Source organism: Giraffa tippelskirchi, chromosome 11 (genome assembly GCF_054371585.1).
Source record: "Giraffa tippelskirchi isolate mGirTip1 chromosome 11, T2T-mGirTip1v1.2.pri, whole genome shotgun sequence".
Classification (NCBI taxonomy): Eukaryota; Metazoa; Chordata; class Mammalia; order Artiodactyla; family Giraffidae; genus Giraffa; species Giraffa tippelskirchi.
The window spans coordinates 91,609,724-91,666,376 of record NC_137285.1 but is presented as its reverse complement, the minus strand read 5'-3'; the positions used below and the strand labels follow the sequence as shown (position 1 = coordinate 91,666,376).

The 56,653-nt window shown below is 46.4% G+C and overlaps 1 protein-coding gene across 1 annotated transcript; it reads left to right on the top strand.

Moving 5' to 3' along the window:
- The first annotated feature begins 18,720 nt into the window (after window positions 1-18,720).
- Window positions 18,721-52,041, top strand: ENDOD1 (endonuclease domain containing 1). Its single transcript, XM_081545468.1, has 2 exons — window positions 18,721-19,099; window positions 47,898-52,041. Exons 1-2 carry the CDS (start codon window positions 18,800-18,802, stop codon window positions 49,098-49,100), a joined length of 1,503 nt encoding a protein of 500 aa, XP_081401594.1. The 5' UTR covers window positions 18,721-18,799; the 3' UTR covers window positions 49,101-52,041.
- Window positions 52,042-56,653: the final 4,612 nt, after the last annotated feature.

Here is a 56,653-nt window from a genome sequence, read left to right as displayed (position 1 = left end):
AGATCAGGGGTGAGAGTTGAACAGACAGTAGTAGATTCAGACTTTGTGGCCAGGTATGGGAAATCCTGGGTTCAGGAAAGGATCATTTTCAGGAAAGTGCTAGGTTTGAGAATGTGCAAGGAAAGAGCTCAGAGTCCACTCCCTGTGAATGTCAAGGGCTTACTGCTTAAGTGTCTTTTTCCTGAGAAACTCCTTAGTAACCAGGTGTCCTAATTTCACCTCTCTTGTGGTTTATCACCTTGACTGCACTTATCACCATGACCCTCTGGGACCCTGAGTGCTTTGTTGACTTGTGGTTAGCTCATGGATTGAACCAGATTAGTGCACTTGGTAATTATCTCTTGGCTTTCTCTATAGTGAGGACTCAATGAATATTGTCAATTGAGTGAATGACCTGGAACCACTAATAGAAACAAATAAAAGGATTTGCATCATAAGAAACAACTAAAATAAATGAACAATTCCTGTTATAGCATCATTGCCTTCATGTTAGTTGTCTTTTAAAATAAGACATCCAGTTCTAAGCTGTGGGTTGACATAACTTACAGAGCCAAAGAATAACCTCTATTTCTCATATTCCATATAAGACCTTCATTCATTGACTCAGCAAATATTGTTAAGCTCCCTCACTGTGTCAGGCTTGTACTAAAAACTAAAGAAACAGAGTTTGAAGTTTGTGATCCGCTTGGAGACAGACAGGCAATTAGGCAGCTTCACCGTGCCACAGTTTCTTCCCAGTAACCATAATCACAGACAGGTTTTTCCCTAAACTGCTGGTTTTAAAACCCCGGGAAGAAATGTATCTTTAATTGGAAACAGTCAGCCTCAAGTTCAGGGCCAAAGCTCTAGGGGACTCTCAGAGCTGTTTCAGTCTGTTCTCCGGCTCATGGCAGGTCTTTTGATTACTTTTCTCAATCGCATCTGATAAATGGACACTGGTCACCTTTTTGGGAGTGTGATGGCTGCTCCAGGCAGTCCTTTCCTGCCAAGTCTGCAGGAGATTGGGGCTGGCTTTGAATGTCCTCACTGACTGCTTCTCTCTAGGAAATGCATGTGGCTTTTGTCAAATTCCTCCCTTCCTCCACCCATGACATTGACATTTGTTGGCTCCTTTAGGGAGTTGGGTCATTTAAATTCCATTTCCGTGTTCTATTCTCTCTTCCCACTATCTCTACCCCTTGCTGTGCTGTGCTTCATTACTCAGTAACCCTGCGGACTGTAGCCTGCCAGGCTCCTATATCCATGGGATTCTCCAGGCAAGAACGCTGGAGTGGGTTGGGATTTTCTTCTCCAATGGACCAAATATGGCCTCCTAAAATTCATATGTTGACACCATAATCTCCAATTATGGATTTGCAGGTGGGGCCTTTGGGAAGTAATTAGATCACGAGGGTGGAGCCTTCATGATTGAGATTAATGCCCTTCAAAAAGATGACTACTCTCCTCACCATGTGAGAATGCGGCAAGAAGGTGGCTGTATATAAAGCAGGGAGAGAGCCCTAACCAAGAACTTGACACGGCTGACACCCTAGTCTTGAACTTCTTGCCTCCAGAACTATGAAAAAAAGTACTGTTTAAGCCCCCCAGTTTATAGTATTTTGTGATAGTAGACCAAATGTACAAAGACACTGCCCTAACTGCTTGTCTATAGTTCACACTGGTTATTCTATGAGTAAGGAAGAAACAAGGAGGCTAGAGACAGGAAACATGATTACTATGTCGTGAGAATCTATAACGTGCCAACAGTCCTGACTTCCAGTTTATATACATCGTTCACTTTCCTTCCAACAGCTCAGCCTGCAGAGTCAGCCAAATGGAGATTGGAAGCCCAGCAAAGCCTTTTGCTAGGGTGACCAGCAAGTGACTCAGCACTCAGAGGCCCCAGCTCCAGGGAGAGCCAGGGGGGGCCAGCACACACCCTGTGTCACACACCAGCCTTGCACTCATAAAACCACGTGACCTTGGTGAGCTGCTTCTGGGCATGATACAACAGTACTCACAACAATAGGGTGGTTGTGGAAGCTCAACTGACTCAATATAAACAAGAAACTTGGAGTAGTAACCAGTTTGAAGTGAAAACAAGCTATTATTTCACATCTGGTTGGATATTTTTTTAAAAAGTGTGATTTTAGCACAGTGGTGAGAAGCATACAACAAAACCTAGCTATTATTGATACTATTATTATTACTACTTTGCATTGCTTTAATTACATTATTCATTACAGTTACTACTTTTGGACTTAGACGTGACAGACCTGGGGTTGTCCCTGCTGAAGTACTTGAAAGGAGAATGACAAAGGAAAAGCCTGTAGCTGCTTCTTCTTCTTTTAAAGTATTTGTTTATTTATTTGTGTGCACCAGATCCCAGTTGCAGCATGTGGGACCTTTGATCTCAGTTGAAACATGTGAGATCTAGTTCCTTAACCGGGGATTGAACCCAGACCCTCTGCACCTGGAGTGCAGTCTTTTTATTGGACCACCAGGGAATTGCCTTTTTTAAAAAAATTTTTTATTTATATTAGAGTACAGGTGATTTACAACATTGAGTTAGTTTCAGGCGTACAACAAAGTGATTCAGTGTTTTATATATATATATATATATATATATATATATATATACATGTATTTATCCTTTTTCAAATTATTTTCCCATTTAGGTTGTTACATAATATTGAGCAGAGTTCTCTGTGATATAAAGTAGGTCTTTGATGACTGTTTTAGATTTTTCTTTTTTGCTTTTTAAAAATTTATGTCAGTTATTCATTTTAAATACAGCAGTGTGTATGTATCAATCCCAAACCCTCTCCCCCTCCTTCCCCCTTGGTTCATTCTGTAAATCTGTGAGTCTATTTCTGTTTTGTAAATAAGTTCATTTATATGATGTCTTTTTCGATTCCACATATAAGACTGTCATAAGATGTTTCTGTTTCTCTGTCTTACTTACTTTACTCAGTATGATAATCTCTAGGTCTACCCATGTTGCTGTAAATGGCATTATTTCATTCTTTTTGACTGCTGAGTAATATTCCATTGTGTATATGTACCACATCTTTATCCATTCCTCTGTTGATGGACATTTAGGTTGCTTGCATGTCTTGGCTGTTGTAAATAGTGCTGCAGTGATCATTGGAGGGCAAGTGTCCTTTCGGACCATGTTTTTTTCCTGGATATATGCCCAGGAGTGGGACTGCAGGATCATATGGAAGCTCTATTTTTCGATTTTTAAGGAACCTTCATACTGTTCTCCAATGTGGTGGTACCAATTTACACTCCCACTAACAGTGTAGGCGGGTTCCCTTTTCTCCACAGCCTCTGCAGCATTTACTGTTTGTGGACTTTTTGATGATAGCTATTCTGACTGGTGTAAGGTGATATCTTGTTATAGCTTTGGTTTGCCTTTCTCTAGTAATTCATGAGGCTAAACATCTTTTCAAGTGCCTCTTGGGAAAGGTTGTAGCTTCTTGTGACTCAAAGATTGACCAGGATCCTCTGCACAGACATCTATCTCCTTGGACCTGGGTGAAGTGCAAGATCTCAGACTTCAGTACAGACCTACAACTCAGAGTCTTCATTTTTAACTAGATCCCAGGTGGGATGGGGCACGCACAGTGTGGAGGAGCGCTGCTCCCCTGGTCCTCCACCCCCAGAATTGCATCTGGAACATATGGATGCCTAGATCCTCCTCCCCTCTCCCACCACCTCCAAAATTCCAGTTCCCTTGGCTGAATTTCAAATGTTAAAACTGATGTGCAGTCATGACTGACACCCACCCATCTAGCTTTTGGTCCGTGGGGAGTTAGGCTGCAAGGGTGGATGGGAGTTTAGTTTCTTCAGCAAGTGCCTGTGAGAGTTCAGCTTTATTTTCTTTCTCGTCAAGCCCAGTGGAAGGACGGAGGGACACGGAGGGACACATTCTTCTCTCCCGCCTCTGCCATTCCCCGTCTTCATTCCAGCTAAGGCCACGGGACGAGGCTCTGAGCAGGCTTCTTGGCCTGTATTTCTGTTTCTCTGGTTGTGGGTCACAGTTTGTCCAGGCTGGGCTGGTTGGCAGTCTCTCTCTCTCTCAACCCTGTGTGCCTGGAGCTTGCCTTTTTGGTGGTGGGAATTTGCAATTCCTTGAAACAGGGTTCATCTCCTTCCTTTGGCCACTCCTGCCTAGAGCCCAGAGGATGTTGACCTTTCCTGCGAGCCCCTTGATGCCTGGTAGGAAAGTCCCATTCCCACCAGGCTCAGGCTGGTTACCTAAGTGACTCTTGCCTCAGGAGGATGGCTCATGCCCCATCGTAAGGCCAAGGACTCCTGGGGGCCAGTCTACTATTGTTTTATGGAAATGAGGGGCACGGGGTTGTCATTTTCTGAATTTTCCAGAGGAGCTAAAAACTTGCAATTTTATGAAAAAAATTTACATGTTGACTTGAAAGCGCTGATGGCCACATAAATCGTTTTCAGAGCTCAGAGTCGCCTCCTGTTCCAAACAGTTCATTTGGATCATGAAGATTCCACAAGCCCTGGTGACTAATCCAAATGATCTTGCTGTACCTTTGAAGCTGGTAGAAAAGGGGAGGTACTTGGAGTCGCCTAGGCCACATGGCCAAAGGTTTTTAATTTGATGACTTGTTAGTTTGGTGGCCCCTCTGCTGAAGCTTGGCTTCCCAAGTGGCTCAGTGGGTAAAGAATCCACCTGCATTGCAGGAGATGCGGGTTCGGTCCCTGGGTGGGAAAGCTCCTCTGGAGGACGGCATGGCAACCCACTCCAGTATTCTTGCCTGGAGAATCCCAGGGACAGAAGCACCTTGGCGGGCTACAGTCCACGGGGTTGCAAAGTGTCAGACACAACTGAGCGGCTGGGCACGCACGCTGCTGAAGTCACACCGTTCACAGGCCCGAGCGTGGCGGTCTGACACTCACCCTCTGAGACCCCCGTGTGTCCTCTAGGGGCACAAGGGACCTCTCTGTCTGACCTGGGGCCAGATATGGGAGGAGTTGTGCACGGTCGTTGCATTCCCCTGGGACAGCAGAACAGAAGGAGAGAAACGTGGGTTTCCGCCCTCCGCCGATCTTTTCTCTCCCTGCTCCGCCCTCCCCGAGTGAGAGGCAGCCCCAGCGTGTGACAGGGCCCCTTGTTTGATGCTGCCATGTCTCTGCCAGTGACTGTTTCTCCCTCAATATTCTCTTTATACAAGATGATGTGACTTGTGTTGGCTGCTAATATTAGATCTGCAACAGATGCCCTCATTGTTGGGCCCTGGGTTCGTGTGGAGCACATTAATAAGGCAAAGACCAAGCCTCAAATGCTCAGTGACTTTAACAGCAGGGTTTGCTGCAAGGGATGAGGGGCTGATACTGTGTGAGGGGACAGGTCTGTGAGAGTCCCAGGAATTAGGACCACAGTCCAGATACCCCGAGAACTGCAGGCAGAGCTCTTGGGGGAAACGGGCAGGGGGCATAAAGCATCCAGAGGTGGTATCTTCAGCAGTTAAAGTGACATGTCATCTAGTCACCATTGATGAACAGAATGAAGAGCCAGGGGAAGCAAACATTAATAGCAACTCCAGGGAGACAGTAGATAGTTCATTTGAACATGGCCAATGTTTTTCTTCTTGCTTCTTTCCATTGTTCTCAGTAACACCTTTCAGGACACATCAGAGGAGGGCGTTTACCTACCACGCACCTCCTGGGCTTAGTGTGGACCACTGGGACTTTCTTTTCTCCTCCCTCATCTTTTTATTGAAAGAGAATTTGTGTTGTGTGTGTGTTTTTTTTAATTTATTTTGTTGAAGTATAGTTGGCTTACAAGGTTGTGCTAATTTCTGCTGTACAGCAAAATGATCCAGTTATATATACATTCTTTTTCATGTTCTTTTCTATCATGGTTTATCCCAGGATGTTGAAAATAGTTCCCTGTGCTATACAGTAGGAGCTTGTGGTTGATCCATTCTATATATAAAGTTAGCATCTGCTAATCCCAAACTCCCAATCCATCTCTCCCTCACCTTGTGTTATATTTTTTCAATATTTACTGAATGTGCTTTTTTCCCCCCAAATTTTTAGTTAGCTGCCTGAACCCTTAGGGAATTACTGTTGCACACTGAGGTGGAGATTGCATCTGACTCTCTTGCCTGTTACACGGACTCACACTCACAGGCGTTGTCTTAATGAGCCTTTTCTGCCCACAGTGATCCCAGCACTAGTGCCGGGGAAGGCTTCCTGAAATATGGTCAAAGCCAGTCAATCGAGTGTTTTTTGATCTCAGGAGAGTTGTGCTAGAAAGCTTTGTGCTCTGAGGGTGCTATCTTGATTTGGAAAATTGGATTACCAAGTTGAATCCTGCAGTTAAACTGTTTATAATCTGAGTTTAATCTTTTTGTAGAGAAAACCAGAGCCCTAAAAATAACTGTCTTGTAAATTTCAGATTTTTGTAATTGCCTTTTCCCCCCCTAAGTGAAGGACTGGCTATCTACCTATAGTGAAACACTATGGAAGAAGTGAACGAAGGACTGGCCATCTGCCTATAGTGAAACACTATGGAAGAAATGAACTGGTGTTTGTTGAGTTTTGCTCTAGGGTAAGTGCTTCACTTTGTTTAGCTCCTTTCAATCTCAAGTCAAAAATATGAGGTAGGTATTATTATTCCCATTTTACAGATGAAGGATTTAAGGCTCAAAGAGCTCAAGCAGCTTATAAATGGCAGAGCTTAGATTTAAGTCAAAGTCTCATACCCAAACCTCTGCTTTCTCCACTTATGGGCACTTCTGGAGTTCTTTTGCAATTGCCAGATGCTGTTACATTCAGACTAAGACAGACACATATAGACAGAGATAGGACTGAATGTTTTTCTTAATATTTTCAGCAGTGATAAAAATAAACAGCAATTATTTTAGATATATAAGTAGTTACAATGGAATAGATATTTAGGCACATAGATTTCTGAAATAAATGCTTGAAGTTCCATGTTAAAAATCAAGATGACCTGGTAGAAAGCTGAGATTGTGAGCTCCAGGACAGCTGAGACCGTGTTTTATACACTCTGTGCTCAGTCGTTCAGTTGTGTCTGACTCTTTGTGACCTCATGGACTGTAGCCCACCAGGCTCCTGTCCATGGACTTCTCCAGGCAAGAATACTGGAGTGGGTTGTTATTTCCTACTCCAGGGGATCTTCCCAACCCAGGGATCGAACCCTCATCTCCTGCATTGGCAGGCGAATTCTTTACCACCGGTGTCACCTGGGAAGCCCCTTATACGTTGTGTCACCAGCGATAAGCACGGAGGCATGCCTAGAGTGGGGAGAAAGGCACTCAGTGTTTGTTGAATGAATAAATAAGTGTTTCCTCTAGCCACATCAGTATTTGGAAAAAAAGAGACTGTCTACTGAATTTAAATGGGCCTCCTTCACCCACTGAGCAGACTGTTGTCTTCAGCGATACTGCCATAGACTGAATGTCTGTGTCCCTCCGAAGTTCGTGCATTGAAACTTAAGTGATCACTCACCTAGAGCCAGACATCCTGGAATGTGAAGTCAGGTTGGCCTTAGGAAGCATCACTACGAACAAAGCTAGTGGAGGTGATGGAATTCCAGTTGAGCTATTTCAAATCCTGAAAGATGATGCTGTGAAAGTGCTGCACTCAATATGCCAGCAAATTTGGAAGACTCAGCAGTGGCCACAGGACTGGAAAAGGTCAGTTTTCACTCCAATCCCAAAGAAAGGCAATGCCAAAGGATGCTCAAACTACCACACAATTGCACTCATCTCACACGCTAGTAAAGTAATGCTCAAAATTCTCCAAGCCAGGCTTCAACAATACGTGAACCGTGAACTTCCAGATGTTCAAGTTGGTTTTAGAAAAGGCAGATGAACAAGAGATCAAATTGCCAACATCTGCTGGATCACCAAAAAAGCAAGAGAGTTCTAGAAAAATATCTATTTCTGCTTTATTGACTATGCCAAAGCCTTTGACTGTGTGGATCACAGTAATCTGTGGAAAATTCTGAAAGAGATGGAAATATCAGACCACTTGACCTGCCTCTTGAGAAACCTGTATGCAGGTCAAGAAGCAACAGTTAGAACTGGACATGGAACAACAGACTGGGTCCAAAGAGGAAAAGGAGTACTTCAAGGCTGTATATTATCACCCTGCTTATTTAACTTGTATGCAGACTATATCATGAGAAACGCTGGGCTGGAGGAAGCACAAACTGGAATCAAGATTGCCGGGAGAAATATCAATAACCTCAGATATGCAGATGACACCACCCTTATGGCAGAAAGTGAAGAGGAGCTAAAGAGCCTCTTGATGAAAGTGAAAGAGGAGACTGAAAAAGCTGGCTTAAAGCTCAACATTCAGAAAACTAAGATCATGGCATCCGGTCCCATCACTTCATGGGAAATAGATGGGGAAACAGTGGAAACAGTGGCTGACTTTATTTTTTGGGGCTCCAAAATCACTGCTGATGGTGATTGCAGCCATGAAATTAAAAGACACTTACTCCTTGGAAGGAAAGTTATGACCAACCTAGATAGCATATTAAAAAGCAGAGATATTACTTTGCCAACAAAAGTCCGTCTAGTCAAGGCTATGGTTTTTCCAGTAGTCATGTATGGATGTGAGAGTTGGACTGTGAAGAAAGCTGAGTGCTGAAGAATTGATGCTTTTGAACTGTGGTGTTGGAGAAGACTGTTGAGAGTCCCTTGGACTGCAAGGAAATCCAACCAGTCCATCCTAAAGGAGATCAGTCCTGGGTGTTCATTGGAAGGACTGATGTTGAAGCCGAAACTCCAATACTTTGGCCACCTCATGTGAAGAGTTGACTCATTGGAAAAGACCCTGATGCTGGGAAAGATTGAAGGCAGGAGGAGAAGGGGATGACAGAGGATGAGATGGTTGGATGGCATCACCGACTCGATGGACATGGGTTTGGGTAAACTCCGGGAGTTGGTGATGGACAGGGAGGCCTGGCGTGCTGCGGTTCATGGGGTGGCAAAGAGTCAGACATGACTGACTGAATTGACAGACTGATTATGAGGAAGAATGACTCAGTGCCTTGGTGATCTATGAACAACTAATGAAAATGAAATACCCTTGTGAGTTTTTCTAAAATGTACACAGAATAAATCTACAGTGGTTTCCAAATTTCAGCTGAACTTAATACCATTTGCTTTAAAGAAGAATTTCACTTTTTCTCTTGTAAGATAGTTTCTCTATTTAAAATTTTAAGTACACAAAAATAAAATAATTTTATTTACCTCTCACACAAAGGCAATTATTGAGCTTTTCTCACTCTTTTATGAGCCTTCGCATATGTTCACACACTATGATCATACCATGCATAAGATTTTTTATTCTACTTTTCTAATTATTCTTTATATTATAAATATATTAATAGAACTTGATTTTCCAGTTTTCCTGGAAATTAAAAAAGCCTTTCATAATACAAAGGCAATATACATATTTGTTCTAGTTAAATAAAACCATACAGGTGAAAAATATACCTGTATTCAAAATGAATAAAATTTAAGAAAATTTAAAATGTGGAAGTTTAAACCAAAATGTTCTGCTTTCTCCCATTGACAGCTGAATACATTTTAAAAGGGAACATGCAATCAGCAAGAAGCTAAAATCCAGGGAAGCTCCTTTTGATCCCCTGTGTAAATATATAACATTCACTCATGTCTGTGTGTCTGTCATCTGAATAAACTCCTTTTGGGGCCCAGAAGTTGGATTGAATAAAGGTTCTGTAAGCAATTTAGGGGACTTCCCTGGTGGCTCAATGAAGAAGGATCTGCCTGCCAAAGCAGGAGATGTGGGTTCAATCCCTGGGTTGGGAAGACCCCCTGGCAAACCACTCCAGTGGCCGTTCTTACCTGGGGAATTTCAGGGACAGAGGAACCTGGCAGGTTACAGTCCATGGGGTCACAAAAGAGTCGGACATGGCTTAGTGACTAAACAACAAAAGCAGCTTAGGAGACTGGTTGCTTACAAACCAGTCTCCAAGGTTCATTAGAGCATCACTGGAAATTTGATGACATTTAAAAAAAAATGTACAGTGTATCTTCTCTTAGGTATAGGGTAGTCTGTGATTGGAAAACAAGACTTTCATTAGCCTCCTGGGGAAGGGTAGCTCAGTGGTCAGTATTCTCCTAAGAATGATTGGTTAACCTAGGGTGTTGGATTTGCTCCCTGGTGTATGCAAGTTCGGGGTGAGAACTGGATTCCTGAGCTTCATCATCAGAGATTCTATTTCTCTGCTATGTCCAGAGCAGCACTCTCTCTAATAATTGAGTAGGAGAACGATATCCATCTAAAGAGGCATCAAATTTTTAGCCTGTCCAAGGTACCCACGGCTCAGTGGGTCTCAGTTACATCACCTTTCTGAGATCTTGGCTAAGATAAACGGAAGGGGACCAGATGCCTCTTCCAACGCCAAGCCAGGTATTAAGAGCAGCTTCTCTCTTTCCTGGGAAATAGGTCAGTCATGTTACTATTTGCCATTGCTATTTTGGACATCTGTTTGAAAATGAGCTTAATGTTGGCATTGATGAGGTCAGAAGAGCTATATATTTATTTATCTCTATATCATCTCTTAAATATTAATTTAGTACTTTCTATGTGCTACGTATATTCATAAGTTGTTTGTATCCTTCATATTCATCACATCTAACATGTCACTGACTATAAGGTGCACCATTATTTTTCATACCACTGCAGTAACAATACTATGCCATACTATCAATGGTAAATTGCACCTCAATTTCAGAGATGTTAAAATGTGAAAAATGCATGTCTTAAGATCAATGAAACATAGTATATAAACACATTTCATAATTTAAGCAACTCTAGAAGGTAGGTTCTATCATTATCCTCATTTTGTAGATGGGGAAACTGAAGCAGAGTTTCCACAATTTGTCCATGATCACGCTGCCTTGGCCTGCAGACAGTCCAGCTCCAGGGTCCAAGTTCATAACCATTACACATTTCTCCCTGCAGATACAGAAAGTCAAAAAAGAAGAGGAAGTTTCAGAAATGTTATTTTAAGTATTTCTCTGCATGAGGCTCTCAAAGTTATTTCCGTCTGGAGTTGTCCCCTAACAATCTATCAGTTCAGTTCAGTCATATCTGACTCTTTGCGACCCCATCAACTGCAGCACGCCAGGCCTCCCTGTCCATCACCAACTCCCAGAGCTTACTCAAACTCACATCCATCGAGTCGGTGATGCCATCCAACCATCTCATCCTCTATCATCCCCTTCTCCTCCTGCCCTCAATCTTTCCTAGCATCAGGGGCTTTTCAAATGAGTTGGTTCTTTGCATCACGTGGCCAAAGTATTGGAGCTTCAGCTTCAGCATCTGTCCTTCCAATGAATATTCAGGACTGATTTCCTTTAGGATGGACTGGTTGGATCTCCTTGCAGTCCAAGGGACTCTCAAGAGTCACCTCCAACACCACAGTTCAAGAGCATCAATTCTTCGGTGCTTAGCTTTCTTTATAGTCCAACTCTCACATCCATACATGACCAGTGGAAAAACCATAGCCTTGACTAGATGGACCTTTGTTGACAAAGTAAGGTCTCTGCTTTTTAATATGCTGTCTAGGTTGGTCAGAACTTTTCTACCAGGAAGCAAGCGTCTTTTAATTTCATGGCTGCAGTCACCATCTTCAGTGATTTGGGAGCCCCCCAAAATAAAGTCTCTCACTGTTTCCATTGTTTCCCCATCTATTTGCCAGGAACTGATGGGACCAGATGCCATGATCTTAGTTTTCTGAATGTTGAGTTTTAAGTCAACTTTTTCACTGTCCTCTTTCACTTTCATCAGGAGGCTCTTTAGTTCTTTACTTTCTGCCATAACGGTGGTGTCATCTGCATATCTGAGTTTATTGATATTTCTCCCGGCAATCTTGATTCCAGCTTGTGCTTCATCCAGCCCAGCATTTCTCATGATGTACTCTGCATATAGGTTAAATAAGCAGGGTGACAATATACAGCCTTGACATACTCCTTTCCCAATTTGGAACCAGTCTGTTGTCCATGTCCAGTTCTAACTGTTGCTTCTTGATCTGCATACAGATTTCTCAGAAGGCAAGTTAGGTGGTCTGGTATTCCTGTCTCTTTAAGAATTTTCCACAGTTTATTGTGATCCAGTCAAAGGCTTTGGCATAGTCAATAAGGCAGAAATAGATGTTTTTCTGGAACTCTCTTGCTTTTTCAATGATCCAACAGATGTTACCAATTTGATCTCTTGTTCCTCTGCCTTTTCTAAAACCAGCTTGAACATCCAGAAGTTCATGTTTCACGTACTGTTGAAACCTGGCTTGGAGAATTTTGAGCATTACTTTACTAGTGTGTGAGATGAGTGCAATTGTGCGGTAGTTTGAGCATTATTTGGCATTGCCTTTCTTTAGGATTGGAATGAAAACTAACCTTTTCCAGTCCTGTGGCCACTGCTGAGTTTTCCAAATTTGCTGGCATATTGAGTGCAGCACTTTCACAGCATCATCTTTCAGGATTTGAAGTAGCTCAACTGGAATTCCATCACCTCCACTAGCTTTGTTCGTAGTGATGCTTCCAAAGACCCACTTGACTTAGCACTCCAGGATATCTGGCTCTGGATGAGTGATCACACCATCGTGGTTATCTGGGTCATGAAGATCTTTTTTGTATAGTTCTTCTGTGTATTTTTGCCACCTCTTCTTAATATCTTCCGTTCCGTTTCTGCTATAGGTCCAGAAATGGTCCATATCATTTCTGTCCTTCGTTGTGTTCATCTTTGCATGAAATGTTCCCTTGGTATCTCTAATTTTCTATTCCAGTATCCAAAAGATGGCTGAGCATCTGGAAGTGCTCAGAGTTTTATGGACCATGTGTCTTTTTTTTTACTGCAGGCTCATGGGGTGAGAGTAAGCAAGTGGACACATGGCTTCTTCCATAAGATTGTCTAGTGTTATGTCTAGATCTCATCCAAGGTTTAACTTTGCTAGAAAGAAGACTTTTCTGCCCACAGTTTCAGGAGAGCATGACTCAGCCTCTGACTGGCTTGGGTGTTAACCACTTTCGACTCTGAGTCCTTCTGACTCTCAACTTGAGGGTTGAGCGGGGCATGCTTTCTTAGGTTTAGTGATGATTAGGAAAATAACTTAAGCATTCTCACCCAAATAGGAGCTACTCCTCAGCCTCCTCACCTCTCCTTGTAATCCAAGTGGGATTAATTTTCTTATTACTTGTTAATTTCATGCGCATGTTGGACAATCAGCAGAGATGAGAGGTGAAGAAGTAGCTTCGGGGACCGAGAAATTTAGTTATTATTCTAATTTATGAGCCATGACTTCAAGACATCTTCTCAAGTGTGGTTTTACACCATTGCTACTGTCTTTACGAGGTGCTTCTCCCAGATTAGCTTCAGCGACCCTTCTCTGCCCTCATAGCACACAGCTCCCTTAAAGAGCACCTCTCACAGTGTATTGTAATTGCTTGCCTGTCTGTCTCTCTGTCTGTCTTCCCTACCTACTTCGAGCTCTGTGGTGCAAAGATCTGTGTCAGTCTTGCCCTGGACTAGAGCTCACCCAGCATGAAGTCTACATTACAGAACTCATTGGTGGCATGATAGGTCCCCAGCACTGCCTTCCCTGTCCAAAGCAGAGCGTCAGTTACCTTCTGCCTTCTGCTCTGGTTACCCATGGAGCCCTTCAAGGAGCTGGTGTGAGAGCAGGGACCAAGTCTAACTTTGTTCCTCCATGAATTCTCGGCATCTAACCAGTTCTCAAGGTAGATTTTTAAAAAATTAATTATTTCACTTGGAGGATAATTACTTGACAATATTGTGATGGCTTTTGCCATACATCAGTATGAACTGGCCATAGGTAGGCATGTGTCCCCTCCATCCAAAACCCCCCTCCCAGCTCCCTCCCCGCCCTACCCCTCCAGGTTGTCACACAGTACCAGCTTTGCGCGCTTTGCGTCATATATCATATTCACACTGGTCACCTCTTTTACGTATGGTAGTATATATGTGTCAGTCCTATCCTCTCAAATCATCCCACCCTCTCCTTCTCCCACTGAGTCCAGAAGCCTGTGTCTTCTTTACATCTGTGTTTCCTTTGCTGCCTTGCACTTAGGATAGTCAGTACCATCTTTCTAGATTCCATATGTATGTGTTAATACAAGGTGTTTGTCTTTCTCTGACTTACTTCACTCTGTATAATAGGCTCTAATAGGTTGATCCACCTCATTAGAACTGACTCAAATGTGCTCCTTTTTACAGCTGAGTAATGTTCCATTGTGTGTATGTACCACAACTTCCTTATCCATTCATCTTCATGGCAGATATTTTAAAAACAGTTTGAAAAGGAATGAATCAATTAGAGCCACGAGACTCCAAATGGAATTTCATGGAGGGATTTTGGCTCTGTCATTTACTCCCTCATTGTATTGAATACCTACTGGATAGCAGGCACTATGTTTATGTCTGAGTGGGGAGGTGGCAATTAGATCCAGGGGGGAAACTAGGTTTAAGAGGCACAATCAGGGAGTTTCCTGGTTGCCCAGTGGTTAGGACTTTGAGCTTCCACTGCAGGGTTCATCCCTGGTTGGGAACTAAGATTCTGCAAGCTGTGCGGTGTGGCCGAAAAAGAAAAGGCATAATCAGAAAGGGCCTGTAACTGGGCATAGCGCAGGGGGAGGGCAAGGGGTAAGGACATGCTTGTTAGAAAGACCAGTGACTGGAGGAACTAATGTTTAGCTGGATTGTGTTTTTTAAAAAAAAAAAAAGCTAAATGAAATAGATGAAGGGATGGGAGTACAAGGTGAGAATTCCAGGCCAAGGGAAGTATTTTATGATGCAAAGTCTCAGGGATATGAGTGAGGAACTCCGCTGTAGGAACTGCAAGAGGCTGAATGGTGGCTCAAGGACAGAGGGCCAGGTGACACCTGTCAGAGGTGAGACCCAAGGGGGCAGATCTCAGTGGTCTCAGCTGTCAGGTAGGGAGTCAGGCTTTACCCCAAGGCAGATGGTGAGTGAGTGGTGGGCTGTGAGAGTCAGATAACATCATCAGGTTTATTTTTAGGAAGCCACTCCAGCTGCAGAATGAACTGGAGGAGGTGAAGAGATTAAAGACTGGGTATGAGAGGTGAGGTGGTAGGGACTGCAAAGTTGGAGAAGGGTCTAGTGTGGCTTATGTTTTCAAACAACCTGGAACATAATCAACTGAACCACTGAAGTCCAAGTAGAATGTCGTTTTATTCCACACCAACCATTACTCTTTCTCTTTGGGCCTTTCTGGAGGCTATTGACAGGGCTTCCCTGGTGACTCACATGGTAAAGAACCTGTCTGCAATGCAGGAGACCTGGGTTTGATCCCTGGGTTTGGAAGATCCCCTGGAGAAGGCATGGCAACCCACTCCAATATTCTTGCCTGGAGAATCCCCATGGACAGAAGAGCCTGGCAGTCTACAGTCCACGGAGTTGTAAAGAGTCGGACACAACTGAGCAACTAACATGCATTGACAGATGTTGGATTGGCACAGGTGTGAGTGCTGAGGTCTAAGAGGACCTGCTGTGAAACCTCACCCTGGTGAGAAGAGTCAGTGGCAAAGAAAAGGGACCTCCGGTGGAGAGAGTGAATTATCACTCATAAAGATGCTGTGAAAGACAGTCTTCCCCTGGAATGTGCTGTCAGCAAAAACTTTGATTAGACCAAGGTACTCCCATGATGTAGTATGTTCCAGAATCTTGGCATGTGGACATTTGTAATTTGCAAAAGTAAACTCAATATCATAGTATACTTTATCTTTGGAAAGCAGGCAAACAAAAAGAAGCTCTCTTGTTTGTACTATAAAACTAAAAGAAACTAAAGTAGACAGAATTACTGCAGCTGTGGGATATGCAAATATTCTGTGTATATGTGTGTTGGTTCCTGACTGGGGCCTGGAGGAAAAATAAATCTGCTGTAGGGTATGGAGGAGTAGTGGCAGAGATAGTTATGCTTATGGGGGGGGGGAGGGCAAGGATCAAGAAAGTTGGAGAAACAGTGAATTAAAGTCATATAAATGCCTTAGTCATAAAACTGAGAATTTATTTATATTTCTTCATTTATTCAAATACAACAAAATCACATATTACATCTATTATTCCAGACTCTCTGGTAGCCAGTGGGACCCAGAGACTAAGAAGGGACAAGCCTGTCCCCAGGAGTACCTGACTAGTAGAGAAGACAGACACAGGAATGATTAATACCCTAACATCAGGGGTCCCCAGCCTCTGGGATCTAACCCCTGACGATCTGAGGTGGAGATGATGTGATGATAATAGAACCCGCCTGCCAGTGCAGGAGATGTAAGAGATGCGGGTTTGACCCCTGGGTCGGGAAGATCCTCTAGAGGAGGGATGGGAACCCACTCCAACATTCTTGCCTGGAGAATCCCACGGACAGAGGAGCCCGGTGGGCTAGAGTCCATGGGGTCCCAAAGAGTAGCACATGACCGAAGTGACTTCATAGGCATGCATGCACAGTAAACGTGATGCATTTAATCATCCTGAAACTAACGCCCCAAGCCCCTGGAAAAATTGTCTTCCACAAAACTGGTCCCTGGTGCCAAAAGGTTGGGGATGGCTGGTCTAACGTGATAAGTAGCACAGTGAGCACGTACAGAGAACACAGAGGAGAGGGACTGATTTCTAGGTGTTTAATTGTGTTTAGAGTTGACAACACGAATCACCACTGGGGAACATGTATAATCCTATATATATAATATAGGATTATATATATTATATATATACATAATCCTATATATATATAATATATATAATCCTATATATTAATATAAATATTAAAAAAATCCCATGAAGCCCATTATCCTCACAGCCTCCTATGGAGGATATGGTAGAGGTGTACAAGGGCGAGAAGATCTGGCTGAGGGACAGACACCATTTGACCAGCGTCATCAACTCCATATCAAAGGGGATTTCTAGTCCAGCCATTTCTGTGACATCACATTATAGGTGCTTGTCATTTTTTTTTTTTTTGGTTTCATTTCAGGCACCACACCTAGTTAACATTTTCAGATATTGAAGCCTGTAAGGAATTTGTTAACAACAACAGCTTAAGAAGCTCCAAAATGTGTTCTCCTGACAATCTGTCTCCTATTTTACAGGCTCACTTTAGCAATGTGCTGTGACTTAGAGGAAAGGCCAGGCTTAGGAAGCAAACGGGCCTGGATCAAACCTGTCTCCGCACTCACTAGCTGAGCCATCATAGGCAAGCATCAGAACACTCTGGTCCAGTTCCCCGTGTGTCACACTTAGGAACTAAGGTTAAACAGTAAGACGTGGCTGAAGGCGCCCTAGTAGGCATTCTGGCTCTGTCTCTACCACACCCCAGTCCCAGCTCCCAGCTCCCAGCTGTGTCCTTAGTCACTCAATCATGTCCAACTCTTTGCAACCCCATGGACTGCAGCCCGCCAGGCTCTTCTGTCCATGGGGATTCTCCAGCCGAGAACACTGGAGCAGATTACCACGCCCTCCTCCAGGGGATCTTCCTGACCCAGGGATCGAACCCAGGTGTCCTGCATTGGAAGCACATTCTTTACCATCTGAGCCACCAGGAAAGTCCTACCTTTTTTTTTCTCAATAGGGGTCCTGGCAGAAAATGTTTGACAGCCTCCAGCCTATGGCACTCTGAATGCTATGTCCCCTGCCTCCTTTAACCCCATTTCTCACAATCTTGTAGTTCACTGTTCTCTATCCACACTCACCTTCCTTAAATTCCTCCAACATATCCCTTCTGCCAGGAGACCCCCTTAGCACACGGTACTTTCATCTTTGCCTAGTTCCTAACCTCCCCTTGGTCTCACTTCAGACAACACTCTTCAGGCAAACACACTCTGACTCCCCGGAGGGGCAGTTTCTCACATCTCCACGCTCCGTGTTTCATTATTCCTTTAATAGACTGCTTCTTTGATTAACCACAAGCTTTCCCACTAGGTTTCATCATCCGGACCGCAGGGATCCTATTCTTGTTTACCACTGTAGGCTGTCACCGCACCCAGCTTGGCACACAGACACTCAAAAGAGAATACTGAACCAACCGACCTACCAACCGGTGAGATCGGCCGGTCTTGTTCCTTTCTTGGTTTTGGTTTTGATTCCAAGTAAACCACAGAGCTGAACTGTCTACCTAGGTTAGGAATTTCCTACAACAGGATTTCTTAACTTGGGTGTCCCCGTTTCTGACCTGCTAGAGCTTCCTCGGAGTTATGTCCATGTGCAGGCGGATGGGAAGACTTCCATTGGGAAGGGGGGAGACTGATTTGCATCGGGTTTCACCGGGGGGTCTCTGCCCGTCAGCCCCAAAGAGCCACAGTTGCTGTGGGCATCTCACGCCGCCTCTTGGCATCCTTGAGGATCCCTGGGGCGCGCTGTCTCCGGAGGCTTCTAGGCTCGCGCCCCGAGGACGGTCCCCTCCCCCTGATGAAGCCGACCTGATTCAGCCCTTTGTGCCTGGGCAGCGCGCGTCCCGGAGCCTGTGAACTCTGACGGCAGAGCCCAGGCGGTGCCAGGTGCGGGGCCGCCCCAGGGGGACGCGGCCGGCCACCCCGCAGCCGCGCGCGCAGCCCCGGGCGGGCCCGCGCCGCTGTCATCGGAGAGGCTGGCGCGAGGGGGGCGCGGCCTCGGGAAGCGGGCCCGCCCCGCCGCCGGGGCCGCCCAGCCCGGCCGGCCAAGCGCGCCCCACCCGCGCCGCACCCGGCTTCCGACTTCCCGGCTGCGCGGCTGTGCGGCCTCGCGCTCCGCCCGCCCGGCCCGCAGACGCGCCATGGGCCCCGAGCGCTGCCTGGTGCTGGGCGGCCTCCTCGCCCTGGCCGGGCTGCTGGAGGGCCGGCTGGTGCGCCAGGAGGAGGCCGGCTTCGGCGAATGCGACCGCTTTTTCTACGCTGGGACCCCGCCTGCGGGGCCGGCGGCCGCTGCCCACGTGAGGATCTGTCAGCGTTCGGAGGGCGCAGCGCGCTTCGCCACCCTGTACAGCACCCAGCACCGCATCCCCGTGTACTCTGCGTTCCGCGCCGCGCGCCCGGCGCCCCTGGGCGCGGAGACGCGCGGGCTGGTGGAGCCGCAGGTAAGCCAGGCGCTTCCCGAGCCCCGCTTGGCAGCCCCCGCGAGCGGTCGAGAGGGGAACGGCGGTCCCGGGCTTCGATGCCGGGGTCCGGAGACCCGGGTTTCCGACCTTCCCCGCCGCGCCCCCGGAATTACAGCCTGCCTAGTCCCCTGTCAACACCCCGGGCCGAAGCTCGGCCATCTGCGAGCCCGAGATGAAGCTACAAGGGTCTGAGGTTCCCAGCAGGCGGTGGTTCTACAGCGTAGACATCTGCAGTGTCTCATTCATTTCCTGAATTGTGAGGAGCGTGAGACGGTGACCCAGGAGATCAGTCGGATCTGCAGGACGCGGGGGCTGGGAGCTCACAAGTTGTTGCCACGATTATGCAGGATAGGTGGCTAGATCAAGGCTCAGAGGGGCCGCCAAACTTGCAGAAAGATTCGGCCGGTCTTCCTACTAGGGAAAAGCCTTTTTTCTGTAGAAGTCACCTGAGCCGGAAAAGCCTTCCCTTCTGCACAAGACATTAAGTAAATCCCATCTGAAGTTGTCTTGGGTTGTGCCATGCACTCAGTCGTGTCCGACTCTGCGACCCCATGGACGGTAGCCCGCCAGGCCCCTTTGTCCATGGAATTTTCCCAGGCGGGAATACTGGAGTGGGTTGTCATTTCCTTCGCCAGGGGATCTTCCCGACCCAGGGATCGAACCCGCGTCACCTGTGCCTCCTGCATTGCAGGCGGATTCTTCACCCGCTGAGCTTAGGACAATGAAATAAAGATACAGATGTTTTAGAAATGGGATGGGATAGTTACAAATAGTAGGGAAACATTGACTGCCTCCAGCTAATGGGAGGGACAAACCAGTTTTTCCTGACTCTTTATTTATATCTATTGATATATTATCAGACTGCTTGGAAAATCATGTGGTCTCTCAGGGGGTTTGGGTTCTGTCTGGTGAGAGTGACCAAACATTTGGAGAGGTCCCCAGAGGTCCTGCTGAACCTGCCTTAACACATTCTGTCCTAGTCAGCTCAGCCAGCCTCTGTCTAGAAGTCCTGGTCAGGCTCCCCTGCCAGACGACCAAGGGCACTTCATCTTTGGGGGGAGGGGGTAGCTGAACACTCAGCCTACCCATTGTTTTCTTTTTAAGACCTGGCTGACCTTGATCTTTCTTTTTTTTTTCCTCCAATGTTTTCATTGATGTATAGTTGATTTACATCAGCCTCCCCCTTCTTGATGGCCATAGCTGCCCAGGACCATACCATGAGCAGGGGACTGACTTTCTGTTGTTTTATTCAGAGCCCTGGGTTGTAATTTCTGTCATCTGATTCAGTTATTTCTAGCTCTAAGACCTTGACAAGATCTCAGGTCATCTGCACCTCTGTCCTCTTTACCTTCTCCACATCCAGCTGATGAGCTCAGGCTTGTGAAAAAGCCTTGGTAAATTAGATACTCTTAAGGCATACACGGACTTCCCTGGTGGCTCAGAGGTTAAAGCGTCTGCCTCCAATGCGGGAGACCTGGGTTCGATCCCTGGGTCGGGAAGATCCCCTGGAGAAGGAAATGGCAAACCACTCCAGTATTCTTGCCTGGAGAATCCCATGGACGGAGGAGCCTGGCAGGCTATAGTCCACGGGGTCGCAAAGAGTCAGACACGACTGAGTGACTTTCCTTTAAGGCATACACTGGGGCTTCCCTGATGGCTCAGATGATAAAGAGTCTGCCTGCAAGGCAGGAGACCCAGGTTCAATCCCTGGGTCAGGAAGATCCCCTGGAGAAGGGAATGGCTATCCATTGCAGTATTCTTGCCTGGAGCATTCCATGCACAGAGGAGCCTGGCGGGCTCCAGTCCATGGATCACAAAGAGTCAGACATGACTGAGCGACTAACACTTTCACCCTTCAAGGCATCCCTTAATCCAAAGTTAGTTTGCCCTCATCTTCACCCCTAGAGCTCTCTGAGTACCCCCCAGCCCCCCATCATGCTTGTGATGGCAGGCCTGTGAAGAACATAGATGACCTGGTCCTGTCTCCCTAAGGATCTCGTGGATGGCTTGGGGAGCCAGAACATGCATGGGAGGAAGACACCAGGATTCATGCTGAACAAACTTCAGTTCAATCCAGAACTCTCACATTTAGTAGCCACCCACTGTGTGCCGAGGGAACAGAATGAGACTCCAAGACTCAAAGGCTCCCTGGGTGGGAGAGGTGGCTTTGCTCTGATTAGAGCCTTAGTTTAAGCCTCAGTTCTCCTGCTGGCTCGCTGTAAACGTGGGCAGGTTGACTTAGAGGTAATAACAGGGTGATTCTGAGAATTAAATGAGTTACTCTCTATAAGGTTCTCTGAGGAGTGCCTGATAGATCAGCCCTAGCTGTTATTATAACATAAGCCAAACACCCTCTGTTTAAAAAGGTAAACAAAGTCCTATTAGATTTAATCTGTCTTGGAGGTGAGAGGAGAGAGCCTTTGGGTCAGGGTGACATTTGCGCTGTGCCTGGAAGGATGTTCAGAAGGGAGACAGGGATGAGGACATTCCCAGCAGAGGGAATATGCTTAGTGGGAAGTATGTGGCTGATTCAGGGATTCATGTGGAGGGAGTGGTTGGAGCAGCTGAACCAGTACCAGGGGGTAGATGATGGTCAACTCATGTGCTCAGAAGGGGAGTGGTGGAAGGGAAGGGTTGGGAATGGAGTGATCAAGGAAATTTGAGGGGTGGGGGGCAGAACCATTTAGGCACTTACTGAAGGAGCCCGAAGGAGCATGACTCATTCAGGAGAGAAGAGATGGACAGGATTTTTAGGGAGGCAGTGGAGACTCTGGGCCCTGGAAAGTGAGGAATAGGTCTGGGGGGTAAAATAGGATAGGGAAGGAGGAAGGAGCCGGTGGGGTGGGAGGTTGTTGTTGTTGTTGATTAGTCACTGAGTCGTGTCCCACTCTTAGCAGCTCCATGAACTGGAGCCCATTAGGCTCCTCTGTCCTTGGGATTTCCCAGGCAAGAATATTAGAGTGGGTTGCCATTCCCTTCTCCAGGGAGTCTGCCCGACCCAGGAATCGAACCTGCACCTCCTGCATTGGCAGGCAAATTCTTTACCTGCTGAGCCATCAGGGAAGCCCAGTCAATCAGCCAGGAGCCAGCGGGTATTAAGTGGAAGGCAAGGAAGGCGAGAGGGGGGAGCAGCTGCCAGATCACAAGGCCGGCGGGCCCTGGAGCTCACTGCAGCAAACCTGCCTCCCCGAGGCCTGCCTCCCCACCAGCGCTCCCACTGCAGAAAGATGCTCAGGGTTCAGCGTGGACTTTGGCCGCTTCCAAGCCCTCTGTAACACTGAGTCACCTAGTGCCCACGTCACTTTTCTGTGAGGTCAGCATTACCAAGAGGCCCAGTGGACAGAAGAGGAAGAGGCAGGGACCGAAGGAGCTGGGTGTTCACCTTGGGTGGTGAGTCAGGCAGGGCTGTTCTGACCCTGGGGCTCCCGGAGTTCAAGTCTGTAGTTCTCAAGGCTGTCCTGCAGTGTCCCTTTGGGAAAAGAAAAGAAAACCTCCTAACTCCAAGGTGATGGAGACTTAGTCACCTGTGTACTTAGAACCTTTAGGGTGCTGGCTGCCCAACGCCTCCAGGTCAAAGTTCACGCTGCAGAATGCAGGTTACAAGGCCCCCGTTCCCCAGGCTCCTGTCTGCAGCTCCAGCCTGTCTCCCACCCCTCCCCACCCCCGTGGACTGTTCCAGCATTATCCAGCTGCCTGGATGGCCTCTCATACACCATTCTGTTGGTCACGGTTGCTCGTTTGCTCATGCTCAGTCCTTTCGCCCTGAACACCCTTCCTACACTGCCCCCATCTCGCCGTTCACTGCTTCCCCTACTCCATCCTTTAAGACTGTCCAGTGTCACCTCCTCCAGAAAGAACGGCCCACCTGAGTGAGGGCCACCTCTTGAGTTAGACCACCCCGCAGCATTCCCTATAATTTCTCTATTTTTGTACTTACCACATTGTTTTTTAAAGGGCTTCCCAGGTGGCTCGGGCTTCCCTTGTGGCTCAGCTGGTAAAGAATTACCTGCAGTGCAGGAGACCTGTGTTCGATCCCTGGGTTGGGAAGATCTGCTGGAGAAGGGAAAGGATGCCCATTCAAGTATTCTGGCCTGGAGAATTCCATGGACTGTATAGTCCATGGGGTCGCAAAGAGTCGGACATGACTAAGCGACTTTCACTTTCCCAGGTGGCTCAGTGGAAAAGAATTCACCTGCTAATGTAGGAGACACAGGTTTGATCCCTGGGTTGGGAAGATCCCCTGGAGAAGGAAATGGCAACCCATGCAGTACTCTTGCCTGGAAAATTCCATGGACAGAGGAGCCTGGCTGGCTACAGTCCTTAGGGTCACAGAGAATTGGACATGGCTGAGCGCTTGAGTGCACGCGCGCGCACACACACACACACACACACACACACACACACACACACACACACATTGCTTTATAACTACCTGCTCATGAGTTTGTCTCTCCAGTGTGAGCTTTTGAGAGCTGAGGGCCGCATTTTACTCATGCTTGCATTTCTAATGCCTAGCACATTAGAAAGCACTCAATAAGTTCTGGATAAAATCATATGATGTTCGGAGGTTCAATCAAGCAGCAGGAGGTGAGATATTCTGCTTGAGCTTTTTTGGTGGACAGCTGCCTACTTTAGAAGCTTGCCTCCCAGCTGGCCCACCGCCACTGTTCCAAGCATATTCCATACGCAGAGCTGGAACCTTCCTCTAAATCCACCCCACCAGTTCTAGCTCTGGTGTTTGGAACTACCTCAAATGATTTAGATCTCTTTAGTGTCACGTAACTGGAGAAGGAAATGGCATCCCATTGCAGTATTCTTGCCTGGGATATCCCATGTACAGAGAGGAGTCTGGCGGACTGCAGTCCATGGGGTCACAAGGAGGGGGACACGCCTTAGCAATTAAACCACCACGACCACCAGTGTCATATAACAGGGCCCCACATTTGAGGGGCCTTCTGAGGGACATAATGAGAACTTCAAAAGGAAGCAGAGAAGCCAGAGGGGTGTTGTGAGTTTTACGTGGAATATGGTCACCTTTAAATTGAGAATGGGCAGAAGGCAAGAAAGAGATGGGATAGCGTGTGTCCCTGTTAGCAGGCTGGAAATGATCTGAAGGGTTTGCAGTCAGAACTGAGGACTGGCTTCTGGTTTAGTACAGGGAGCCTCAACCTTTTAGTCACTGAACTTATTTCCATTTAATGGAAGAATTTTTGGATAACGTACTAGTGATGTCTTTGCAAAGGATTTTGTCAATTCACACTAGAAGCCAATGTATAAGATCCTGTCATTTTCTTTTTAAAACATTTTTTTTGGACATGCGACATGTAGGATCTTAGTTCCCTGACCAGGGATCGAACCCATGCCCCTGCAGTGGGAGCCCAGAGTAACCACTGGACCACCAGGGACGTTCCCAAGCCCTTGTCATTTTACAAATGTGACTGTTGGAAGGAACTGGCTTTCTAGTCTGCCTAAACTTATTTAGTCTTACAAAAATACTATAAGGTAGATCTTATTCTCTTCATTGTAGATATGAGGCAACTGGCTCAGAAGGGTTAATTAATTGTTGTGCCCAAGGTCACATAGCTTGGATTCGAACTCATGACTAGTTGCTCCTAGTCCGGAGCTCTTTTGTTTTACTCTGAAGATTTTTGACCTCCCATGGTTCCACTGCATTAGTGGTCATAGGACTTTAATTCTCATCTTTCATGAAAAATGCAAGTGTGGTTGTTCAGTTGTGTCCAACTCTTTGCGACCCGGTGGACTGTAGCCCGCCAGACCCCTCTGTCCTTGGGATTGTCCAGACAAGAATACCAGAGTGGGTAGCCATACCCTTCTCCAGGGGATCGTCCCAACCCAGGGATCAAACCTGGGTCTCCTGCATTATAGGCAAATTCTTTATTGTCTTGAGCTGCCAGTACATCTTTCATACGGGAATCTTAATTTCTACCCCATTTCTTTTTCTCCACTGTCACAGGACAAGTGGGAGCACGTATCTGGCCGTGGGAATGTTGTTTAGGTGTCAGTGACTCCAGAGTAAAGCAGATATTTCGGTCAATGGCAAAAGTATTTTCCTAAAGGGCCCAATGAATTCGTGTTTCAAATCTTAGTAAATGTACGTGAATACTCGTCACAGCTAGAACCTCAGTTATCTTTAATCTTTCATTTCCATCAAGACCTTTCTGCTTGTATCTTCTGAAACTGTTAGATACGCTGTTTCATTCATTCTAACACCAGCCCTCTTTTTATTGTGTCAGAGAACAGATGCAAAGAAGATTTCATACACTGACATCCCTGGGTAAGGGGCTCAGCAAACGGGACATTGCTGATTCTTTCTTCCTTATTACGAAACCTGACTTCGGATCCTTGGTCTGCCATTTACAAGCTGTGTAATCAGATTCTTCCAGTCCTATTTTTCTGATCTGTCCATTAAAGATAATAACAATGTTGACTTCACAAAGTCATTGTGACAAACAAGATAACACATATAAGCGTGTAGCATAGAACCTGTAATATGGTGAGGTCTTAATAGTGATGTGTACACTGTTAAGGTCTTCCTCGAATAGGTGTTAGACAGTCACGCGCACACACACGAATGGAATGCTGGATTAGATAGGTAACTCCTGCAACCCTGCATGTCCTAAAACATCCATCTGTGTATCTTCTCAAATGCTTGGTATGTGTCCCACAGTCATATAATAGGTGCTCAGAATGTATATGGTAAGAGACAGTGAATGGAAGATGGATGGGTGGGTGGATGGATATAGGTGATTGGAAAAACCAAAACAAAACAGGGGCCAGAGATACCTCCACCCTCCCTGTCCTGAGCAACCAGAAGATGTATTGTCATAAAGCAAACAGTGCGCAATTGCATTCCAGGCTCCTGTGCCGAGCCCGAGGAGCGCCGGGCCGCGCCTGACTCACAGGGCTGGCTCCACAGTCAGTTGCTCGCAATTGCTTCTTAGCAGGTAGTAAAAACAGGAGTCACACATTCTCCCCTTTGCTGCGTTTTTCTCCTTTTCTGGCTTTGTCTTCATCTTTGAATTTAGTGTCTCCATTGGATTCGTGGTCGTTCTCAGGAGCAAGTTAGGGTACTTGCCCTGAGCTGGCAGAACACTTCTGTCCTGGAATTGTCTAGTGTGATGGGTCTGTACACCATTCTTTCAGTCCAGACTTACATTTGGGCAGTTTAGGAAAGGAACTATCATTTATTAATCCCTTACTATGTGCAATGATCTTCACAAATTAGCTCATTCGTAGAATAACTCTAGGTCTTATGATCCATGGTTTGTGGTTTAGGAAACTGATGTTCAGAAGCATTAAATAGCTGATCCAAGGTTAAATTTGCCAGCTGCTTATGCTGCCTCACTCCAAAGCTCTTAGCTCCCTTTTTGCTCTGTCATGCCGCTTTCCAATGACAATGTCAGTATTTTCTCTCCAGATTCTCAACGGACTGATGTGTTCTTTTCATTTTACTGAATTAATCCAGTTCTTTGGATGATGTCTGGCTGGACTTCTAACACACTGTTCTGGAAATCTCAGTTACAATTCATGGTGATTGAATGGAGCTTGCCTTGAGGAATAAAGATTTTATTTGTTGGGTTTCAAATTCCTCTTCCTTTCAAACTGACAACTCTACAAGTGGAAATATGAGAAGATAAATACTCCCACTTGCCAGTAGTATTCATTGCCAGGGATCTGGTCTTGCTCCCAGAATTTCTGTTTGGTCAACAATGTCTTTTCCTTCATGTTGCGTATCGTATCGTCTGAGTGGTCCCATAGCCTGTTGGTTCCACAGAACCTGACACATATGCAGCAGTAATTCATTGCTGACTGACATAGCTATTTGGCCATTGAAAGTAAGGAGACAAACTCATCAAGTGAACCCAAAATAGAAGCACCATTTAGTATTCCAGTCATGCTTCTATTGACCCAGTGCCTGACAGACGAGTGGCTCATTCAGAGGAGGTCAAATGAAGGCATTTTATATTTTTAATCAAAATTGAAAAATGAGTACTTCTCCTTTTTCACAGGAAATAGATGACTGAACTAGGCCTCGAAGACATAAATTAAATTACATGTTCCAGCTGACTTGCACCTTCATTGGGGTGATTGAATTGACCAGGAGGCATGATGGAACAGGGACCATGTGAGGAAATGTCTGCTATTTATGCATCTGAAAGACTGGGTATCCACCACAGTCTCAGAACACACAGGAAGCACAGAGAAAGGAAAACTGGGCTTATGAACCATAAAAAGATCTTTTCTCATTCTTGAGTATTTCTATTGTATCTGAAACCATGGGACCCGTGATGACATCGGACGCCTCCTTCATGGCCAGGTGGGACTGTTTGGGATGGTTGATGGCCTTGCTTCTGTGCCTCACCTGACAGACTTCACCCCTGTAAGCCCTACCATCTGTACCCCAAGGTTCAAGCTGCCACCATCTTCATCCAAGCCTCTGCAAAACAGCTGCCCAACTGGCTGACCCATCCCACCTGGGTCTCCTTTAGCCTTCCTCTGCCTGGAAGTCAGAGAAAGTCTTTCAAAACATTCATTCTGTCTCCAGCGACCTCACTGGAAACCCTTCAAGGGCTCCCCATGTCTCGTCAGATACAGTCCTTATCGGGGTCTCCAGAGTCCTGTGTGGTCGGCCTCCCAGTCCCCTCCCAGCCTTATCTGGTGTCACACGTTGCCAGGCCTTAACCTCTGTACACTTTGGCTTCTTCCTGTTTTGTTTTTGTTTTTGTTTTTAATTTCTGTGTTCTCTCGCATCATAGGGTCTTTGTACCTGCTGGACTTTTTTGTCTTCCATGACGTTCCCAACTATGTCAGGTGCCAATGAGATGCTAGTCACTCAGTCGTGTCCAACTCTTTGCTACCCCATGGACTGTAGCCTGCCAGGCTCCTCTGTCTATGGGATTCTCCAGGCAAGAATACTGGAGTGGGTTGCCATTTCCTTCTCCAGGGGAATCTTCCCAACCCAGGGATCAAACCCAGATCTCCTGCATTGCAGGAAGATTCTTTACCATCTGAGCCACCAGGGAAGCTATCAGCTGCCAATAATACTCTCTAAAAGCATCAAACACATCTTTCTTTGCTAGCATGGTACAAATGTACATTTATTTGTATGACTGGGTGCCTCTGACTAGACTCCCGAGTTCCATGCATGCAGGATACGGGCCTGTCGCACTCACCATCCTAACACAGAGGCTGACAACCTTTTCTGTAAAGGGCCACACAGTAAATAGTTTAGACTTTGGGGCCATTTGGTCTCTGTTGCAAGAATTCAACTCGGCTGTTCTAGCACAAAGCAGCCACAGACAATGCATAAATGAGTAAGCGTGGCTATGTTCCAAGAAAACTTTATTTATGAAACAGGTGGTGGGCTGGATTTGGTGCACAGGCTGCGGCTGGCCAACTCCTGGTCTAGCATGATGCCAGCCCTGAGTATGTGCTTATTAGTAAATGTTGTTGCATACTGAGCACTCAGCAGATACTGGTTGAGTGTTGGCGGTGAAGTCTGAAAACTGTGCAGTCTCATTGCTCTTAGGGCATGGCAGCCCTGGATTGAGACCTATGGGCAATTTTCATGAACTTTTTTAATGTGGTGATGGTGTTGGTTCTTTATATTTAGGCCTTTTTAGGATGATAAAAGTAATAATGTGCTTATGGTTAAAAAAAAATTTCTGAGCATTTTGGAAGTATATAAAGAAAAAGATCCTGCTTCTAACAGATAGCCAGTCTTCACAGTTTGTGTGTATGGGTGTGTGTATGAGTGTGTGTGTGTGTAATATTCCAGAAATTTCCATCACATTCAGAGACACCTGTGCACTCTCACATCCTTTCTTCTGGTCAAGGATTAGCATCCTTTTGGATTCTGTGAAGACACATCTAACTAGCCTCTCAAACAATCAGCACCCCCATGGAGTGGGAGAAGGAAGGGACTTTTGATGAGCCAATTTGCACAGAAGCATAAACAATTTGTCTCATGAAGCATTTTCATGTAATAAATATTTAGAAGTCCTGGGGACTCAAAATGCAAAGTCTATTTCATTGCCTTTTTCTTTCCCAACTTTAAAATCATGTATGGTGGCCTGACATAATGCCTTCTTCGCCCTCCTGAGTAGAGGAAGTGTCATTCTCCTCTATATTAAGAAGAGAGTGGGCCTGGGACGACCCTGGGCTGCCTGAAGTCACAAGGCCAGTAAGTGACAGAGCTGACGGGATTGCATTTCCAACCTGGTGTTCCATAACTGCTGCCAAACAGTCTCACCTTTAGAGCAGCTTAAAGAAAAGCATGTTCACAAAAGCCTGGAGGAGAGCTCTCTTTTGTGCTAAAGACAAGAGGTCTTAAGCTTCAACAGCTTGAGGAGGACTGAGGTTGGATGCAAATAAATCATTTCCTGATATGAGAGCTAGAGCCAGACATCCTGGAATGTGAAGCCAAGTGGGCCTTAGGAAGCATCACTACGAACAAAGTTAGTGGAGGTGATGGAATTCCAGTTGAGCTATTTCAAATCCTAAAAGATGATGCTGTGAAAGTGCTGCACTCAAAATACCAGCAAATTTGGAAAACTCAGCAGTGGCCACAGGACTGGAAAAAGCCAGTTTTCATTCCAATCCCAAAGAAATGCAGTGCCAAAGAATGCTCAAACTACCGCACAATTGCACTCATCTCACACACTAGCAAAGTAATGCTCAAAATTGTCCAAACCAGGCTTCAACAATACATGAACTTCCAGGTGTTCAAGCTGGATTTAGAAAAGGCAGAGGAACCAGAGATCAAATTGCCAACATCTGTTGGATCATCAAAAAAGCAAGAGAGTTCCAGAAAAACATCTATTTCTGCTTTATTGACTATGCCAAAGCCTTTGACTGTGTGGATCAGAACAAACTGTGGAAAATTCTTAAAGAGACAGGAATACCAGACCACCTAACTTGCCTCCTGAGAAATCTGTATGCAGGTCAAGAAGCAAAAGTTAGAACTGGACGTGGAACAACAGACTGGTTCCAAATCAGGAAAGGAGTATGTCAAGGCTGTATATTGTTACCCTGCTTATTTAACTTATATGCAGAATACATCGTGAGAAATGCTGGGCTGGATGAAGCACAAGCTGGAATCAAGATTGCAGGGAGAAATATCAATAAACTCAGATATGCAGATGACACCACCCTTATGGTAGAAAGTGAAGAAGTGCTAAAGAGCCTCTTGATAAAAGCGAAAGAGGAGAGTGAAAATGTTGGCTTAAAACTCAGCATTCAGAAAACTAAGGTCATGGCATCTGGTCCCATCACTTCATGGCAAATAGATGGGGAAATAATGGAAACAGTGACAGACTTTATTTGGGGGGCTCCCAAATCACTGCAGATGGTGACTGCAGCCATGAAATTAAAAGACGCATGCTCCTTGGAAGAAAAGCTATGACCAATCTAAACAGGGTAGTAAAAAGCAGAGACATTACTTTACCAACAAAGGTCTGTCTAGTCAAAGCTATGGTTTTTCCAGTGGTCATGTATGGATGTGAGAGTTGGACCATAAATCTGAGCACTGAAGAATTGATGCTTTTGAACTGTGGTGTTGGAGAAGACTCTTGAGAGTCCCTTGGACTGCAAGAAAATCCAACCAGTCCATCCTAAAGGAAATCAGTCCTGAATATTCATTGGAAGGACTGATGCTGAAGCTGAAACTCCAATACTTTGGCCACCTGATGGGAAGAACTGACTCATTTGAAAAGACCCTGATGTTGGGAAAGATTGAAGGTGGGAAGAGAAGGGGACGACAGAGGATGAGATAATTGGATGGCATCACTGACTCAATGGACATGAGTTTAAGTAAACTGCAGGAGTTGGTGATGAACAGGGAGGCCTGGCATGCTACAGTCCATGGGCTCGCAAAGAGTCGGACATGACTGAGCGACTGAACTGAACTGATGTGAGATCTGTGATGTTGTTGCAAAGGGCCCAAGGGCTGTCAGGTCCCCCTCCCTCATGAACTTGAAGATGAAGATAGCACTTTGCCTGTTAGCTTTGGAGCAAAGCCATCTCATAGTTACAGTCTTGCGTGGAGACTGGCTGTGAGCCTTCCTCAGTTTTCAGATGAAGGTGACACATTATTGAGTTGACAGTGGGACCTTGCAGGCTGCGATTCTGCACCCAGGGAGCTCATTGACCCGGCTTGGCTTGTCGCTGCTCTTGCTTTTCTGCTGTCAGTATTGGATAGCCTTCTGCTCCTCCATTCCTGTCCCAGGCCAATCAGAGCCTGGGAGTTTCCTCTCACTCATTTGCATAATAAATGTGGTCACAGCCAATCACAGATGAAAGATTATCTTCAGATTGTTTTCTGTGAATGAATTGGGGTTTATATGCACAATGCAGGAGACCTGGGTTGGGCAGATCCCCTGGAGAAGGAAATGACAACCCATTCCAGTATTCTTGCCTAGAAAATCCCATGGATGGAGGAACTTGGTAGGCTACAGTCCATGAGGTCACAAAGAATCAGACATGACTGAGTGACTTCACTTTCACTTTCTTTCAGTGGCAGAAACAAGCTCAGCCTGTTTCTTATCTGTACCTTCATCTCTTCATTCCTGGGCAGCAGGGGGAGAATGTTAGTGTCTCCTCTCGAAGGAAGAGTCCCCAGACATCAGGCTGCTGATTGATTCCTCTAGTAGTATCCTTACTGTCGTTAGCATCACAACCACTTATTGAGTTTTGGGGTCTAAGCCCAGAAATGGGAGTCCATGACGTGGGCCTGGGACGAGACTTAGTTCCTGCCCTCAGGTGTCTCTTTACCTAGTAAGAAGAAGGCAGATCAGACACAAGAAATGCCCCACTGGAAGGGGCAAGGACTGGGCATATGGAGTCCTTCAGGAGATGGGTTTTGTAGTGAGATGATTTGGGCTGAGTCCCAGCTCTGTCCCAGCATCACCAACCAGTAGACACGAACTTGGGCAAAGTCCAGGAGATGGGGGGACAAGGAGGCCTGGCGTGCTGCAGTCCATGGGGTGGCAAAGAGTTGGACACGACTTAGCAACACAGCTTAACAACAACAACTGACTCTGTTAGTTATTGACTGGGTGACTGAATCTCACTGAATCCCCATCTGTGGCCCAAAACTCATACATCACCCCTACCCTATGGATGAGGGCCTCCCTGGTGGCTCAGTCAGTAAAGATCTGCCTGCAGTGCAGGAGACCCGGGTTCGATCCCTGAGTGGGAAGATCCCCTGGAGAAGGAAATGGCAACCCACTCCAGTATTGTTGGCTGGAGAATCCCATGGACGGAGGAGTGTGATGGGTTATGAGGTCGCAGAGTCGGACACAACGGAGTGACTGAGACTCCCACCCTGCGGATGAGTTAGGGAGGTTCAGGATGACTCTGGATTGTGTCTACATACTCAATACATGTATGTTAAACATGTGGGATGAATAAGTAGCCTTTGCTTCCCAGACCACGCCTTCCTTGAAGACAACCAGGATGCAGGTTCCCGTGCCCTTAGGTCTGACCCCGAGGTCAGACATTTCAGTAACACATCTCAGCGTTCCTGCTGAAATACCCTTTCTCCCTCTGCCCTGCTTCGTTGCTGCCTTGCCCGTGACTGGTTTCAGCCTTTCCTCTGGCTTCAGCTGTTCCCGCTCTGTCCTCTGGGTTCCTCTGCCCACTGATGCTCTCCTCTGCTGAAGAATGTAGTAGGAGTGCCTTCTCTCAGTCCCCCGGGGGCCCCTCTTATCCATTCTCAGACTTCTGCAACCAAGGCATGTCTCTTTCTTTGTGCCCAAGACTTAATCCGGGTATCTAGAAAGTTCCTGGTCTGCAAGGTCCCTGCCTTGATTCTCTTGGGTTCTCGTAAGAGTAGGACTCCGGAGGTTTCAGGCTTGTTGGTGCATGAATCATAAACTTACCCAATGGTAAATTCACAGGCACAGGAACAGAGGTACACACAGGCCTCAAAGGATTCAGAACCGGGAAACTTCTGGAAAGCCAGCGGTCCCACAGAGCCTTCAGGATCTCTCTCCCACCCTCCTCTGTCTTTTCTCTCTTAACCAGCTCTTCCGTTTTCCCATGGGTCAGCCTGGCTGCCAGGCCTAAAGGCCATCTAGCAACCTTCCCACCCTGAGGATGTCGGGCTCCAAGCTTCTTAGATTGAGAATCCAAGAGAGCCATCTTGTGGGCTGCCAGCCAGATTGGCTAACCCTTGGTTATGCCTGGTAAGGAGGTGGGTGGGAGAGGTCATGTGATGAGAAATAAGTACTAGGTTGAGTTAGACGTAAGAGTTGAGTGTGGCGCATTGGCTGACACGGTTGGCAGAGCTAGTGGTTGCCTGGGAGAGTGTAGGGTGGGCAGCTAGATTAGACTACTCGAGGGACCCTCATTACTCAACACAGCCTGGCCTGTGTACCAACCATGTGTGTGATTCATGCTACGGAAGACCTTGAGGAGGGTGTGAGCCCCCAGGACTGGGTGAGCTGGGGTCTTGGGAAAGATCTTACTGAGGCTGTATCAGCTAGGGTCTGGGAAGGAAACAGACGAAACCCTCAAAGTAGTTTAACTGTAAGAATTGAACTAAGAAACTACAGAGAATTAAGGGAGTCAACAGGGTGGCTGGTGGCTCCCTGGTGGCTCAGATGGTAAAGAATCTGCCTGCGATTTAGGAGACCTGGGTTCAATCCCTGGGTCAGGAAGATCCCCTGGAGAAAGCAATGGCTACACACTCCAGTATTCTTGCCTGGGAAATCCGCTGGACAGATGGGCCTGGAGGGCTACAGTCTGTGGATTACAGAGTAAGACACGACTGAGCAACTAAGCATGCACGCATGCACGCAAGGAAGTCAATAAGATGTGATCAAGTACCCAGGGCCTGGGTATTGCAGGAAGCATTCACCATCCCAGGCCTGTGGGGCCTGCAGGGAGCCTGGTAAGAGCTGTGACTGCAGAGAAACTCAGCCAGAGTCAGAACTGTAACAGCCAAGTGGGGAGGTTGTTGTTGTTCAGTCTCTTAGTCGTGTCCGGCTCCTTGCATCCCCATGGACTGCAGCAAGCCAGGCTTCCCTGTCTTTCACTGTCTCCCAGAGTTTGGAGGGAGTAAGGGGATAAATCACGTGTCTTTCCTCCTCCCATTGGCTGCTCAAGTCAGAAGCCAGAGGGCAGAAGAGCTCAGATGATGTGGTCCCTAGAAATCAGGCCTCTGGGACACAGAGCAGGGCATGGAAGAGAGTGGAGAATGGATCTGGGAGGCCAAAGAAGAGCACCCCACACGGGAGCTGTGAGGTTAGAGCCAGGCCTGGGGCCCCAGATAGGACCTAAGTAGCAGAGAGAATTGGTGAAGGCACCCCAGCCAGTGCTGACATGGGCCGCAGCACAGAGGCAAGCAGGGTGGCGTTTACATCATAACCACGTAACTGACTCAGTTAACACATAACCAGGTAACTGACTCAGATGGGGGACAAGATTGTACTTTTCTGGTTGATGAATGAGAAGATTTGACAGAAAGCATTGGAGGCATTGGAGGGGGGGGCGGGTGGTCATGACTGCCAGTTTGTCATTTAACCCGCAAGTACAGGATGCTATTGAAGATGTAAGAAAGAGAAGTGAGATATGATCCAAAAAGTACAAATAGCAAAAAGAGGCCTCTCACTTCACACATGAGTAAGGTGGGAAATCCATGTATACCCAGTTTTGTGATCAGAACATTAGCTGCTCTGATGAGTGGAAGATCCGAATGGCCCTGTAGTGCTTTATTCTCTTTCTCGGCTTTACCATCCCAGCTCTTGCAATTTGAGGATGATACCTCTCACAGAGTATTAATAGGGTGTGAAAAAATCAAGCCCAGCTTTACCACCACTGGAGCTGACCTCATCAGTGTTTGTGCTTCAGAGTTGTCCATGGACCCCTGTCCCGACATCTGCATTACTGGGGGTGGTGGTTAAAAATGCAATCTTGAAACCATCAGAGGCCGAAAGCATCTCCGGTGTGGAGCACAGGAATATGCATTTTTAACAAGATTAAGTTGCTCCTAATACAGACTGGATTTTGAGAAGTATTGATTTAAGGGAACATCACTAATTTCCTGTAGAAGCTGCCCAGGAAGGGGCTTCTTTCCACTAAAGACCGAAGGTGAATCTGATAGTGATCTAGCACAGGGGTTCTCCATTTAGAATCACCTGGAGAACTTAAAAAAAATCCTGAACTGATCTCCAAGCACCACCCCCCACTCGAGCTTTTTGAAGCTTCTAGGTGGCGCTAGTGGTAAAGAATCTGCTTGCTGATACCAGAGCTGCAGGTTCGATCTCGGGGTCAGGAAGATCCTCTGGAGACAGAGAAGGAAATGGCAACCCCCTCCAGCGTTCTTGCCTGGGAAGTCCCATGGGCAGAGGAGCCTGGTGGGCTACAGTCCAGGGGGTTGAAAGGAGTCAAACACAACTGAGTATACACACAGGTGATTCTAAGAACCTCTGATCTTGTCTGAAGGCAGAAGGTGGAAAAAATTAGAAACGGGGGTGTCTCAGTTTAAGTGACTTTTCTGAATTCTGTAGCACATAGTCAAATGCTAAAAATAATTGCTCTGGAAAAGAAAGCAACAGTAGAGTGGAAAACTGGCTTCAGCGAGTAAGGAGGAATGGGACCAGGAGTGTTGTAATCCGAGAAGGTACCACAGGTCTAGAGAGGCCTTAAAGGCACCGGGGGCTGTCTCAGGCTCCCAGGGAAGCAGCAGGAGAGAGACGTCCCAGGGGAGTTTGTCTGCCCTCAAGGTCACCCTCTGGCCTCTTCTCAGGCCTCCCTTGCCTGCACCCAATGCCAATTTAGGATTGGGTCTTTTTTCTTTTTCTTCCACTTTCTCTTTTTTCCTTCCACTTGCTCTTTCCTTTTTTAATATTTATTTATTTTTAATTGATTGATGATTACAATATTGGTTTGATCTCTATCATACATCAGCATGAATTCACCACAAGTGTACCCAGGTCCCCTCCCTCTTGAATCCCTCTTCCGTCTTCCACCTATTCCGGCCCCTCTAGATTATTACAGAGCCCCCTGTTTGAGTTCCCTGAGTCATACAGCAAATCCGGGATTGGATCATTTTTTCGCCCCGCCCCTTTCCTTTGCATTTGCTCAGATTTTGAAGACAAAGGGAGGTCTCACAGGGAAGCGCGCCTCCTTCCCTCCCCTTTTCTGTCCCACCGTCTTCTGACCGAGGAGGGGAGAACTCCTAGGTTGCTTGTCTTTGCATCTGCACGGCTCCCCCGCCCGACGCAGATGTGTGCCAGGCGCCTCCGATGTGCACAGCTCCTCCCGAAGGCAGCGGGGAGTGTGGGCAGCCTGGAGGAAGGGTGACTCAGGGCAGGAAGGCTGATCAGGAAATGAAAAACCCTGCATTTCTCATCCCCTAAAAAAAAGGGAAAAAGCATCCTTCTAATTCTTCTAAAGCTGTTTCTACTCCCAAGAGGATAAAGAAGAGTTTTGATGCCAAGCAGGGAGGATTTCTTTCTTTTTTTCCTGCAGTGGGTGGGTCAGAGCTGTTTATGCTTTTCCTGAGAGCTGAAAGCCCTGGCGGTTTATTCCTCCTCAAAATTCCTTCCTCGTCTCTTGTGGCCCCACTGGCCTCCGCTTCTTTTTTGAAACACGGCTTTTCTGAAACCCCAGCTGGGTATTTTCCGTGGTGAGTCCTCAGATCTAGTTCATTCTGACGTTGGGAGCATGCAGAGGGCCGATCCGCAGCCTCCAGTTCCAGCTCTGATAAAGTTATCTGATGTTCCGATGGTCAGCTGCAGTCTCGGTGGGGAGGGGTTACCGCGTTTCTTTAATGTCTGTGTTTTTGCATCACAGTTCCCACTGTTTAACTCATCCATGGACTTAACTCTGGCTGAAAAACAAAACAACCCCCAGGGGGAACATCCTATCCCCATTGCCACAGTTAGATAGGAGTTGGCGAGGTTGCTTGGGACCACAGGGTCTGGTCTGAATCATTATCAGCACATGCTTATGCAGGGGTCTAAGACTGTGCCGGGGAAGGAAACTCCACCCTTCCTAGGGTGAATCAATGCAGAGCTCCAGCACCCGTTTGATCATCCTTCTCCACGACCAGCTTTCCCAGGGAGAAATCCTGGAGCAGAGATAGAGGCCCGTCTGTTCTCCCTGGAGCCCCTCTTTCCTGGTCTGCAAGGATATCATATGCGCATCTGAAGGTTACTGTGGCTCTCACGGGAGATCATTCTTTCATCATGTTGAAATTATCTCCCCACGTTGCCTTTGGGGTCGGCCTGCCCAGCACCGGGTTCCGCACCTCTCAGCCCTGTCTGTACTCTGGCCAGCCCCCATCAGCCGCGGGCCCACCCACCCCCTCCCCCTGCCAGCTGCCCCGTCCCCGAGCTCACCCTGCTCCTCTCTGCTCCTGCTTTGTGCCCTCACGGCGGCGGTGCCATCGGCGGTCACCTGCAGCCCTTGGCCCTGCCCACCTGGACACCCACAAGAGCCGGAGCTTCCTGCTGAGTCCTGCAGAGCACGGCTCATCTCCGCAAGCAGCTCCTCCCCTCAGGAACAGACCTTCCCCAATGATAAATCTGCACAGGTGGCCCTGGGCCCTGAGGCTTGCCTGGATTTCGCAGCCCAGGAGCCCTCCGGGACAGGGGCTCTGCTCAGGGGCCCCCTGCCCCTGTAGCCCATCACCTTGTCATCGTCCCCCTGAGATGCTCCCAAATGCTCCTTGTCCAGAGACCTAGGCTGTCCCACCCTCCCAGGGCCCCTTCTTCCTTGGGGGCTTGTGGGGGGGCTAGTGGAGCATTTTTGCTCACCCCTGTGGGCCCTGCTTCTCCCGCAGAGGCCATGTTCCTCCCCTGCCTTTATGTAAAGTGAAATCACTCAGTCATGTCCAACTCTTTGCGACCCCGTGGACTGTGGCCCACCAGACTCCTCCATCCATGGGATTCTCCAGGCAAGAATACTGGAGTGGGTAGCCTATCCCTCTCCAGGGGATCTTCCTGACCCAGGGATTGAACCCAGGTCTCCTGCATTGCAGGCAGAGGCTATACCCTCTGTGCCACCAGGGAAGACTGCTCAAATGCAGGTCCGTCTGCAGTCTCTTCTTGCCCAAACCCAGCCATGTCCACCACCTGTCTTCCTTCCTGAGCCCGCTGGGGAGATTGCCCTCGGAAGCCTCCTGAATGAGTCTCTCATCATCACAGCCCTCGGCCTTGTCTCCATCCTTCCCTTTCCTCTCTGGGCAGGTGTCCTGCACTGCTGATCCTCCTCCAGCCAAAGCTCGGTCCTCTCTTGACTTCAACGTGATACTGGACGATTGATTCCCCCGCGGCTCCATCAGTTTTCTAGTTGCCCCCCTCCCCGCCCCCCACCCTATCCTCTAGTGCCTCCTTCCTCACTGCCCTTGCTCACCTAGAGGCTGAGCTGCTGCTGCTGCTGTGGGGCTAGGAGATTTGAATCTGAGAATGCCGGGCATGACCTTGGCTTTGCCATTGACGAATTGAGTGGCCTTGTACCTGCCCCTTACCTGAGTTTTAGTTTTCCTGTGTGTAAAGTGGGGATGATGATACTAGTTACCTGGGTAGGGTTTTGTGCAGAGTCAATGGGTTGCTGACTCATTTGAAAAGACCCTGACGCTGGGAAAGACTGAGGGCAGGAGGAGAAGGGGACGACAGAGGATGAGATGGTTGGATGGCATCAGCGACTCAATGGACATGGGTTTGGGTGGACTCCGGGAGTTGGTGATGGACAGGGAGGCCTGGCGTGCTGCGGTTCATGGGGTGGCAAAGAGTCGGACAAGACTGAGTGACTGAGCCGACCAGAAGGGGTTGCTGCACTTCAGTGTTTTCTAAATGATACTCATTTGCACACCTGCTTCACCAGAGTCCCACTTGTACTGCTATTTACTTGAGATTTGGTCTTTACACTGACTTTAAATCAAGTCATTGGAAAACAAATTTAGTCTTATCCTAAATATTCATATCCGTGAAATTGTGTGTAGGAATGACTGGTTATATCTTCCCAGGAGAAATTAAACAGGAATGCATAACTATTAAAATAGAAGCATCCGTCGGTTCACTTCTCGCATCCACAAGAAACCACAGAGTGACGTGCACTGTCCTGCGAATCTTACGTGAGTCTTGCAGATGCCAGGATGCCTGTGCACTAGGATGAGCCTTTATTCCTCTGTGGCCAACCCTGCCTTTTGTACCCAAGCTCCAGTCCTGTATCTCCAGCTGCTACAAAATATTCCTGCCTGTCAGCTTGGTCCCTTTTAAAGGTCGGCCTGTTCACTTTCCCTCCATTGCCCCTCATTTTCGGGTGGCCTGGGCTCCAGAGTTGGATATCATCTTTTACCTTCCAGGGACCCTGCCGGGTCTGCCTCCACGTCCGGGGGCATCTTCCTTCCTGAGTTACGCTCATGTCCTTTCCTTTCCATTCCCCCAGCTTCTTCATGGTCCAGGCTTTCCTGCCCAGTGTGGGTAGGTGTCTAGTTCCCTGAGATTACACGTCCCTAATGATACTCTGGCCTCAGGGAATGTCCACTGTGTACAGATCAAGTCCAGACTCAGAAACGCATCATTGAAAGACCCAGAGAGCAGAGTGGAGCTGGAGCACTTTATGTCCGCTGAAGTCAGACCACTTGGGTTTGCAGACTCAGCCTCCCTCACCGACAGCATGACATCCACACGCTACTCAATGACTGAGCCAATGTTACACTTTCTGCAGAGGAGGTAGTAGGGATCCTGTTAGGATTAAAGAAGGTATGTCCTGTAACACACTTACATGGTACCCACTACCTAGAGAGCACTCGATGAGCTTTAGTTGTAATTATTCTATGATGAGTTATCTGTGTATCAGATCATTTATAATCTGGTCCCCTGCTATCCCTCCCAATTAAAATTTTTCCTTTCTCAGAGTCCCATTTTCACAGACTCCCCATCTCTCAAGCCTTTGTGCAGATGTCTCCTTAAGCCCCACTGACCTTTCTGTTTCTCTAAGTTTATCAAAACCTTGCATATCCTTCTAACCCTGCCTCAGCTTTTGTTTTCTCCAAAAGTTAAAGATATCTTATCTTCTCTGATTGTTTATGGTGTCCTTCCTTCCTCTGGAATCTGATTGCTCTTTTTCTTCAAAACATTTATTTGGCACTTAACTTTATCTGCAGTACACTGTGGTTTTCCCTTGGTTTCCTATTTAGTTTTGTATGTGTCTGTGTCTTGCTTCCCTAAGTAGGTGGTGAGCTTCTTGATGCCATTTGGAGGCATGTGAAGCAGGGATTCAGAGCAGCAGCTGTGGGACTGGTCTTCTTGAGTTTGCATGTGAAGCAGGGATTCAGAGCAGCAGCTGTGGGACTGGTCTTGAGTTCACGCTGTGACATCACCACTCACTAACTGTCTGACCTTGAGTATGCTACTTAATCTGGATGTGCCTCAGTTTCTCCACCTGTCAAACAATCATAATAATAGTACCTAGTTTTTGTGAGTTTAGATGAGTGAGTACTTAGTGCAGCTAATTACTGATTTAGTACATGTGAAATTCTTGGAACAGTGCCTGGCATGTAGTGCTCAGTAAGTGTTGCTGGCTGTTATTACTGTTGTTATTATTACCATTCCTCCTGCTTTCTCCTACAGTAGTGCTCACACATGAATAGCCTCAATACATATGGTTGAATGGGCGCCTATTTCCCCTCCAGTTCTCCATCTCAATTTTCTTAGTCTATTTTTCTTCCTTTTTTTTTTTTCCCTATTTTTCTTCCATGCATATTAGCAGGAAAATTGAAAGTCTCCTTTTGTTTAATTCCAAAGTGGGGGGCGGGGCGGGGGGGCAGCAATTTCATGGGTTTAAGTAGCTTTGGCTGTCTGCTAAAGTAAACAGACCAACTCATTGAGAGAAACAGGTTTTTTTCTTGGCATTAAATTTGAAAAGGAATTTATTATAAAGTTATTTATGGGGCAGGATGCTGGTGGATGGGGAATGCTCATTCTTCTAAAACTTACCTAACATTGCGATTAGGAAAAAAAAAATTTCCATTAAACCCAGGAGTTGTATCAATTTACACTGGCAGCTCAGGAGGACTAGGTCAACAGGCAGGTAGATTATATAGAGAGCTTTGTACCTGTCCCTTCATCCAGAGAGTCTGCTGAGAAACCAGAGAGAAAGATTAGTGGTGCTTGGAAAAGGGCAAGGGCAACCCAAAAACTGTAATCTGAAATTACGTCTTGCATCATAGGTGTATTTTTGTCTTTAGGGAGCAGTGTTGTTGGTAATTTAGTGTAATTGTGGTAACCAGCTCATTAAACTATGTCTGCAGAGAGCCTGGAAAAAAACAAAAAACACCTGCCCTTTGTGTGACAGTGTCTCAAAGAATGCATTCGACTTTTAAATATTCTTATTATTTCCAGTACAGTTTTCCATACACGAGTCGGATATTTTAGTTACACACACACTTGGCTGTTCCTTCAGAAAGTGAGAGCCTACTAGGACATAGTGGTTGTTTCATAGAGTTTAGTAAGCATGATGATGGGGGGAGCTGTTATAACCGATTTTATTTAGACTTTCAGATGATTCTTTAACAAATGACATTAGAACCGTAGTCATCTTGAAATCAAAACAAAGTTTTGTCATAAGTTAAAAAAGCGGTTTTAAGACAGGAAGTAGAAATTGTGATGGACGTTTCTCTCAGTGGAGATCAGTTAGCAGACTGTTATAAGGCCCTGGGATTTAATATGTTTTATGATGAGATGGTAGGGTGATTTCATAATGGAATATCCATTTTTAATGACTCCAAATTGCAAATACAAAATCAGTGAAAATGAATTTGAATAAGACAGAAATACCTACATGAAGAGATGAGAGAATTATAGCTAATAGATAAAGCAAAGGAATTAGTAAAAAAAATAAACAAAAACCAAACAGGTTGTTCGTAAGCTGGCTGGTGTGTTTTGGCAAAGGGCTGGGAGTCCTTGTGTCTCATTCTTAGTGAGAGAGTTCAGCCTGTAAAGTTCTTGACACATCAGATAAAGATCTTGGAAGGTACTGTTCTACTTACACCAAACAGGAGGTGGCCTAAATACAAAAAAGGAGATTTAAGCAAAGTATGTAAATTTGGGGATGATAAATCTATAGTGAGTTATAAAAGTAAACAAGGCATGCTTTAGCAGGAACTTGATAACCTTAGACAGAGTCCCTGGGCGGGTGTGCCGCTCCTCTCCTTCCACTGCAATCACATAGAAATATTGACTTTTAAAAATATTATCTATATATTTAAATTAAATTCATATTTCAGCAAAAAAGTAATAAGAAATTTTCAGGTGCCAGAAATATATAAGAAGTCAATAGCCAAAGCTGTGTGTGGGAAGACACGTGGAAGCTAGGAGCTAGGGCTCTAAACTGCCTATGGACAGGAGTCAAGGTTACATAACCTATTCATGATGTGAGTCTGGAACTAAGCTCTCCAGGTAAAGCTAGGGGCTGGCAAACCATTGCAGCTTTGGTGAACCAGGCAGGAAAGCTACTTGCAGATTGTTATAGGAAGTAGCTGCCTACACCATGTCATTAGTGGAAACAGTCAACCTCCAGAAGTAAGCTTGAAGCTGTCATTTTTCCTTTGTATGGGTCCAAATGTGCATTGGTTTCTCCATGTGGAAACTCTAACCTGTGAAAAAACTCAGAAGCTAGTCCAGAATCACTGAACTCTTTAGAGCTCCAGCAGAGGCAACCGCAAATGCAGTCCTATTAGATTTGTTTTTGTTTCTATTTTTGTCTTTTTTTTTTTTCCCAACAGACCATCATGGACCTTTTATGAAGACAAGCTCATGGGCAAAAATTGCTGAGCACTTAAGTATACACACCACCCTAAAGTCAACCAATAGGAGCAACAAAATAAACTGAAAAGCCAAATAAAATAGACAGATCTTAAAGGGAATTTAAGAATATCTAAGAAAGATTAAAAAAAAAAAGAATTTCTCAAGAGAAAAAAAAACACAACAGAATTTTCAATAGAACCAACTAGAAATGCTAGGAAAGAAAGAAGAGTCATTGAAATGAAAAACAAAAAGAAAAAAGAAAAATACCTCGACAAAGTAGGTAGTAAACTAAACATAGCTAAGGAGAGACTTAGTGACTTGGAAGATAGATCTAGGGACTCACCTGGAACGCAATATAGAGAGTTAAGAAGATATACATGGCTCAGATGGTAAAGAATCTGCCTGCAATGCAAGAGACCCAGCTTCAATCCCTGGGTTGGAAAGATCCTCTGGAGAAGGGAATGGCTACTCACTCCAGTATTTTTGCCTGGACAGTGGCAGTGAAGTCACTCAGTCGTGTCCAACTCTTTGAGACCCCATGGACTGTAGCCTACCAGGCTCCTCCGTCCATGGGATTTTCCAGGCAAGAGTACTGCAGTGGGTTGCCATTTCCTTCTCTTTTTGCCTGGAGTCGTCCATAGGTAGAGGAGCCTGGAGGGCTATGTACATGGGGTCTCAAAGAGTCGGACATGACAAAACAACTAATACACAACACTATGAAAAAGAACCTGTCACAAAAAAGGGTAGAAAGAGAGGCTTTGATGTGATGGGATCCTCAGAGGGGAGACTAGAGAGTTCATTGAAGATCAGTATATGGTCTCATAAAACATTCTTTGGTATTTTGGTCAGACTGTATTCCCTGGTGGCTCAGATGGTAAAGCGTCACCCTGCAATACGGGAGACCTGTGTTCGATCCCTGGGTCAGGAAGATCGCCTGGAGAAGGAAATGGCAACCCACTCCAGTATTCTTGCCTGGAAAATTCCACGGACGGAGGAGTCCAGTGGGCTATAGTCCATGGGATCGCAAAGAGTTGGACATGACTGAGCAACTTCCCTCATAAGACTGTGTTAGATAAGCCTTGAGAAATCTATTATTTATTTTCCGTTTTAATTTTGACTGGTAGTATCCACACTGATTTATTGTACATTATATACATCACTGTATTGAACTGTGACCAGGCAAGACAATCCTAAAATGCCTGACAGTTTTTCTCCATGAAGTTTTACCGTGATTACTGTTCTCTGTCACAGCTGCTGGTGTAGAGAAAAAAAGCAAGTAGCCAAGTAAGGTGCTAATAGAACCAAAGTCTCTGGGAGACCAGCCAGCTGCCCAGTTTCTAAGGGTAGTAGTATGCTTCCCTCAGAGCTCAGTCAGTAAAGAGTCTGACTGCAATGCGAGAGATGTGGGTTCGATCCCTGGGTCAGGAAGATCCCCTGGAGAAGGAAATGGCACCCCCCTCCAGTATTCTTGCCTGGAGAATCTCATGGACAGAGGAGCCTGGTGGGCTACAGTGTATGGAGTTGCAAGAGTTGGACACAACTGAGCGACTAAGTGCCAGCGTGGATGCTGGAAACTACTCTGGCCAGTTGCTGCTGCCTGAGCTGCCGCCTTCCTTGGCTTGTGAAGCTAGAGGCTCCGCTGCCATGTGCTCTGGGCAAAGGCAGAAAGGAAGCATGAGGGCCAGTCTGCACGTGTGCCCGTTCACCTTCTCCGTTCCACTCTCCCTTCCTCCTGGGGACTGCAACCCCAGGGCGCTCAGGCATCGGCTCCTCTCTCTGTAAATTTAAGGAATTTCATTTATTCCACGTCACAGAGGGAAAGGGAGACTGTGATTTCTTTGTTTGTTTGGTTTTCTACTCTCTGGTATGGAAAACTGGTACAGCAGTGTCCATTAATATGGGGAAAGCGTGGCTTAGTCATAAGGAATGTGTGACTTAGGGATAAAATGACTGACCTCAGTTCAGATTCTGTCCTGCTAATTACTGGATGACTTTGGAAAAAGTCACCTTTCTGTGTTTTAGTTTCCCCACCTGTAAAATCAGGTAGAAAAAAATACCTTCTGTAACATTATATTGAAATCATTTAATTGGTAGTTAAGAAAAATTAGTCCTTGACCTCCTGCTGTATTGCTATATAGGTACCGGATGCAGACATTCTATCTTCATTTCCAACACAATATTCTACCTTGCCATCAAACTGTAGGGCCAATTTGGGGTTCATAACAATACAGTGACCTTGGATACAGTCACTGAAGAAGGCCAGGAAAAGGGAAAGGAAGGCGTGCTCTCTCCTGCCTGTGCATCCGGACCACATCGTTTAGTTTCTGCTTTGCCTACAGAGGCTCAGGGCAGGGAGGTGCACAGGACCCACTGCGGAACTAGGTCCCGACCTCCGCAGTCACCTCGGTTCATCCTGGCCCATCCCCATGTACCTGCGAGCTGTGGGCAGAAGAGACTCCATTATGGCAGATATCTGGAGCCCATTGAACTCAAGTGGCCTGAGAGGGTGTAGAGGCACCCAGCTTAGTCTCCTCTGACCTTAGCCACGGGAGACCATGCTCTGGAGTTTAGGAGTAAATCAACCCACAATCCTGATTTCTGCCCAAGAGCAGGATGTTGTAGGTTGTCTCTTCCACACATGCGCACACACACACACCCATCTCACTCTCTTCTTTTCCTCCCCCTCTCTTTTATCCCTCCCTGTTTCGTTTTCTGCCTGACCCTTTTTGGTTCCTTCCCCTTCTTTATCTAAGAATCTCTCTTCCCTGTCTGTGTTCCAGCCTGCCTTCTCTCCTTGTAGGCATTATTTCGCCCCTGGGTGGCTCTTGGACAGAAGATGAACCAGTGTGTTGCCCATGATCTGTCACAGGCTACCAGTAAAACAAAAAACCAGCTGCAGGCTTCCTCTAGATGGGATAAAGAGGCTACACCAGGCTAAATGCAGACACAGTACCCTAGTAAGCAGGGAGAATAAACAGGCACCCTAAAATTCCTGGCCTTCCCGCCAAGACTCTACAATCTTGGCTCTGCCGTACCTTGATCTCATGATTTAGGAATGAGGCAGATATTTCCATGGGTTATATCTTCCGGTTATAGGGGGGCAAGGGCAGCTTTACAAAACAGATGAGCTCCTTATCTCTGTCCTCTAGGGGTGTGGTGGGAGTGGGGACCATCCAGCATCATTTCTGATTCGAAGTCTGGGGGCAGGGACGGAAGGACCTTGAAGGGTGAGGCTATGGAATACTCCATTAGCTTTCACGACTATTCCTGCTTTCACACCACCTTGCTCATCCATTGCCCTCACTGCTGCTACGCATGAGCATGCCTCCATTTGCCGTTGCAGAGCTGGAGAAATGCAGAGTGGGTTGCCCTCCCCACATGAGGTACAGCAGTCCACGTGGCCTTGGCCCTCTTGGATTTAGCCAGTGGCACCAACTCTAGGGAGTCAATTAGTCACAATTTACTTCTTTTAATTCATTTCTTTTTTTCCTTTTGAAAGTAACATATAAATCGTTTGCGGGTTGATGTAGGTAAGAGGTGCACCAAGAGAAACAAGAAAACAAGGGGAAAAAGGTATCATTTGTATCCTCGGAAGTCGATCAGCCATCGTGGACATTTTCATGTCTCAAACTTTTTTCTTGCTCATTTTTAGGCTTAAAAAATTGTTATCATTTAATTTTATAATCTGCCTTTTCCTTTCAAAATTATAGCATATACTTCCCTATCATTACAAGTGCTTTTTAATGGCTTTGAGATATTTCCTTGATGGATAAAACACCATTTATTTAACTGTTCCCAGTTTTTGAAAATGTAGGTTGGTTCAGCTTCTTGCTATTATAAATACTGCAGTGATCAGTTAATACTGATCTCAGATTAATAAGACTGCCTTGAGATTCTCAAGTAGTAAAGAATCCACCTGCCAATTGCCGGACACATGGGTTCAATTCCTGGGTTGGGAAGATCCCCTGGAGAAGGAAATGGAAACTTATTCCGGTATTCTTGCCTGGAAAATCCCATGGACAAAGGAGCCGGGCAGGCTACAGTCCATGGGTCACAAAGAGTTGGACATGACTTAGTGACTAAAAAACAACAATTTGAGATTCTAGTATGTGTTAGTCCTTGACTGGGTCCTATGTACAGGGTCCATGGTGTCAAGGAATTTATAGTCTAATTTGGGAGCTAAAAACAGAGTTTTGGATCAATCCTGAGCTCTTTCATCTTTTCAGATGAGCAAAGTGAAAGTATATATTATACTGCTGAATTTAAAATGAATAAGAGCAGAACTAAGAGAGATATATGTCATTATTGATATTCAGCACATAGTTCAATTGGCCTAGACAGAAAATGCATTGTTAATAATAACAAATATTATGAGGAGATGAAGTTTGAAGAGCAGCTGGTCTAATTTTATCTTGGTCCGGGAAGTATCTAATGTAACTGACAATAATCTATACATGTCCCTCTATTTGATTTAAATTCTCTGATTAGAGTTGATTGCTCTTTGAATATCCCAAAATATGCAAAATTCACTGAAGACTACGTTCTTTAAATTGCAGCTCACATTGGTGGCTGATTATCTGAATTCCAGTTCTGATTTTTACGGGCCTGCTGAGATTTACTTTTCCCCTTGCTTTCGTTTTTACAGTCAGTTTGACTCTCATGGAAAAACATTCCTGGAAAAGGGTATGACATTTATAAAAACCACAGCAGGTTGAAAACCGGTGTTCTGACAGTGTATTTGTGTGAGTGTGTGAGAGGTCATTACTGTAGGACAAGAGTGGAATATATGGAGAGTGGAAGAGGATATAGCCGGCTTGAAAGATGCTTTCGGACGCTAGGGTTGTGGGGTATCAGGATGAAGTGTGAATGTACTTGCAAACCAATGTGTTGAAAGTGTTTGTATAATAGGGACTTCACTAGAGTCTGGGCAGAATGGTCCAAGGATCCCCGGTCTGCTGAGAACAGGGACGCATCTCAACCTCTCTCTTTCCTTTCAGATTGATGACCCCAACAGCAGCCTGGAGGAGGTGACAGATGAGGCCGAGGCCGTCAGGTCTGTGAACAAACTGGGAAGCAACCAAGCCTTGAATGCAGATTTCCTGGGTTCTGATTACCGGACTGGACAGCTCTACCCGTTCTCCCTCAGCAGTGACCCCCACTCGGCCACGTTCACTCTCACAAATGCAGCTCCGATGACCCCGTCCTTCCAGGAAAGGTGGTACATGAATCTCAACAGCCTGATGGACCGAGCTCTGACCCCGCAGTGTGGCAGCGGGGATGAGCTCTACATCATCACAGGCGCCGTGCCCTCGGACCTCAAGGTCAAGGACAGAGTGAGCATCCCGGAATTTGTCTGGCTAGCGGCCTGTTGTGCTGTCCCTGCGGGAGGCTGGGCCATGGGCTTTGTCAAGCACACCCGTGACACGGAGGTCATCGAGGATGTGATGCTGAGGGACCTGGAGAAGCTGCTTCCATTCCACCTTCAGCTGTTCCAGAACAACTGTGGGGAAACTGAGCAAGACACAGAGAAGATGAAAAAAATCCTGGAGGTGGTTAACCAAGTCCAGGACGAGGAGCGGAGGCTGGACTCTGAAGGGGGCTCGGGGACCCTCTCCAGCGTGAGGGGCACCAGGTCCGCGCTGCCACCTCCGGAGACATCTGGGGAAAGGAGTAGCCTTCTGGGAAGACTCTTGGGCTTTGTCGCTACCCCGTGCATCAAGCTCTGCCAGTTAATTTATTACCTTGCCTTCGGGATCCTGAAGTACACTGTGTATTTCCTATGGTATGTCACCAAGCAGGTGATTAACGGTCTAGAAAGTTGCCTGTATCGCCTGGGATCAGCCACCATCACCTACTTCTTGACCATTGGGGAGGAGCTGGGCAGCATTCCCTGGAAGGTCCTCAAAGTCATGGTCAGGATCACCAGGGCCGTGCTCCGGATCCTTTGTTGCCTGCTGAAGGTGGTCTGCCGCGTCGTGGGTGTCCCTGTCAGGGTGCTTGTGGACGTGGCCACGTTCCCCGTGTACACCATAGGCGCAGTTCCGATCGTCTGTAAGGACATTGCCGTGGGCCTTGGTGGCATCCTCTCTCTGCTCTTTGACACTGCTTTTGGCACCATGGGTGGTCTATTTCAGGTCATTCTCACTGTCTGCAAGCGGGTTGGCTACAAGATTACTTTTGACAATCCTGGGGAGTTATAGAAAAAAAAAATAATGAGTGCCCGGTCCCAGTAAATTTGATTTTTTTTTTTAATAGAGAAAGCTGGAATATTTTGTCTATACTGTGGGTTTCTGTTCACTGTCAATTATATTTTGGCCTTTGGTGGGGTGTCTGCCTGTTTCAACTTAACCCAAGAGACATGTTCAGGGTGGGATTATGTGTAGGTTGCCTGCTGGGATCTGGGTGAACTTCCAAGCTGTCCCCTTCAGTTATTCACTCTGATACAGGAGACCATTTGAGAGATGCTGGTGTTCATTTGTGATCAGTAAAAATCACAGGAGAAGGAAGAATCTGGAGGTGGACCACTTTAAACCAAACTGTCTCTGAGAAAAGTAGGAAGGAATTTGTTCCTGCTATTACTCTCTGAGACCAAAGACAAAACTGATATTAGTATTCCTGGACAATGTGTTATCATTTTGCTTCTCTTTCTCCCCAACTCAGCTGACTTGGTGAGGTGCAGACCACTTCCTTGTTGAAATAGCTCTCTTAGGATATAGAATCTTTACATCCCTTAGCTTTCCATGACTCCCAAGGATCTGTAAGGTTGTTTTGTTTCTCCAAAGTTGAATTTTGCTGCATTTTTCCTTTGAGTTAATGGTAAGCATTATACACAAATATGACATAACAGATTCTGAATGCAAGGACTAAGATTGTTTGCCCCTTGAATGCTACCCAGGTATAAAAAAGGAGTGCAAGATCAGACCTCTGCTCTGAATAGATGCCGTAGGTCTGAGGATATCCTTAGCTAAGCTTGGATTAACTTGACATATATTAAACCTCTGGCTGAGAAGATGGAGCTCAAAGACCTACACATTAAGCTAATATGAAAATTCATATTTTGCAAAATACTAGGTTAGTCTTTCTTATACTTCCAGCAAGTACCCAATACAGTAAAATGCTCTGACTTCTGTCCTTAAATGGTGGCTTTAGTATAAAGGTATAAAAAAATAGTCAGAAAATTATAACTCTTCTGGCCATCTCGGGAAAAAAAAATCCCTAGACATATATATCTAAGTTTATATGTATATAATCTTGATTCAGAATCATTATCTCAGGAAATTATTTTTATAGTGTTTGATGCTAGAAAACAACTCTCCCATGAAAGCAAGTTATTTATGAGAGCTAATCTCCAATTTTTTGATCAAGCACTTGTCATTTTAATTCTTGCACTGAAAAACAATAACAGGAGGAAGCCGAAGCTCCCAAACTTTGCTCTGGCTTCCAGAGCTGAGATGGAATCACCTGGATTTTTCTGAGTGTTCTAAAGAGTTCCTGTGAGGTAGGATAGGACCACAGGCCACCGTGCATCTGAAAGTTTAGTGCAGAGACTTGGGGTCCAGAAACGCAACAAGGAGAGAAGGATGGGTGAACCGTTGGCATGAAGTTGATGCCCAAGAAATGTGAGCGTGATGAGAGTTACTTTTTGCAGAAAAATAATGGAATTGGACCCCAAGTAGCGGGGCAGCCAGCAAGCTGCCATCCTGATGAGTTTGTTAAGCGAGGTAGGACACCAGACCGTGAACCTGTCATAGAGAGCAATGCACTAGATTATCTAAGACTCTTAAGCAGTGTTTCACCAACATGTCTGTTGGTGACTGTAAAAACCTGTAGTCAGGCTTTCCTTCACTTCAGTAGTGTGAGGAGCCGTGGAGGAGAAGGGTTTGCCTTGGTACTGATGGGTCAGGTAGAATCCTGCCAGATGAAAGAAAGGGAATTTCAGAGGGGACCAGAGAGATGGTCTGACCAGAGACAAGCTCGGCCTGACCAAAGCCACCTCTGATGAGGAAGCTAATGCCTGATGCTAACTGATGGTAGACCAGGCACCAAGGTCTTCTGCTCGGGTCCCATCCAAGATGACAGCCCACACCTTGGATGTCAGATCTGTGCCTCCCTGGTCTAGGGCCGCGTTTTCTCCATCATCCATCAAACAAACTAGACTCTGATGAATTGAATGGGTTTGGCCCATGTGATGAAGCACCTAGCCGTCCATGCGCACCAGTATGCTTGGTGCCTCCCGTGGAATTGATGTCCCCTCGGAATACCTGTCTGTACACCGAAAGGCCCACAGGGGCCATCCATGGCAGCTTGAGCCCCTTGGCACCACACAAGGAGCAGGGCATCTGAAGTTTTCTCGAGAACCATTCGAAAATGCCTTCCTTTTCAGTTCTAGTTGTTTAGTGTCTTATTTATTTATTATGGTGTGGCCTTTTTTGCAATCTGGAAAGGGATGATAAAGGGAAAAGTAATCCCCAAGGTTGGGTGGCTGAGAGTCTCCACTCTGGACCGCAGGTCTTTATGCCTCTGGTTCACCGGCTCCAGCAGGTGGCCAGACCGTTGGCCCGTCCCAGTGAGCCACTTTGGCCTCTGGGGTGGGATTTTGAGTTGTTGAGCCCCATCTCTGGCTTGAAGATTTTTCTGTGGCTCTGCTATGTTCTCAGGCCCTTGGAGAGGTCTGCCAGCTCTTCATCGTTGCGGAGCTGATCTTCTAGTCTGGATCAGCCACACCTTTGGACACTCCTCTGTTCCATTGTGCCTTTTGAGTGTTCGCTTCTCACTCAGCATCAGCACTTGCCCCTAAATGCAGATGAAGGGATCTGGAGAAGGAACTAGAGTGGAACACTGGTCATTCATCCATCCAATGTGCATTTGAACATCAAAGTTGCAGAGATCGACAATACGTGCATCCTATCTTTGAGGAGTTCAGATATCTAGTGGGGAGGGCATGGTGCAGCTGATCCATGTACCACATCGTGGTAAGCCTGCAATGGTACTAGCACCCCTGGAGCACAGCAGGAAAACCCACAAAACCGTGGACGTTGGGGAAGCCTTTAGGAAGGGTGTGATGAGTCAGTTTGACATTTTCAAGCTATGTACAATGCTGTGCACCTTGCAATGCTCAATAAAATAATTGTTGACAACTCATCCGCTGTTCTGGAAAATATATAAAGGGGGAGAATCCTGGAATGAGGTTTGGGGGGTTATCTTTGATTTTTTTTTTTTTCCATTTTCTTCTTGACTGACATTAACTCAAGCCATTTCCACTCCCATCTGTATTTTTTTTTTAATTTTTGAATCATACATGAGACAACAGGGAAGTTAAATCAGTGAAACAGTCCCTGGACTTTCTTTTCCATGTTATTTCTCTGAAAAACTATTTGGGACATGAAATATTTGAAGCACCCAGGAACCTACTGCTTCACTGATTCTGAATCACATAGGAAGTTCTAGGAACACTCCAAATTTTTATTCATTAGGAACACTCCCCCCCCCCCCCCGCCCAGTGTGAGAAAAGACACACAGTCTCTGGAGGGAGGTGGTCTTCTGTGGCCTTCAGTAGGACACCCAGCCCTGGGGTGGAGATGGCAGTAATTCTTGATGGCCTTCCCAGCGTGGGCAGGGTCTTATGTGTGATTTGATGTCTTGTGCAGCATTTCACCTAAACTTGTCACACACTGAGTTTTCAGAGTGTCACACTAGGAGCCAGTGTAGTGTGGACTCCTTGGCCTTCATAAATGGGTTCTCAGAATTCTCATTGTTTCTCTCTGTAAGTATTTTCTCCCAGATCATGGCTTGATTTCTAATAATTACACTCCAAACCTATTTTTTTTTTAATTTGGAGTATAGCTAACTAACCGTGTGGTGATGGGGGCTTTCCTGGTGGCTCAGTGGGAAAGAGTCTGCCTGCCAACGCAGGAGACGTGAGTTTGATCCCTGATCCGGGAAGATCCCACATGCCACGGAGCGGCTAAGCCTGTCCACCTAAGCGACTACTGAGCCTGCGCTCTAGAGCCCAGGAACCACAGCGACCGAGCCCCTGTGCTGCAACTACTGAAGCCCTCTCGGCCTAGAGCCTGTGCTCTGCAACAAGAGCAGCCACCAGGATGAGAGGCCTGTGCACCACAACTAGAGAGGAGCCCCTGCCGCTGCAACTAGAGAAAAGCCCTCACAGCACCGGAGACCCAGCTCAGCCAAAAATAAATAAATAAATAAATTATACATACATAACAATGTTGTGAGAGGTTCAGGTGGACAGCAGAGGGACTCAGCCACGCATGTACATGTATCCATTCTCCCCTAAACTCCTCTCCCATGCAGGCTGCCACATAACACTGAGCAGAGTTCCCTGTGCTATGCAGTAGGTCCTTATTGGTAATCCATTTTAAATAAAATATTATTTTCAAGCTTAAATTTCAACCAGGAGAGCACTGAGACCACTTGTGTTCATTGATTGTGTGTCGTTCAGTCGGTGTTCATAATGAGACACTCTCAGCAGAGGATCAAGGTCATTCCTGGAGGGCGTGTTGCCTAATGTAAGAGCCCAGACTCTGGAGTCAAAATGACTTAGGCTCCAGGCCAGGCTTCACTGCTTAACAACCATGCGATATTGGGGAAGTTTCCACCCAAAGCCTCAGCTTCCTCTTCTATACAATGGGGCTAATTATCACTACCTACCTCAGAGAACTGTTATGAGAATTCAATGAGTTCATGAAGGTGAAGTGTTACCCCCATGCCTGTCGCATGGTGAGTGCCCGTTAATGTTAATTGTTGTTGTAGACCTATTGTTGGTCATAATATCCATACATCTTGAGTGAAATTGCCTTAGACATCTGGATCAGAACTGGGAAGGGGAGGGTTAAAGTACAGTCTGGGAGTTGAGGTTGGGAATGAAAATGAAGGAATCCAGAGCCTCATCAGTGGTGTCAGTTATCTGAAGAGACAGGCGAGAGCTGGAGCTAGAGTCTAGAAAGGGAGATTCTGAGAACAAGAACTGTTAATTGTTTTTAGCACCTATTCAGAATGCGATCCCCAGGCTGCTCAGTGGTAAAGAATCTGCCTGACAATCCAGGAGACACAAGAGATGCGGGTTGGTCAGGAAGATCCCCCTGGAGGAGGGCATGGCAACTCACTTCGTATTCTTGCCTGGAGAACCCCATGGACAGAGGAGCCCGGCGGGCTGCAGTCCCTGGAGTCGCAGAGAGTCGGACACGACAGCATGTGCGCTCAGGAAGGTGGCACGAGCATCTCTGGTCTCTGGAGTAGAGAAGTATTTCCCCTCCAGACCCTTCCTTGCTAAGTCCATAGTTTTATAACAGATTCAGTTGCTCAGGAACCCCATTACTTTGAAGAGAGTTAACCAGAGAGTGTGTACACATTAAGGCTGAAAAGGATAATGACCTTCCCTGTAAACAGTCAACCTTCTTTCCAGTCAGCCTCTTGTCCTGGAGCATTGATTAGGTGAGATCGCTGGATCCCCTTAGTTAATCCTTAGATCTTGCCCTAGAATGACCAGCCCTTCCCCCCACCAACTCACACGAACCAGGAACAACCTCCAAGAGGCCTGGCCTGTCAGCTGCAGCGCCATCCTTGGATGATCGAGTCCCATCCAAAGTGGATGCTGACAGTACGTTTGGCCTTCGGAGGCTTGAGTGGGCTACAAAACTGCCCGCTGTCACTTAAGACCGCATACCTTTCAAAAGACATTATTTTTATAAAGAAGAATCCATACTAATCAGATGAACCGAGAGATAATTTTGATGAATAACGAAGAAATTATAAGAGGTCTATGTATCCTCTGTGTCCTAACTTGACTCTCTTAATGGATCACTCTGATTCAAACATTAAAATTAGTCATGCTGGTGGATGCCCAGAGCTGGTGGACTTAGCTCTTGAACAACCCTTTTCATTGGCAAGTCCCACTCCCTCTTCTTGACCACTTTGTCAGGCATCTGTTCATCCCTCTGCCTCCCACTGTAACTGAAGCACTGATAAGGTACCTTGCAGGTTTCTAGGATTTGACCCTGCAGGACAAGTTCTGCCTCTTTCTATCTTGATCTAGTTACATCCCCAGAGAGATCACTTTTCCAACCAGAGCCCCTTCCTATGGACAGTTGCTGAGGCAGCTCCAGCTGGAGGGGTCCAGCCTCATGAGCGCTCACACACACGTGAAGGCTTCAAGCAGTGGGACAGGTTTGCCCAGAGCTATATGTGTCTAACGGGCCTGACACCCTTCTCCAGGGAAGACCTGTAACACCCGAGCCAGAGGACTGCTGAACATTTGTCGACTGTGAAAGCAAGAGGAGAAGAATGTGTGATGAACAGTGGAAAGGTGTACAGAATAAAGCATAGCTTTGAGAAATAAAAAGTATAGAAAATATAATTCATGCTTAATTCACTCAGTTGTGTCCGACTCTTTGGCGACCCCATAGACTATACAGTCCATGTAATTCTCCAGGCCAGAATACTAGAGTGGGTTCAATTCAGTTCAGTTGCTCAGTCATGTCTGATTCTTTGCGACCCCATGAACCGCAGCACCCTAGGCATCCCTGTCTATCACCAACTCCCGGAGTCCACCCAAACCCTTGTCCATCTAGTCAGTGATGCTATCCAGCCATCTCATCCTCTGTCATCCCCTTCTCCTCCTGCGCTCAATCTTTCCCAGCATCAGGGTCTTTTCAAATGAGTCAGCTCTTCGCATCAGGTGGCCAAAGTATTGGAGCTTCAGCTTCAAAATCAGTCCTACCAATGAACACCCAGGACTGATCTCCTTTAGGATGGACTGGTTGGATCTCCTTGCAGTCCAAGGGACTCTCAAGAATCTTCTCCAACACCGCAGTTCAAAAGCATCAATTCTTTGGTGCTCAGCTTTCTTTATAGTCCAACTCTCACATCCATACATGACCACTGGAAAAAACATAGCCTTGACTAGACAGACCTTTGTTGGCAAAGTAATGTCTCTGCTTTTCAATACACTGTCTAGGTTGGTCATAAATTTCCTTCCAAGGAGTAAGCATCTTTTAATTTCATGGCTGCAGTCACCATCTGCAGTGATTTGAGAGCCCAGAAAAATAAAGTCAGACACTGTTTCCACTGTTTCCCCATCTATTTGCCATGAAGTGATGGGACTGGATGCCATGATCTTAGTTTTCTGAATGTTGAGCTTTAAGCCAGCTTTTTCACTGTCCTCTTTCACTTTCATCAAGAGGCTCTTTAGTTCTTCTTCACTTTCTGCCATAAGGGTGGTGTCATCCGCATATCTGAGGTTATTGACCACAGGTTATTTCTCCTGGCAATCTTGATTCCAGCTTGTGCTTCCTCCAGCCCAGCGTTTCTCATGATGTACTCTGCATAGAAGTTAAATAAGCAGGGTGACAATATACAGCCTTGATGTATTCCTTTTCCTATTTGGAACCAGTCCGTTGTTCCATGTCCAGTTCTAACTGTTGCTTCCTGACCTGCATACAGGTTTCTAAAGAGGCAGGTCAGGTGGTCTGGTATTCCCATCACTTTCAGAATTTTCCACAGTTTATTGTGATCCACACAGTCAAAAGCTTTGGCATAGTCAATAAACCAGAAATAGACGTTTTTCTGGAACTCTCTTGCTTTTTTGATGATCCCGCAGATGTTGGCAATTTGATCTCTTCTTCCTCTGCCTTTTCTAAAACCAGCTTGAACATCTGGAAGTTCATGTTTCACATATTGCTGAAGCCTGGCTTGGGGAATTTTGAGCATTACTTTACTAACATGTGAGGTGAGT

Excerpts from the sequence above, each read along its gene's own strand:
- ENDOD1 (XM_081545468.1), top strand. The coding sequence starts at position 18,800 with ATGGGCCCCGAGCGCTGCCTGGTGCTGGGCGGCCTCCTCGCCCTGGCC. Across the intron at positions 19,100-47,897 it reads GCGGGCTGGTGGAGCCGCAG|ATTGATGACCCCAACAGCAG; the intron begins GTAAGCCAGGCG and ends CTTTCCTTTCAG.